At 36.8% G+C, this 72,089-nt stretch overlaps 1 protein-coding gene across 1 annotated transcript; it reads left to right on the top strand.

The window, feature by feature from the left end:
* Window positions 1–20,132: 20,132 nt before the first annotated feature.
* On the top strand, window positions 20,133–71,456 carry LOC146004189 (uncharacterized). Its single transcript, XM_083142858.1, has 5 exons — window positions 20,133–20,301; window positions 38,667–38,843; window positions 50,598–51,122; window positions 67,886–68,432; window positions 71,442–71,456. Exons 2-5 carry the CDS (start codon window positions 38,713–38,715, stop codon window positions 71,454–71,456), a joined length of 1,218 nt encoding a protein of 405 aa, XP_082998984.1. The 5' UTR covers window positions 20,133–20,301; window positions 38,667–38,712.
* Window positions 71,457–72,089: the final 633 nt, after the last annotated feature.

Raw genomic sequence — 72,089 nt, 5'->3', positions numbered from 1 at the left:
TTTCCCGAAGCTACAGTGTACAAATGATGAGCCCCCTCAGATTGATTTGCCCATGCTTACAAAAGTTGCATCAGCCAGATTTTTGTCCATAAGCTTGTTAAAAATTTGCCCTTTTTGATTTTGTTTTGGATACACTTGAAATTAAGCCAAGATCCTCATAAAACCTACATCGCCTACACATATTTACTTCCGGTTTAAGTTCAATTGGATACCAGCTTCAATTTGTTTATCTAATATTAAAACAATGTAATATGCAGAGATTTTCCCGGGAATTTCCCGTAAAAAAGGCCCTCGGGAATTTCCCGTAAAAACAAAATTCACGGGAAATTCCCGTTTTTTTCTTCTCGGACCGGCTTAGGGTATATAAAGAGATTTTGCATTGCATATCAGCCAGTATTGTGAGAGTGGCTGAGGAGTACAGATGTGTTGTTACAGTGCTTTTCATACTACAGGCCTGTTTGGTTTAATATATAATATTTCTTATTATTCATATTAAATATATTTCAGATATATTGAACAAAAGGGCTTATATTTTGTATAAAAAAATCTGATATTTGTTACATCCAGCTTGTTTGTTGTAATCCACTTATATTTAGAGTCAGGCTTATATCTGTCCCAGCCTGTTATACAAAAATCAATACATAACACTCAGTGCTAGGTCATTGCCATTCTAGGACATGCATGTCTGTGCAGGTATTTGTGCTAGGTCAGTGTAGATCAATATTTATTCTCTTTTTCCACTTGTAGGCTATTAGCTTTACAACCTGTCATAATAAGCATAGAGTTTTGATTTAAAACCCAAAAAATTTTATATAATAAACCGAGGATAAAAATTAATAATATTAACATAATAAATATACACAAGAAATATACAAAGCACACAGCTGAACAAAACTTATATATATATATATATATATATATATATATATATATATATATTAAGTACAAAAATTTGAATTGAACCCCAGGAAATCTTATATAATAAACCAACAACAAAAATGCCAAATCAAAAATATTGCAATCAGTGTAATAAGAATATATCCAGCCCCAATTGGGCCAGACACCAAAAGAATTGTGACCCAGGCAAATATAGAACTCCCACTAAAATATGTCCTAAATGCCATAAAATATTTAGCAAGGCATATTTCAATAGACATGTGGGCTCTTGTTCTGTACAGTCATCAACATTGCCCCCACAACCATCTACATCTGGTCTGAAAAGGAAGCATGAAACACCTCTTAATGCTAGACCGGCAAAGCAGCCACGCTATAAACCCATCCATAGCAGTTTTAATGGCCAACTTAGGGATTACCGGTTTGTATCAGAGCCAAGATGTGGTATTAAGAATTTTCTGAACAGTATAAATCCTGATGTGCAAGCAATTCTAAATGCACAAAATAACTCTTATAAGCTGTCCCTCAAATTGTTTACACAATATAAGAAACCAAATGGCACAAAATTTACACAGCCCCACATAACAGAAACTGTACCGGTATATTCAAATGCAAATTCAGACAAAATAATAAGCAGTTTGATAGATCAATTGAATATTAAACACTCTGAATTTGCTGGAAAAGAGTCTGGATGGAGCCTATGCGGTTCTCCACACAAGTTTTATATTAATATTTCTGAATTCAACCCATTACAAGGTTCTACATATCTGCCATTACCTGTTAATATTAAAAACAAAAGAGCTGTGGTTAACATAGAAAATACCGACCAGAAATGCTTTTTGTGGTGTATTTTAGCTGCTTTGTTTCCAGTTTTAAGCCATCCTGAGAGAAGTTATTATAAACAGCATGAACACAATTTCGATGATGCAATGAAGGGCTTAGAATATCCAATGTCTGTTCAGAATATTGATAAATTTGAAAAAAAGGCCAGGGATATTAATGGTAAACAATTATCTATTAATGTATTTATTTGTTCCACTGGCCGTGGCAATTGCTTGATAGCACCTCTCAGAATCAGTACACTTGATGATGATTCTGCTGTTCCGATTGATCTGCTCTTAATTGAAGAGGATGGCACACACCATTACACTCTGATACATAATCTTGAAGCTTTAGTCAGAAAACAACAAGGCAAATCCAATACAATATTCAAGTTGTGCAGAAGATGTTTGACTGTATTTGATGGTCAAAAAATGATAAAAGGGGTTCGTGAAAAAAATGCAGAAATTGCTAAAAACGAGTTAATTGAGCATCTGAAATACTGTGGCAACCATAAACCTGTTCATATGGTGATGCCAATGCCAAGTGAAAATGCCAAATTCAAAAAGTATGAAGCCTTGTTGGAACACCCAGCATATATAGTCTGTGATTTTGAATCAAATCTCAAACCTCTTGCATTCTGTAGCCCAGACCCTGAGGAATCTTCAATTACATCATACCAGCTACATGAACCTTCTAGTTTTTATTATGTTGTTGTACAGGATGGTGTTGTTAGTAAAGAAGATTTATACATGGGAGCAGATGCCATCAAAAAATTTGCACATAGAATAGAAAATGAGTGTCATGACATAGCATCTAATTTCTTATTAAAATCAAAACCTATGTTGCCTCTAACAGAGAAACAGATTGAAGATTTCAACAATGCAGAAAAATGCCCGGTATGTGATTGTGAATTTTCAGATACAAATATCAAGGTGAAACACCATTCTCATACAGATGGTAAATTCTTAATGGCCCTGTGTAATAGCTGTAATATTAAGATCCAGAGACCAAAATTTGTCCCCATATTTTGCCATGGTGCATCCAATTATGATTTCCATCATCTGATCAGATACGAGGGGTTTGACAAGCAGAATTTAAATATTTTAGCAGAAAATGATGAAATATATATATCTATTAGCAAAATAATTAAAGTTAATGGTGTTCCTATTCACTTAAGATTTCTTGATTCATACAGAATTTTATCGGCTAGCCTGGGTACACTGGCCAATCAATTATCTGATGATCAATTCAAAATCACATGTGCTTTGTTTCCAAATCAGGACCTGAAATTAATTAGGCGGAAGGGTGTATATCCATATGATTATGTTACAGATTTTTCTAAATTTGATGAGTGTTCTCTGCCACCACAACAAGAGTTTTACAGCAAAATCAGAGGATCTGGAATCACTGATGAAGATTATCACCATGCCCAGTTCATGTGGAACAATTTAAAATGCCAGACATTTGGTGATTATCACAATGCATATTTAAAACTTGATGTGACCCTCTTAGTTGATATACTGCAGGCATTCAGAAAATCTTCCATGCAAAATTATAAACTAGATCCAATTTATTTTTACAGTGCGCCAGGCCTAGCATGGTCTTCAATGTTTTTGAACACTAAAATGCAATTGGATCTGATCCAAGATCAAGATATGTACTTGTTTATGGAGCAATGTATAAGAGGGGGCATGGTGCAATGCTCTCAGAGATATGCCAGAGCAAATAACAAATATATTCCTGATTATGATCCAGAATTGCCATCAAATTATATACTTTATGTGGATGCAAATAGCTTGTATGGTTATGCCATGATGTAAAAACTGCCATATGCAGGGCTTGAGTGGGTTGAAGATTTCAATATTGAAGATCTTAAGGATTTTGATGACAGTGACTACGGCCTGTTCTTAGAGGTTGATCTGACAATTCCAGATAATTTACACAACACATTTTCTGATCTGCCCCCAATTCCTGAGGTTGAGTGCTCACCTGGCTCTAAACAGAAGAAATTGATGATGACTCTGGAGCCAAAACAGGGTTATGTCATATATTACAAAAACCTCCAGTTCCTGATTCATCATGGTGTTCAAGTGAGCAAAGTTGGCAAAGTTTTGAGGTTCAGGCACTCAAGATGGTTGAAGCCATATATTGATACAAACACAGAGCTTCGAACATCTGCAATGAGCCAATTTGATAAAACTTTGTTTAAATTGATGGTAAATTCAGTGTATGGCAAAACAATAGAAAATGTCAGAAAACATACCGATGTTAAAATAATTACTGACCCCAGCCGGAGCAAAAAATTGATTGCAAAGCCCAACTTCAATTACAGAAGAATTTATGATGAAAATATGGCACTTTTTAATATGAAAAAAACAAAGATTAAGTTTGATAAGCCTATTTATGTAGAGGCTGTGATATTGGAATTGGCCAAATTACACATGTTAAAATTGTATTATAATGTGTTGAAGCCTTTTTATGGTGATTGTGTAAAATTGATGTACATGGACACAGATAGTTTTGTTCTTGATATTCAGACAGAAGATGTTTATAAAGATATGTCACAGCCTGCATTGCTTGAATATTTTGATACCAGTGAACATTCAAAAATTCAACACCACAACTAAAAGGTGCCTGGCAAGTTAAAAGATGAGACACTTGGTGATGTTATTGTGGCATTTGCTGGGTTAAGGGCCAAGATGTACAGTTTTGAAACATGTAGTGGTGTTGTTGCCAAAAAAGCCAAGGGCATTGGCAGAGTGACTGTAGACAAAGAGCTTGAATTTGAAGATTATAAAAATTGCCTCAAATCATGTAGCACAATCAGAACATCAGAAAATAGAATTCAGAGTGAAGATCACTTATTGACTACAAATGTTGTAAGAAAAGTGGCTCTGGACCCACATGATGATAAGAGATGTATTTTGTCATGTGGCATACATACTCTACCATGGGGTCATTGTGATTTGAAAAGTGGGAATCAATGCCCAATTACAGAGCATGATTTGAAATAAGTAAACATGCCTATGAACTTATTTGGGTTCAAAAAACAGGCTATTATGGACCTGCCGACACCACAACCCTCTTCTGATATAATATCTAAACTAAGTGCTTTGTTAATTATTCATTTGAACAGCATACTTACAGATGTTGATGATGAAACAGGTAAAACATTGTACATATTTAACAATAATTTAAATTATTACCAATTACCTGTAGGTGGTCAATTACAATTTATTACAACCCCTGAGGGTGATGTCAAGATTTCAATAGGGAAAAATATTAATGAATTAAGCATTCAAACATGATTTCTGGCACTGTTTATACTGTTTCTGCTGGTGACTGCTTATATATTGAGGTCCCGGGATCCTATAACAAGCTTATACCTTTTTTATAGAATTAAGAATTAGATATTGAATAATAAATAACCACTAAATCAAAATGCCTAATGATATATTTGGCCATACAAGACATGAAGATCATAGTGATGAGATTCGGATGCTTGATGTCAGAGTCAAGAAATTAAGAAGTGATTTACAAGCTTTACAAACCACACTCAATGCCAGTCTTCAACTAGAAATTACAAATTTGCAATCACAATGCATGGACCCTCTTCTTAAAATTGATTCTGAACTCAAATTGTTGCTTCAGAAATATACTGACTTGGCCACATTGGATAATTTTCAAAGTTTAGAAGAAGCTGTAGCAGCTCTTCAAGCCAAATTTAAGACCCAGGCTAACAACTCTGAGCAATTGAAACAACAATTAGAAGAACAGATAAATAATATCCAGACACAGCTCCAAACAATTGTCAAAAGCATAAAATCACAAGAAGATTTTGATCTAGTGATTTCCACTCTAAAAGAACAGATTCAATCACTCCAAATACCTAATCTGGGCCCTCTGAACAATGCCATAGCCGAGGTTAAAGAAAAATTGAGACACTTGAAAATTTTATGAACAATTTGCCATCTTCTGATGCTTTGAGTGCAATAACTCGGAGTGTTGCCAATATTAAGCTGCAACTTGAAACATATGAAGATTTTGGAAAAATTCAAAGTACCATAACCCATCTTGAGGGTACAATAGCAGCAGTGCAAAGTGATTTGACAAATGTACAAGAATCTCTAGAATCCCGATTGCCTGGGATTGTAGATACCCTTGTCAGTGTCCAGCAACAAATCACAAAGCTTGAAAACCTCACACTGAATCTGAGCTATCTCATTTTCATCACTTGATCGATGATATCCAAACAAAGCTTGAAATTTTACAACAATCAACACCCACTCAGGCAGATATAGCCCTGCTCCAAAATGCTATGCAAAATGTGGCTGATGCTTCTGAATTAAACAATGTGAAATTGACACTTGAATCTTTGCAAAATACTGTATCAAATCTGCCTACATCACAGGAACTTAAAAATATAAAAAGGGCAGTGAATCGCATATTGAAATCAGAAGATATCAGGAATATCCAAACAGAGATCAAACAACTTACTCAGACAGTGGCCACTCTTCCAACCAATCAACATATTAATGAACTGCATGCCCTGTTTGAGGATATCAGAAGACAGGTCCATGATCTTACTGCTCAAAATTCAAAATTGGCAGTTGTTGAAAATTTACAGCAAATTGTAGCTAATATCAAGCAACAGCTAGGGACCATGGAATCCAATCAAGCAAATGCTTTGTCTGTTTTTGCCACCCAGCTACAAGAGATTGTGCAACAATACAAAAAACTTGTTGTGGACATAAAAATCAAGCCAGGCCATGATGATGTTGTTAGGACTATCAATGAGCATCTTGAATCTGTAACAAGTAGATTGCTTACAGCAGAAAAAGAAATAACCGGCATAATTGAAAATCCTAAACATACCGTAATTCTTGAATTGTACAGCATCCCCAACAAAGAATATGATTCACCATTTACACCAGGTGGCAAAATATATATGCTGTCCCCTGCACAATTTTATTACCAGTTTTTTGTTGGGGGCACACTGAGACCAATCAAGATCAAATATTGGCTTCAACCATAGGCACACCACTACCCTACCTTATCAATAACAAATGCTGAAAACAAAGCAAAAATCACCAGTGTAGAGTTAGAGGATTTTACAGATCCCAATACATTAGAAACATCTTATGTTGAAGATGATGGATCTCTGGAATTTAATATACAAATAGGAGACAAATTATATTTAGAAAATCCTGCAGTATCAGCTGCTGAACACCTTATAGTTGCAATATTCTTGTTTACATATTATGTCTAGACAAATTATTGTTGATGAATTACACAGACAAGCCAGACATAATTATAAGAGGCTGCCAGTAGTTACAAAGGGCATAGATGATTTATGGCAGAGCGACTTGATTGAGATGGCAAGTGGACAGCTGAAAAACTTAGACAAAATCAACAAGGGCTACAAGTATCTACTCACTGTAATAGATACATTTTAAAAATTTGCCTGGGCTGTGCCACTCAAATCCAAGACTGGAGCATGTGTTACAGAAGCCTTCAGGACAATCATCAATCAGAGTGGAAGATCACCGCACTATTTGCAAACAGATAATGGCAAAGAATTTTATAATTCAGTGTTCCAACAATTTATTAAAAGCCAGGCAATACAACAATACTCGAGTTACAGTGATCTCAAGGCCTCAATTGTAGAGAGATTCAACAGAACCCTAAAAAATCATATGTATAAACAATTTACACTTCAAGGTAATTGTAAATGGATTAATATTCTTCCAGAACTTCTACAAAAAGATAACAACTCGGTCCATTCCACAATCAACATGAAACCCTCTGAAGTAACTTCATCTGATGAGCAAAAATTGATCAGTACTGTTTATTATCCTAGATACCAGCCAACAACAAGAAAAGCCAAATACAGGGTGGGTGATCAAGTAAGAATCAGCAAATATAAGCACTTATTCAAAAGAGGCTTTACAAGAAACTGGAGCACTGAATTATTTACAGTGGTTCAAGTTAAACCTGGGACCCTTAACACATATATAATAAAAGACCACCGAGGAGAAATTCTCAAAGGCAGGTTCTATGAAGAAGAACTCACCAAAACTAAACAGCCTGACACATATCTCATAGAAAAAATCATCCGCAGAAAAGGCAACAAGTTATTTGTCAAATGGCTAGGACTTCCAGAACACAGCTGGATCGATGCAAACAAAATAATAATATAAATACCTGGGATGTTATAAAAAGGTTGCCAGAACCTGAACAGCAGATTAAGAGAAATGGCAAGTTGCTACCTTATAATATTAGATGTCTTATTGTTGGGCCATCGGCTTGTGGTAAAACTACACTAATGATTGATATTTTTTATTGGCACCCAACTGGTTAGACTGGAAAAACAGGCACTTGTATGTCTTCTCTAAGAGCTTGGAACAATTAAAATATCAGCAGCTGATGAAGCTTTATGATGGACTGGATATTGCCACTTTTGAATCAGATGTTAAGCCACTCCATGAATGTCTCGATAATTCTGTTGTTGTGTTTGATGACATTATACTGGATAATCAAAACAAGGTTAGAAATTTCTTTACACAGGGCCGGCACAAAAACATTGATTGCTTCTACCTGGCACAGACTTTTTCAAAAATACCCAAGCAGCTGATCCGAGACAACAGCAATTTTATATGTGTGTTTCATCAAGATCATACCAACCTCAAACACATACATGATGAATATGTAGGTGGGGACTTGAGCTACAATAATTTTTCTAAGTTTTGCAGTTGGTGCTGGAACCAAGACAGTTATGGGTTTGTCACAATTGATATGACAAGAACACCTAATACTGGTAAATATAGAAATAAAATCAACAATTTTCTAGATATTGAAACATATATAAATAACCATGAAAAGGCCAATTATTGATGATCTTAAATTAAAAGATTATCTTGTAAAAAGATTTAAGGGATGGAAATCAGAGAACCGAGGAATTTATGAAAAACACAAGCAAACAGAACAGCCTATTATTGATGCTATTAGTGAATTAGGTAAAAATATCAAAACTGTTACAGAGCAAAATCAAAATTTGATCACAGAGCTTGTACCTGTAGCTGCAAGGAACATATTAGATTATCCATTCACCCCACTTTCTAGTATTCATACACCTAGTCCTGTTGCTCCTAGAAGAATTGAAGCTACTCAGGATCCTATTGAATTGGGTCTTCTTGCTCAAAAATATTTAAGCACACCTAAAGACAACAAAGATGAGGTTTTTGGCTTATATGCTGACACAGAGCATGATGGTAGCATCATACATAGAATTGGCAATTTCAGAGTAACATTTATGGGAGATGATCTGATTGTATATTCAGAATCTCATCTTGGAGAAAAAGGTGGTTTTGTTAAGTATCTCGGAACACCTGGATTGTGGGAACTGATGACTAGGAAAAGGCCTGGCAGCTATACAGATCAAGATTATGAACATTACAAAGAAATATTAATAAAATCAGATGCTCTATACCAGAACAATGATCCCACACAAAAAAGAGTCATGTCTAGCAGTGGAGCAAAATACAACAATTTAATCAAGCCCATATGGTCACAGATCAAGACTGGCAGTGGAATCAAACAATACAACACCCTGCCCAAAGAATTTGTGTGGGTTGATGATGTCAGGAAACTTGTAGATAGGTTATTGGTGATAGCTGGGGAGGAAAATGCTGGCAACCACAATTTTTACAATGAAAAAGTTGGAATTATGGACAGGATAAGCACCAAATTGTCTAATTTTATAGTAAATGACACTAAGGGCATTGGATATCTTATAAAAATTATTAATACTCTACCACCTAAATTTTGGAATATTTCTGAGGGTCGGGGCTTGGTTAATGACATTATAAACAAGCTGCCATTTGAACTACACATTCCAGGCTATCAGTATTGTGGTCCAGGCACAAAACTAGATCATAGATTAAACAGAGGTGATCCTGGTGTTAATCCCCTAGATGCTGCTTGTAGAGACCATGACATAGCATACAACACACATTCTGATCTTGACAAGAGACATGTTGCAGACAAGAAATTAGAAGAGGCTGCATTTGGTAGATTTGTAAGCAAAGATGCTTCTTTAAGTGAAAGAATAGCAGCATTGGGGACCACCATAGCTATGAACACCAAACAAAAACTGGGGTGGGGGTTGTGAATATGTATATAATAAACCTAGGATGAAGGCCAAGGGTGTTATGTATCAGATACCTTATGCAGGTCTTAAATCTCTTAAAACTATTGATAGTCTTTTAACCAAAAAGCAGCGCAAGAAAAAAAATTCTTGTATTGCCAAGGGTCGTGGTATGAAATTGTTGCTTAGCACCCCCAATTAAAAAAGTTACAACAATCTAGAAAAAAATCACATGTAGGGGGTTTCATATTTACCATCCCGGCCATCTTAGCAGCACTTGGGGCTGTGGGGAGCTTGGCCGGGGGATCAGCTGCCATAGCAAAAACAGTAAGAGATGCCAAGAAGAATAGGGCAGAATTAGATGAGCAGAGGCGCCATAACCTGGCCATGGAGAAACTAGGCAAAGGTGTTAAGAGAGCCATGAATAAGTTTAAAAAAACAAGAGCCGCTTACAAACCAAGATATTGAAGCTTTAATCAAGCCACTGGGCATCAAAAATTTTAGAGGTGTGTACATGTCTGATTCTTTGCCAGAGCAACCACTCAACAAAGAGAGTGGCATTGTTAATTTGGATAAGTACAAAAATCAGGGCACTCACTGGATTTGTTATCTTAAATATTTAAAAAATGAGGCATTTGTGTTTGATTCATTTGGAGGTGTTCCACCTGAAAATTTAGTAAAATATCTAAAATCAACTAATCTTTATTACAATAATGCCCGTGTTCAAAATTTCAAAGATGTTAATTGTGGACATTTGTGTTTATCTGTTCTTAGATATATGTCTCAAATAAATAAACCATCAATTGAAAATTTTCAAAAAGCCCTGTGGTATCTGAAACATCATGGGGGTATTCCATCTCACCAGCCAAAATTCAATATTGAAACTCAGATTACATGATGATATAGTGTATCCCAAAACAATAGCTCTCAGAGCATTTTATGGCATGTACTTGATCCCTAATATTACGCATCACAACAACAAAATTGCAGTTGGGGATCAAAAAATTGTCATCACTCCAGGGCGGTATAATCTGTCCACTCTAAATGCTCAATTACCCAGAGGTATAGTATTAACTCAAAATTCTGTCACTCACAGAGTAGAGATTGTATCTGCTACAGAAACAGTGGATCTGGGTACTATAGGAGAGCTGTTAGGATTTGAGAACAACACAACACTTGAACCAGCCATCAAACACACTGCTATTAATATACCTAAATTCTTGGCCATAGAGAGACTAAATATTCACTGTAATGTGGCCGAGGGTATGATCACCAAATCAAATGGCATAGGCACTCACAAACAAACTGGCATCATTGCAACATTCAAACCTAATTCTGAATTTATGGAGCCAATCATCTACACTCCATCCCCAACATTATATTTTCCTGTGTGCCATAATAGAATAGATTACATTGAGTTGATGGTCACTAATGAAAAAGAAGAATTAGTTGATTTTGCTGGAGCCACAACAACTGCAATCATAGAGATTAATATTTAAATAAAAATACATACAAAAAAAATGGAAAATATTGAGAGTTATGAGCTACAATCATTCCCTCCAAACAGGAGGACCTTTGCAAATTTAAATCAACCCAACACAGGGATTGAGGTTGATCTTGATGTAGGGGATGGCTTTATACACCCCCACAGAGCAGATCTATACATCAAATTTGATGTTGTAAAGCTCGATGGTACAGATTATCCGGCAAATTCAAATATAAGATTGGTGGACAATTTTGTGCCACATCTGTTCTCTGAAATTGAGATCAGAAAACATGGTGTTGTTATAAACAGAGTGGATTATCCCGGCATTACCTCCACAGCTTTGGCCACATTAAAATTATCCAAAACCGAGGCTTCTTACTACAAAATAGGTGGATTTGAGGCTGGTGATAAGATATTATCTAAAAGCCACACTGTGCTGATCCCCATGCGCCTGTTGCCAGGATTCTTCTCAGATTACAAAGATATTATGTGGAAGGGTGGATTAAGATACACATTTAGAAGAGCTGCCAATGATAATAATGCTTTGATGAGGTACAGTACATTAAATTCTACTGGAGAAGCTCTGCCTAATACCCTACCTGATGAGGGCAAATGCATTATTCAGACTATGGAGCTAAGAATGCCAGTTGTTGAATATGAAGCCATTTATGCTCTTAGATACAAAGCTGATATAATAAAAAATCCACAGATTCCTTTACAGGGTGATTGCCGAAGGAACGTACTTGGATTTCATGGTGAAACCAAATCCTCGCGGGCCACAGGTTGGGCACCGCGGGACATTTAAGTTTTTCATTATTCCCTCGTATACGTTATTTTGTGACATTTCAATTCGGTGCTAGTTCCCTAGAAGCAAGAATATCGTTCGAAGAAATATTTTGACAATAAAGGGTGATAAACAAAGGATGTGCTTACGACACCCTAGATTATCAGATCTTCGCGGGCCACAGTTTGCACATGAGTTAATTTTAAAATTTCCCGCTTATACTCGGTACGTACGATTACATTGAAAATGCCCTAGAACCTAGAATCCACTTCGAAGAAATATATGGAGCATACAGGGTGATTGCCGAAGGAACGTACTTTGATTTCATGGTGAAACCAAATCCTCGCGGGCCACAGGTTGGGCACCGCGGGACATTAAGTTTTTCATTATTCCCTCGTATACGTTATTTTGTGACATTTCAATTCGGTGCTAGTTCCCTAGAAGGAAGAATATCGTTCGAAGAAATATTTTGACTATACAGGGTGATAAACAAAGGATGTACTTACGACACCGTAGATTATCAGATCTTCGCGGGCCACAGTTTGGACAAGAGGGAATTTTAAAATTTCCCCCTTATACTCCGTGCGTAGGATTCCATTGAAAATGGCCTAGAACCTAGAATCCGATTCGAAGAAATATAGGGAGCATACAGGGTGATTGCCGATGGAACGTACTTTGATTTCATGGTGAAACCACATCCTCGCGGGCCACAGGTTGGGCACCGCGGGACATTACGTTTTTCATTATTCCCTCTCATACGTTATTTTGTGACATTTCAATTCGGTGCTAGTTCCCTAGAAGGAAGAATATCGTTCGAAGAAATATTTTGACTATACAGGGTGATAAACAAAGGATGTACTTACGACACCCTAGATTATCAGATCTTCGCGGGCCACAGTTTGGACATGAGGGAATTTTAAAATTTCCCCCTTATACTCGGTGCGTAGGATTCCATTGAAAATGGCCTAGAAACTAGAATCCGATTCGAAGAAATATATGGAGCATACAGGGTAATTGCCGAAGGAACATACTTTGATTTCATGGTGAAACCAAATCCTCGCGGGCCACAGGTTGGGCACCGCGGGACATTAAGTTTTTCATTATTCCCTCGTATACGTTATTTTGTGACATTTCAATTCGGTGCTGGTTCCCTAGAAGCAAGAATATCGTTCGAAGAAATATTTTGACTATACAGGGTGATAAACAAAGGATGTGCTTACGACACCCTAGATTATCAGATCTTCGCGGGCCACAGTTTGGACATGAGGGAATTTTAAAATTTCCCGCTTATACTCGGTACGTAGGATTCCATTGAAAATGGCCTAGAACCTAGAATCCGATTTGAAGAAATATAGGGAGCATACAGGGTGATTGCCGAAGGAATGTACTTTGATTTCATGGTGAAACCAAATCCTCGCGGGCCACAGGTTGGACACCGCGGGACATTAAGTTTTTCATTATTCCCTCGTAATCGTTATTTTGTGACATTTCAATTCGGTGCTAGTTCCCTAGAAGCAAGAATATCGTTCGAAGAAAAATTTTGACTATACAGGGTGATAAACAAAGGATGTGCTTACGACACCCTAGATTATCAGATCTTCACGGGCCACAGTTTGGACATGAGGGAATTTTAAAATTTCCCCCTTATACTCGGTACGTAGGATTCCATTGAAAATGCCCTAGAACCTAGAATCCTATTCGAAGAAATATATGGAGCATACAGGGTGATTGCCGAAGGAACCTGCTTTGATTTCATGGTGAAACCAAATCCTCGCGGGCCACAGGGTGGGCACCGCGGGACATTAAGTTTTTCATTATTCCCTCGTATACGTTATTTTGTGACATTTCAATTCGGTGCTGGTTCCCTAGAAGCAAGAATATCGTTCGAAGAAATATTTTGACTATACAGGGTGATAAACAAAGGATGTGGTTACGACACCCTAGATTAACAGATCTTCGCGGGCCACAGTTTGGACATGAGGGAATTTTAAAATTTCCCCCTTTTACTCGGTACGTAGGATTCCATTGATAATGCCCTAGAACCTAGAATACGATTCGAAGAAATATATGGAGCATACAGGGTGATTGCCGAAGGAACGTACTTTGATTTCATGGTGAAATCAAATCCTCGCGGGCCACAGGTTGGGCACCGCGGGACATTAAGTTTTTCATTATTCCCTCGTATACGTTATTTTGTGACATTTCAATTCGGTGGGAGTACTCTAGATGCTAGAATATAGTAGGAAGAATGATGTGGAGTATGCAGGCTTATAGAAAAATGTTCTAGTTATGAAATCCTAGGTTGTTTTTTTGCGGTGGGTTTTTTTTCCAATTTACCCATTACAATTGCATTTGTATCCGTACGTGCATACATTTTTGTAATATCAGTGACTTTCGTGTATTCCCCCCCCTCCCAAAAACAAATAGAAATTCATAAACTGCTATTTGCATAATTTTCCGGCTCTCTTTAATTGGATGGCTTTTTTTTACACTCCTGGCAACCCTGAGGTACCATCTATATCCTTGCTCAGCTGCGTTCAGGTCGCTTACTTCTCATTTCAATTCGGTGCTAACTTCACGGACGTAAATTGCGATTTACAGGAGAAAGTACTTACTGAAATGAGTTTCTTTAGCATTCTTGGAGGTATTTTCTTTCACGGAAAGTAAAAACTTCGTACTTTAATGCTGCCGAACAAGAATTAATCACTTTTTACTTAAGAAATTGGCATTGCCTGCAGATGGCGAGAGCGTTGAAAGTCATGCGATGTCTGCAGTGTTTCCAAACGTGCCTTCTTTTTACGAAAATTTCTATTTTTAACTATGTTCGTCGCGCTTTCTCTTTTCGATGAATTTAGGGGTGAAATGAGTGCTAATTGAACCTAACCTAACAGGCCTAACCTAACCTTGTGTGAAATTTTCTCAATAAATAAATAAATGGTTTGTGGAGCTACCCGTGGATGGTTTTTGGGGCTAACGTGCATGGTTTGTGGAGGTAAACATGAAAAAAAAATCGAAATAATACGTAATTTTCAGTCATGAAGGTTTGAAACACTGCTTGCGCACTGAAAATCGACAAAACACAAGCTGGCACGTCATGATGCGCGATGATCCATTACGAGTGCACACCATATTGTTTATTACAGGAGCGGAACAAGTAAGACAAATAATCAATCGTGATATGAAAGGTTGACAGTATTTTATGGAAAAAGGCATAACTTCACCTTAAAGAATGTTCCGCAAGGCAAAATAGGTAAGTACCAGTGGTGAAATTAAGGAAATAAATGAGTGAAAGGTGTCTGGGCGTTATCGCATATTTACCCTAATATCACCTAGTCACATATATCCCTCGAATTTAGAAAATTTTTTTTTTTCATTATGAAGATTATGTGATCCTATTTGTGAATTAAAAAAAATAGAGCGCGGAAAGAAGTATTTACGACTGTACAGCTGTTTAAAGTTGTGATTTTGTCGTTTGAAATTGTTGAGTCCAAATTTCCCACCGGTTCCGGGCTCCGCCCCTGGGGTAATTGACTTACCACCCCATACCGTGGCCCCGCCTTTATCTATAGAGTCCCTTTTAAAGGCATGTTAGAAATTGGCCAAAGTCACCTGCCCCCAACACTATTTCTCACTGTTTTCCGCATTGACACATGAAGATACAAAAAATGAAGACTAAAATTAAACCAAAGAAGGTAACTTACCTCTTTTTACCAAGGCCAGGTATTGAATTGTGGGTCGAAGTTCAATTTGTAATTCCAAAAATGAATTTTACTTATTTATTTACATTTTACTTGGGATTACCGCTAAGAAGTTTTTCCCATATCTATATATGTACTGTACATAAACTTACATTTTTTAATACATTATTATTAAAATATACTATGAACAATTTTTTTTCTATTAAATAGTTAAGCCACATTTTCTAAAAAAAGATAACAATATATATCCAACTGTAAGGTTAGGTTCACAAATCAGATTCCAAGCACTGAGGAAAAGGAATTTCACAGTTTATAAGAGTTTTATACAATGTCTCTCTTTCTTTTGTGTATCTATTACACTCAAATAGGATATGGTGTATATCTTCCTTGTTGCCACATGTACAGGTCGGGTTTTGTACAATCCGGATCTTTTGTAAATGACTTTTAGTAGTTGTATGTCCTGACCTAATGCGATTTAGTAATACTATCACATTCCGTGAACCTTGAACTTTTGTAAACCAAGGCCTCATTCTATTGAAATTAGCTATCCTCTGATAAAGCTGCCTGCATTTTGAAATTCACCTTTGCACCATTCCGTCCAGTTTTCCTTCAACTTTTTCTTCACCCTCGGTAGAAGGTCTGTGTACCAAGTTTTCAGCTCCAGTACAGGTTGAATTACCCTAGCTTGTTTTGCATACAAATCTGCCAGATCATTTTCTAAATTTTGACAGTGTGCTTTAAACCAGGTTAAATGAATTTTCTTTCCCCTGCTCCTTAAATTTTGTAAAGTTTTTACACAGTTTATAATGTATGGGGAGCATTTAAATAATAAATCATAATTGGACTGAATTGAATATAATACACTTTTGGAATCCGTTAATATTAATATATTTTTTCTTGCAATTTATATGTATAAATTAGTGCTTGGTATATTGCATAAGCTGCAGCTGTAAAAATGGAAAAAATCTTCCGGTAAATGTATCATAATTGATTCCTTCTTCTGTATATCATAAACAGCACATCCTACATTTTGACTACTTTTTGAACCGTCTGTATATATAAAGTAATAATCTTTCCATCTTTCCATGTAATCATATTTTGTATATTGTTCAGGAAAATAAATATCTCTATATTCACAAACGGGAAAATCTAGAGTATATATGGGCTTACTCCTTACTTTCAATAATTTTTGATGATCCTCATAGTACTCATTATACAATTGCACCCATCCTATATCTTCGCAGTTATTAATTTTGCCTGTATCATGTAATTCAACCAAGTCGAATAGAATGTCGTTAAACGGATGATTAACTTCGGACATTGTTTTTAACAGATATTTAATAAGACATTTCTCTTTTCCTATAACTTAAGTTCCATTCGCATGTTTCCATGTATACAGCAACTTTGGGAGTACTCTTCATCAGTCCTAGACACTTTCGTAGAACTTTCCTCTGCATTACTTCCAAAGGTCGAAATACACGTTCCGAAATTGTATTAAAGACTATAATCCCGTATTCTATTGTTGGTTTGTAATAGTTTTTGTAAAAAACTTTAATGGTACTAGGATGACTTCCCCGGTTTGTTGTAGCCATAGAACGAAATACATTGTAAATTACTTCTGCCTTTTTCACTAACATTTTTACATGAGGTTTCCATGTTAATTTACTATCAAATATAACGCCTAAATATTTCACTGAATTTTCTATGGGAATGTGTAACTTTTTTGTGTATTGATTCACATGAAGTAACTCCTACATTGAAACTCCTTGTTGTCCTTTTCCACAGAACACCAACCTCCACTCCCTTCCCATCATAAAAACTAGAAGTCGCAAATTATTCCATCTCACAAGTCATTTAGAAAAAACAACCCTCCCCTTTACGGCATGCAGTTGCCAAAAAAAAAATATATATATATTTCCAATTTCTGAAGTCGCATAAATGAAATCCAATGTCTGAAATGTCCAATTCAGTGGCGTAGCGTTATAGTACGCCCGTACGCCCGGCGTTCCCAGATTTAATATTTAAAAAATGCGTAAATGCTGTAAATATAAAGTAAATCTTGACTAATTTCATATATGTCTGACCTTCATGGCATTATAATAGCTATTTCTCGCGATCCGCTTGCAACGCTCCATTATCAACACTCGTTCTAGCATTTTTTTTAAATGCCTTTCCTGGCCGTACGCGGAGTAGGTTCGGCGTACAGGACCCTATATTCCTTGCTGCCTTTCTGGAGGGAAAGCTTGGATCCCTAAAGCACGCGCCCAAATGCTCTCTCTTACGCCCGCGTATGGAGCAGAGGGCTACGTGATTGGTTCACGTGACCCTTCCTGCCTTCTGAAGCAGACGACAGCGGTAGAATTTCTACCCGATTCTTCGCGCTCGTGCTATGTGTTGCTACAATACGCAATATTTACTGACGTAACTTTACCAAACCGAAATATAGCACTTCTTAATGGCCACTGCATTGTATAATTTATCGCACGAACAGCGATGTGCATTAGAAACTAAAAGATCAACACAGTTTTTGTCAAATAAGTTGGTGAAGTCCTCGTGGTAGAAGTTCAGCCTGTGGCTGCTCTACCACTTAATAATAATAAAAAAATAATAGTTTTGCGGGTTATTATTTTTTAGTTATTATGTAACTGCTTAATATTGTGTCAATGGAAATGTTTAGCATTCATTTGAAAACTCTTAACATCGAATGGTCTCTGGACAAAATTATTTTAAAATGATTATCAACATTCTCAAGACGTAATAAACAGTGGTCTGAATTACTAATCGGCACTGTTACGTTAGTAGAGTGTACGATAGTTGGATCATCCGCCCACCTCCGTGTCAGAGTGTTTTGCACAGCGCGCCAAGACGACAGAGGCCCGTGATTCGAATCCCGGGGTGAGCATGGGTGTTCTTTGTGAGTGCGATTAACCAAAAGTGGTAGAAAAGCGAAGTAAAATAAACCAAATCAATCATTAGTTGGATCATTCACAACAATGATGTCTACTGTTATCAAGAGGCTTGTGATTCAGGTAGGTTTTATAATGATTTGTGTCATGCCGAAAGGTATAAAACACCAGAGTTCAAAACATTTGTTGCATAGTGAGGCATCTAATTTTCTAGCTCAAAACTGCATGGATGATGATGCTTTATTGCAAACCCAGCTGACTTCAGGCAAATAAACAACACCTGTGGCAACTAATTCCATAAGTAAATTATTAACCAAAAAAGGGCCGACCTTTCCTTCGCACCTTGCGTTCCCACCGAAATGCCCATGCTACGCCACTGCCGCCAATATATCACACAAATAACATATCGCAATCGCAAATGTTCCTATTGCACAAGTCAATCATAAGATGAAAAAGAAAATAATCAGACGTGCGCCTGTGACATAAATCGATCATCCGAAATCTTCAGACTTGCGCCTGTGACATGAATGCATCATTCGCCATCATAAAGTTCTGAAAAACCTTTTTGACGTTACGCAAGGAATTTTAATTTCATAAAAAACGTAAGTTTCGTAGCACGTAGATCTAAAAAATTACTTTCCGCGCTATTTAGAAACATCGGTTATTATGAAGAACTAATTTTTGTAACGAGAATATTTGAAATGTGCGATTGAGGGTGTAGGAAAGGGTACCGAAGCCTATCTAATTTGATTACGTGTTCTATGCTACCAGGGAACTAAATCAGAAACTAAAATAAAATATATAGAACTTCGACATCTACTTTAAAAAAAGGGGGAGGTTTGTTCTCACCTGAACGACTCCTGGTTAGCCAAAACCCACAGTGATGAGAGGCAAATTTTTTCTACAGCTCTCCTTGGTCGTCCAAACATATTTATCACACTCTGTGCTAGGAGTTCAATCAGAAATTGAAAAGTTTCTCGTGACATGCGAAAGTGAGACTGAAAATCGTCACCGTTGTACAAGGGAACAGTTACCTCTACATAATTTTCTATACGTCGTCTCTTCGTTTTCCTGTCTTTTATTTTAAACGCACACTTTAATGCAGCTGCAGATTCTTTTTCATTCTGTACTTCATTGTTATTAAGAATAACATCTGCAGCACATTTTATTGCTGCTAATATAGCAGCTTTTCTGTTGTCCGCCATTTGTAAATATTCCAACCAAACAAAACACTGTCGATGTCGTTCCATAAGTCTTCACAATAACTACTTTCACCAGGTTCACGAGGCCAGTTCGATTCGTTCGTTTCGTTAAGACTTTTGGAATGCACTTATTGTCGCTGTTCATGACGTTAATAGTTCGACCTGGCCATACTGTATGTTTACAACATGGATTCCAATACAGGTAACCATAGCAGGTAACTGCCTATGCTAAGTAATGCAAGAAGAATATGTATTTTCTTACAGAACAGGAACACAAAGTGAGAAATGCACAGTTCCAACTTGAAGTATGAATTTAATACTATTAACGCTAGAAAGGTATTGTTCTCGACATCTACGTTAAAGGTAGGGACACATCAGATTGACTTGTAGTCTATAACGAAGGAGAAATCATTATATTGTAATGCCCATTTGTTGTTATATTCTTTTTAGGGTACATTTTTTTTGTTCATTGGTGTATTGAAGAATAGTCACAAAAAACAGTTCAAAACATTCCAGAGAAGAGGTGGCTTGACGGGAGTTGTTTGCTGCTGTGGGTCCTAGCCTTATATGAATAACATTTTTGGCTGGTGTCTTTTCCTTGTTCTGTTGGCATTTCGTATCCCAAACAAACCCATTCTTGCCCTTCATTGTTTCTCCTTGCACTTTTATAACAGTTCCGATAGTGTTTTCCTCACCACTTTTTGGTACGCTTGGCTTTATTCTTTTTACTTTCGTTTGAAAGAGTATCATTTTTCTTTTTCCGAGGCTGCTCTGGTGTAGTAGAAATTTCGGTAATACTTTACTATACCGGAGATGGATTTCTTCAAATGTACAGGAGAAAGTACTTACGCAAATCATTTTCTGTAGCGTTGTTGATGTTCGGGAATGTAGTTTTGATCCATTTTAATGCGAATGCATGTGGTTTTCTAGGAAAATCTATTTCCGACATGCTATTGCTGCTGCCGCCATTTGCTTTCTGCACGAGAGCACAATACGTGTTATTGCTGCTGCTACAACATGATGTGTCGAGGATGCGTCGTGAAGTTGTTGCAGGGTGTGGAAGATGCCGTGGAATTTGTAATTCCGATGTTGTCCATATATGCTAAATTGAATGAAAGGAGTGCTAATGGAACCTAACCTAACCTAGTAGGCATACCTCGTCCCCGTGATGGTTCGTGGGGCTAAGAAATAGACATTATTTTCGTTAGAAATCCATTATTTCACCTAAAGAAATGTTCTGCAATGCAGAATAGTACGTTATCAATGTAAAAAATTGCAAAATAAATCATTGATATATATATATACTCCGGTATAGTAAAGTAGTACCGAAATTTCAATTTTTTGTACTACTTCTACTTCCAAAGAATCTAAGTCAGTACTAATCTTATATTTCCCGGACAGATTTCTTCATTTTTACAGAAGAAACTATTTACAGTAATAAGTTCCTGTAGCATTGTCTAACATCTGGAAGGTGTTTTGTGTGATGTGGGAATTTTTCATAGCGGAAATTCAACAATTGATGCATAGCCCCACGAACCATTTCCGGTATGGTTAGGTTAGGTAGGGTCACGTATAGGGTACAATAGTTAAAAATTTTGTTCGAAAAAAATGTGTAGCCCCACACACCATTCTCGCACAGCCCGACGAACCAAGCACATAGCCCCACAAACCATTTGCGGAAACGTGCGTTCTTCAGTTACAGAAACTTTTTTTTTTTTAAATGCAATCACTTTGATCAACAAAAATGTGAATACACGTTAAACAATGTTCCGCGAAGCAGATAGGTAAGTACAAATGTCAAAAATTGACAAAACGAAGAAGTTATAGGTGTCCGTGGAATATCAGATTACCACCTTGGTACTAGTTTACTATCCTTCGGACACATTTATTTATTTTTACAGAAGAAACTACTTACTGTAATAAGTTCCTGTAGCATTGTCGAACATCGGGAAGGTGTTTTGTGTGATGTGGGAATGTTTCATAGCTGAAATTCATGTTGTTCGTTGAAAATTAATTCTCCGACGGAGAATAGCATTTGGCGCGTACACCTTCGTACACCATCACGCGTCGTCTTCTTCTTCTTCTTCATGTATCACTCGTCGTGATTGTGTTTTGTTCATGTTCATTGGGTATCCAGTGTTTCGAACTGTCTGCGTTTGCAACGAGAGTTAGAAGGATGGCGTGTTGCTAGCCCCATGAACCATTGGCGCGTGGTTAGGTTAGTCAAACATAGTTAAAATTTGGTGTTGTGTTAGTATCAGGATCTAGAAATTGGAAATAATTGCGAACCATTGACGCTAGCCCCACGAACCATTGGCACTAGCCCCTCGAACCATTGGCGCTAGCCCCACGAACCATTGACGCTAGCCCCACGAACCATTGGCACGTGGTTGGGTTAGTTCAGTTAGGTTAGGAAACATAGTTAAAATTTGGTGTCGTGTTAGTATCAGGATCTAGAAATTGGAAATAATTGCGAACCATTGATGCTAGCCCCACGAACCAATGGCGCGTGGTTAGGTTAGGAAACAGTTAAAATTTGGTGTTGTGGTAATATCGGGGATATATATATATATATATATTGTTGTGAAAGAAAAAAATTCGCGAAAATCGACAGTTTCCATTCCGAAAACTAATGCCTTATTTTTGCTTATTTTGCAATTTCTAGATGTTTCCCACTTATTCCAGGATGGATAGCCCCAAAAACGATTCACGGATAGCACCACAAAAGATTACAATTTTCTTCGTAAAAGAACGCGAAAAAAAAATGTAAAAGAAATAGATCTGATGAACTTTGTTCATGGGCACTTCTTGGGTTCCGAAGGTTGAAACACTGCATAACAATTGAAAATCGAGGAAAGACAAGCCCGACGCGTCATTATGTAGGAAGGTGTACGTGCCATATTGTGTGTGAGGCAAGCAGAAAGGCTAGGAGATAGAAGTACTGGTAATGTGAAAAATTGATCTTACTTTCATTAAAACAATGTTGATACACCTTCAGGAATGTTCCGCGAAGCAGATACGTAAGTACGAATGTGAAAAATTGACGAAACGAAAAAATTAGAGGTGTCTGAAGGATAGTAAATTTTTACCGCATGTTAATTTACAATTTCTACATATGTCAACGAAATCTTAACTGCAATTACGTCATCAGGACTCCATAATTAGAGTCCCTACCCCCATATCCCCTGAATGTGCCTTCATGGTGCGGTGATATATGCACGGGGAACTATACCTTTACCTACTATACAACATATGGTAGCTACACACACACTTTTAAATCTGCTTCAATACAGTTTGTTCACACTTGTGTTTTCGCATTATTTTTGTGGATGTTTCAAGTTCATATATCTCCTCCGTGTATTAACTATGCCAAAATGATAAGGCTGACATATTTTATTATCCAAATGCAATACCATATCCATCCTTCAAAATATCTGGTTGCTAGGAAACTAACAGTTCCAATGCACATAACTTATTTGGATCCCAACATACATATGCACTATATTGTTAAATAAATTTTTTGTCAAGCAGCTTAAAAAATACCCTAAAATATTTAAGTCTCCATTCTTTATGTCCAAAAATTTAGTTTAGGCAGATATTTGAAAGTGGTATCAGAATTTGGAGCTACCTCAGAATATAAAAAATCAATATCTCATCTGCCATCTTGCTTTCAAGAAATGCAAATGCAAAATAAAATCATTGCCTTGGTGTATCTACTTGCAAGATGAATTTCAGCTAAAGAAATCTAAATTTGCTACAGATATTGTAGTCTCAAAATTGGTGACTTTCCCTCACCCTTCCTAAACCACACACTATATTACAGAGTTTTTATTAAAAACTTCAAGCTTCAAGTCCTAACGTAGCTGAGACTTGGGTTTCTTAATCTACGAAAATCTAACCTCGGATATTGGCATATCTTAAAACTCTCACAAGACATGTTAACTCAGTCTTTCGTCTACCATCTTTGCACATGCCGACAAATTTTTCTCAAATCCTCTAAGTTATCTTGTAACTCAAAAGCTTGACATTTATGGCAAAATGTATGTTTGCGATTTTAGCACCACTCCTCTCCTAATCTATGAAATATAATTTTAAAAGCTTTACTGCAAATATATGTACTGACGAATTATCTACAATGACTGAGTTTAGTTCCTTATACTCCGAAAATGCATTGTAGACAGTTTTGGGGAAAAAGACAGCATGGTATAGAGCGTGCGTGCAACATGACAAAAATCAGTTTTTCATTCACCATCTTTTAGCACATTATTCAATTTCACTCACATGTAATACCATTGCATTGTGTCAAGTTTTCTAACTGCAGAAAAAAATATGTTATCATGGTCACTAAGTAGATGACTTAACTTTCTTTGCCCATCCACCCCACCCATGCTCCTCCTAAATCGTGTATTATGTTTCGATAATTTTATTGTGAATTTACAGTGCAAGTAATGTCACAATGCTCCTGAAAGTTTTATGCACAAAGTTCGGAATTGTAGTCTCTAAAAAGGTTGAAAATGTCAAAAATTGTCAAAATATGAAAGTGTTTGTATTTACTTGAGTACCTATTTTTAAGAAAAAAAGAATTTATGGTAGATTATGAGAGTGAATATATCCTGAAAAAAACCACTATTACTTGTACCACATTAATTATTTTTAGTATTATAAGCTTCATTTTCTGGGCATCACCAGGCCTGACCCTAATTAATAACACCTTACCCTTTGATAAATCAGAGCTTGCAGGCAGAGGGATGCATGAATATAGATTGATGACATAAATAGTACTAACCTCCCCTGGGTTAATAGGTTCATTAAATCATGTTGTGCAATTATTTTGAATGCCTCTAATTGATTTTCCTGTGTGATGTTAATCATGATTCCACATGCTTGCTACGAGGGTCACTATTTATATTTAGAGCCTTGGCAACACTGATTGAAGTTAGGCGCGATTTGACGTTTGCACGGAATCGTCTGGCATTATTGACCATAACGTACTTCAAATGTTTTGTCAATAGCTTCATTTTTGTTGTTTATGTTGCCTTGGAGATTGCGCGACAACAATAAAATGGAATTAACTCGTGAACATTTCCGTGCGATGATTTTTTACGATTTTCGACGTGGATTATCAAGACGAGTGTATCGATCAACTTACTTCCACATTTGGCGATGAAGCCCCATCCTTTGCCACTGTGAAATGCTGGTATAACGAATTTAATCGTGGCCGCCATTCGCTCACCGACGAGATGTGCGAAGGTCGTCCAAAATCAGTTATTGTTCAAGAAAACATTGATGCTGTGCAAAACATAATACTGCAAGATCGTTATGTGACATACTGTGAGATTGAGGCAACCATAGGCGTTAGTTCCACCAGCATATATAAAATATTACATGATCATTTAGCTGTGAGAAAGGTATGTTCTCGTTGGATCCCACACAATTTGACAAAAACTCAAAAAGATGCTTGCGTCAATTGGTGCAAACAAATGCTCAATAAATACAATCGTGGTGCTTCAAAAGACGTATATAAGATTGTAACAGGTGACGAATCATGGATATATGCATATGAGCCGGAACGTAAACAGCAGTCGACTGTATGGGTGTTTCAATATGAACCCAATCCAACAAAAGTTGTTCGCGCTCGAAGCACATCGAAACAAATCGTCGCCTGTTTTTTCGGGAAAACTGGTCATGTGGCAACTGTGCCTTTAGAGGAACGTAGAACGGTCAACTCTGAATGGTACACAACAATTTGTTTGCCAGAGGTCTTCGGTCAAATATGGAAAACAAACAAACGCCCTCAGATCATTCTTCATCAAGACAATGCCAGCTGTCACACATCTCGTCTAACATGCATTTTTGATGCATTCAAAAACCATATTATGGAGGTGTCTCAAGAAGATTGGAAAAACTGCTTTGACAAATGGTTCGAATGAATGCAAAAGTGTATTGACCATAAAGGAGAATACTTCAAAAAACAATAAAGCAGTTTTCAATGCCAAATTCCTGTTTTTTTTCATTGTTAGGCTCAAAATATAAATAGTGACCCTCGTACTATCCATTCTTTAAGGGTATAAGTTCATTCATGGGCAACCTTGAATAGGTGTACAATCAGAAATAAGACCATTTTACAGTCACGTCTGTAATCCTTGGGGGGGATTGATCGGACTTTAGACTAACCCTGTGATTCTGCTGCCATTTTCATCAAGATGGGCTTGTTTTTACATTTGAGTTGGTGTAATACAATCCAAGGAGAGATGGCTTACTCAGTTATTTTCATTTTAATCAGATACATGTTTTTATTGAACCTGTTCAGAACCACTGTGACCACTGGTGGCATTTAACACATCATTTCTCGTATGATTAACATGCTACTTCTCTTGAACAATAATGTTTGAGTTCATTTTATTTCAAATTTAATTGTTTGTTCATTACATGTGTGAAAGTGTGACATATTTGAATTTGTTTCCAATTTGTGGGGTGGAAATTTCTTCAAGAATATGCTTTATATTTGTTATTGATTGTGACGATTTTCTTGCATTATAAAAGCATTATTTATATTCATTAAAATAATGTCGTAAAACTCATCACAATTTGGGTCTCTCATCACCTCTAACTAGGTTCGCGAGTGTCGCTACTCAGTTGTTACACGTAATTTCCTCACAAACTCATAGATGTCTCTGCCTACCAGCAGCCTTGCTTCTAATCGAGGGAAGAGATGACTCACAGTGTTATGTTTGAATACTTGCTCAACAGACATTGGGTAAGAACTACAATCACGTTATTGACTCGCACCATGCATTGCAAAGTATTATTTTGTCCAAACTATCGATCGCTGCGCCCCTGCTCGGCTATTAGAGAAACGAATACATAGTCTAGTTTATATAATAGCCGCTAGATGTCAGTTGTGTTCTGTTTTGCTTGGTACCCGTCAGTTGTTTGAAATGGCTACTCCGCAGCAGAAATCATTTTGTGTTCTCGAGTTTGCGAAGTGCAATTCCATGATTACAGTGCAAAGACGTTTCAGGTTGAGGTACCAAATTGATCCTCCGAATGGGTGGAACATTCGCAGATGGTATCGACAGTTTGTAGATACAGGATATGTATGTAAAGCAAAGAGTCCTGGCCGCCCTCGTGTTCCTGAAGAAAATGTTGCACGAATTCAAACTGCTTTCCAACGTAGCCCTTCAAAATCAACTCGTCGTGCCAGTCGGGAGTTACAACTTCCTACAACAACAATTTGGCATGTTTTGAGACGTCGGCTGGTTATGAAGCCGTACAAGGTACAGCTGTTACAAGCTCTGCATCCTGATGACAAACGCAAACGTGTGGCATTTTGTAACGAGATTCTTGATGCTATTGACAATGACAACACTTTCGCACAACGCATCGTGTTTAGTGATGAAGCTGCGTTTCATGTCAATGGTCAGGTAAACAAACATAATGTTCGCATTTGGGGCCTACAGAACCCACTTGCATTCATTGAACATGTACGAGATTCGCCCAAAGTGAATGTGTTTTGCGAGATATCCCAATCATCTGTTTACGGCCCATTCTTCTTTGATGGAAACATGGTTAACGGTCAGCAGTATCTCTCTATGTTACAAAACTGGTTGTTTCCGAGGCTGAACGAAGGCAACTTCATTTTTCAACAAGACGCGGCACCCCTTCATTGGAGTCACCAAGTGCGTGATTATCTGAATGAAACTCTACCGAACCGTTGGATTTGTCGTCAAGGAGCTGGCGACTTAGCATGTATCAGCTGGGCTCCACGGTCACCGCATTTGACACCCTGTGACTTCTTCCTGTGGGGTTTCATTAAAGACAATGTTTATGTACCACCACTCCCACAGAACCTGGTAGAGTTGAAGAACCGGATCCGTACTGCCGTAACATCAGTGATGAAGGACATGCTTGCCCGAGTATGGGAGGAATTTGAGTATCGATGTGATATTGTTCGTGTCACTGCTGGAGAACATATTGAACATCTGTAATCTGAACTTGAGAGGTTCGTAAGTATGTGTGTCAAGTTTCATCTTCGTATGTCTTAAAGTTTAATAAATATATGCATGCGAAATACGTATATTCTTTTTGAAACACGCTGTATACTCTTGATTTTCTACTGGGACTTCAAGGGATGGCTGAGAATTGGTGCCCGCTACAAACTACATTGTGTGATTGATGTAAGAGAGAATTCGGGTGAGAAATTCGCAGATGTCTTTTTTTGATATTGTCATGTCAGATTGGAGATCTGATGCAACATTCCATTTTGCCCAAGGGTCATTCCATGCCAATCAATCCAATTGTGGTTGCATGACTATTTTGGAAAAAAATCATTTTTAGTACATACGTTTGTAGGTGTTTCTAGATATCAAAAGCAATGTTCAAAATAAATTATTGTCTTTAATTCTCCAGAAATAGCCATTTTTCCAACATGGCGCATGGCTTTCTTTTCTCATGTAGCACCTTTCAGAAACCATTAAAGCTAGAGACTTGAAACAAAATTCATTTTGTAGCTAATGAAGTATACTGTCTATGATATTCAAGTATGTTTTGCTTAAAATTGCATCGTAAGTACGAAAATTATGGTGGAAATTGTGGTAACGATATTTAAAAAATTGGATTTTTATACCCGATTTTTTCAATGAAGTGGTTTAGTCTAAGGCTTGATTTTTTTCATGTGTAGACCAGCCTACAGGGTGTCTGTAAATAAAATATCAGTGCTTAGAAATTCAACCGTTTTTACAGCATGGGCTCAAACATGGCGATTCATTTAATTTTGACAGTTTTCGGGGTTAAATATCTCAGATGGTTCCTCTTGAAAAATTCTGAAATTTGGCACAAAGGAAGCCCTGCACGAACCTAACTCACAGTAAATATCTCAACTTTTAGATTCAACTCGTTTTGGGCAATATGAGGTAACGTATGTCACCTAATTTCTGACATTGCAAAGTAAGGTTGAACTACATTCCATACTTACAATAATGAAGTCTTTTCTTTCTCTTCTTTAAATTTGGGTTAAATAAAGCCACAGAAAATATAGTAACATAAGGTTTAAATATTTGACTTACCAGAAATTGAAATTACAAGGTATGACAATTGAAAATCTGCGAAATCTCATTGCAAAAGGTGTGATTTATTAGGTACCAATGGCCAGTTGGTGTTGTCAGCTACAGTTTCCTTTTCATTCTCTTTGTTAAATCAGGCAGAATTCTTTGTTTTTTCATTAAGTTCCTAAGTAAATTATCAGGAACTTTCAATTCATCACATATATTTTTTCTTGACTAAGTGGTAGCAATCAAACTGATGATTCTGAACTTTTCAACATTAGTTTTTGCTAATTGACATTTTTCTTCTTATAATTTCAATTATATGATTGTACTGGCCATGCAAAGGATTATCACACTTGCTTTCCTTTTCTTCAGTTCTAATACTTTGTGAAAAGCAACTTTCAAGTTTCCTTTGCCCTCCATGTATGATGTGAATAGTTTTTGATCAAGAGCACTTTATTGTTTTCAACTTTTCAGTTTCCTTTGCACTCCTTGTATGATGTGAATAGTTTTTCGAGCAAGAGCACTTTATTGTTTTTCTGCAATCAGCCTCCTCAGTTTTGAAACAGGAGACACATCAAAAACAGAACAGACTAAATGCATTTCCTTTAGTTTTTCTTGTGTTCACACAATGACTTTACATTCTGGCATTTAAGTGAGTCACTTTCTCCAGATATGAAAATTTTACTCCAACATGTCAGGCATATTGATTTAACTGGTATAAGGCTTACCTGACACTTTTTTGCCTTACCATATGATGCAAATTGATTTTAAAAATTCCCTTACTTAACTTTTTCTTTACCATATAAAAATCTATTTTCAATGGTATTTGCATATTGTCTCTAAGCCATCCACCTAATGTCTTGACCTAAGAAGTGTTTATCATTTTCACTGAGTTCGTTAAGATTAATTAGGTCTTTGGGAACCTTACCAAAAGTGTATTTGTGACAGTCCTCTCCAGTTAAGAATTCTACAGAACACTCCATTTCCAGTCACAGATAACGATCATTTACAAGTCACTACTCTCGGCACATTAGGGAAAGGAAGAAAGACAGCAGAGATTGTCCATGCACAGATCAGTTTTAGGCTCACCTCACATCCTATCAAAACATGTCTCTGAATCTTCTGCTATGCATGACTCACATCGACTTCAACGAATGTCTTTTCTTGAGGAAAAAATATTTATATATATTCTACCAGCTTTGACCCTCCAAAATAAATAGCCTACTTTCAGTGGAGTGCCCAAGGAGGGATTGGTTGTGGGTCAATATCCAATACCTTTAGCCTAGTATTCCATAAACCATTTCGTCAAAGGCAGATAATGTGGCAAAAACAGGGTTTATTCTTAAAAAGTATATGTAACCCCATCCCCTCCCTTTTGAAATTCCTGGGCATGCCACTGCCTGTCTTAAGCTGCATGTACTGCTACATTTAAAAAATGTGGGGGAAGCTCAGTTTTGTAGCTGACAATACCAACTGGCCATTGGCACCTAATAAATCACACCTTTTGCAATGAGATTTCGCAGATTTTCAATTGTCATATCTTGTAATTTCAATTTCTGGTAAGTCAAGTATTTAAACCTTATGTTACTACAACCTTAGTGACAATGAAGTTCGACCAGTCACAAATATAGGAGTGCGTTGTGAAAGAAGGAGAACACATGCATATGCTGAACATATTTTATTCAGCAGGCTACATGGAACAAAGGAAAACATAAATTTCCGCTGCAACGCAGCAATGTATGGTGTCCACACAAAATAAAACATTTTCGTCCATCTACACGTGACATTGAAGATGTACCATTGTTAGAGGGGATCCTGTTTACCATGGTGTGACGCCGCCCCGTCGGCGAATAACTGTGGCAATGCGTTGGGTCATGCTGCGGACGAGTCGTTCAAGGTATTCCACATCGATGCGGTGCCATTCCTCCTGCAGGCAGGCGATAAGAGCAGCCACTGTCATGGGTCCCCTCTGTTGCACACGTCGCTTAAGAACACGCCACACATTCTCAATGGGCGAGAGGTCGGGACTCGATGGTTGCCATGGCAGAGTTCGCACGTGATGGCGAGTCAACCATTCTCTTGTCAGCCGCGCTGTATGAGGCCTGGCATTGTCGTGTAGAAAGATGAGACGCCGCCTGTGGAACAGGTGCCTTGGCACTGTGGGAAGATGCTGCTCCAGTATGCGTGTATAGGCGTGTGCATTCACAATGCCCTCACAAACGTGTAGTGGGCCAACCCCAGATGCCGTCATGCATCCCCGTACCATCACTGACGCAGGTTTCTATACCCCTCCTTCCGACAAATGATTGTTTTCCGTATTTTCCCGTACGCAACATTAAAAATGGATTCGTCTGTCCACAAAACCCTGTTCCACTGCCGAAATGTCCATCCCCGGTACATTCGTGCCCACTGTAGTCGATTGCCTTTGTTCAACATGGAAAGGAAGGGTTTACGTTTCGCTTTGTACACTCGGTAACCGCATCGCTGTAGGTAACGGCGAATGGTTCTGGTTGACACTTCAATGTGAAAGCGTTCTCGATTCCACAGTCGTAATTCGGCCACAGAAACATGATTGTTGGTCTGGATATAGCGCCTAAATATCCGTAGGTCACGCACGCTCAGCAGGCGTTTTCGACCGGGGGCCTTACCTGGCTCTGTAGTACCCGTATTTTGGTGGTGTTTGATGATGCAGTGGACGGTTGACTTGGGGAAGTTCAGTTGGCACCCTATTTTCCGTTCACTGAGTCCATCCCGTTTCAACTCCACCACTCTTCTCCTCACGGTGTTGTCAACAGGTTTGCCCCTTTCCATGGTGATGATGCACTGCGGTTCCTCGGTGCACAGCACGCGCTTATATACGGCGGACTCCCTTATCGTGTCCGTGACGTCATACTTCCTTCGAATGCGCCACTATCTGGAATTTTCCGTATGGGTATGGGTCTGGTGCCTGGTCGAAGTTCAATGTCACGTGTATTGTTCCCCGTTTTCGTTCTTTACGTGACCTTGGGTGCAACATGCTGGGATCATGATTCTTGCCTGCTCACACGCCTCCTCTTACACACATGCGTCACTTCTGCGGGTCACCCATTCCACCGCCTATGCCTCTGTGCATTTAATCACGTATTCCTTTCTGGTCGAACTTCATTGTCACCAAGGTTGTATATTTTATGAGACTTTATTTAACCCAAATTTTAAAAAGAGAAAGAAAAGACTTCATTATTCTAAATATGGGATGTACAGGGTGGCTTAAGTCACTTAACACCAACGATACAAGGCCACTGCAGCATGCAACATGGAAATGGTGATGACCAATCGTTATCAGGCCAAGGGGCAACCAGATTGACGCCACCCAAAGGGTCGACGGCCATCTTGAATTCAACTTCAGAATTTTAAATGGGAAGGAGGTGATATATCAAATCAGGCTAGAATTTCACGAGAAATGCAATGGTGAAGGTTTTTCGACGAATCTTTAACCAGTAAAAAGTTATGACTGAATTCTTGTACCAATTTGCTCCATTTCGAGATTAGAAAAATGCCTAAAAATTTGTTTAGTGCATCGGTAATGCATCAAGATCAAAGTGATGTCTAGTGAGAGAAGTTCGAATGCCATTGCACACGATTTTAATCAGATACATCCACAAAGAGCTGCACATTATGAATGGTTGTCGCGAACAATTTACAGTGTGACGCTTCCATTGAATTAAAAGTCCTTCACAGTGACAAGGCTAATGTTTATGTTCATAAGGAAGTTCATAAACAGAATATGCGACCCTTGCCATCTGATAAAATAACTTTGGACAGAAATTGCTTCACAACGTTCCCATAGTGTTCTGGTGTTCCTCCCTATTGAAAAAAAAACCTCTGTAAAAAGTACCTTCTTCCATAAGCAAGGATGAAAAACCTGTTTATTTAACAAATCCAAGTAGCCCTAAGCATTTAAGGTTCCATTGATGAAAAATTGACTAACCAATCGTGTTCCACACAGCATGACACACCATTAACTTACCAGCACTAACCATTCAGCTTTGAGCTGTCGAAAATGGGTTATCAGATAGTTTAACCTTACTTTGCAATGTCAGAAATTATTTGACATACGTTACCTTATATTGACCAAAACGAGTTGAATCTAAAAGTTGAGATTTTTACTGTGAGTTAGGTTCATGCAGGGCTTCCTTCATGCCAAATTTCAGAATTTTTGAAGAGGAACCATCTGAGATATTTAACCCCGCAAACTGTCAAAATTAAATGAATGGCCATGTTTGAGCCCATGCTGTAAAAAGGGTTGAATTTCTAAGCACTAATACTTTATTTACAGACACCCTGTAGGCAGGTCTACACATGAAAAAAAAATCAAGCCTTAGACTAAACCCCTTCATTGAAAAAGTCGGATTTAAAAATCCAATTTTTTAACTATTGTTACCACAATTTCCACCATAATTTTCGTACTTACGATGCAATTTTGAGCAAAACATACTTGAATATCATAGACAGGATACTTCATTAGCTACAAAATGAATTTTGTTTCAAGTCTCTAGCCCTAATGGTTTCTGAGATATTAAGGTTTCTGAAAGGTGCTATATGAGAAAAGAAAGCCATGCGCCAGGTTGGAAATGTGGCTGCCCCAGTAGAACTAAAGACAATATATTTTTTTGAACATTGGTTTTGATATCTAGAAACATGTACAAACGTATGTACTAAATATGAAATTTTTCTAAAATGGTCATGTAACCAATTAGTTTAAAATTATTGCATTTGGCATGGAATGACCCCAAAGAATACGTAGAGGGACCAGATTGCTTGTGATACATATCCAGAGACCATGACATTTATTTTACGTGTAGAAGGACTACGACATGTAATTATGTCTACTTCAGAAATCTACCTTCCGTATCTTGTCAATGAGGACTTTACGTAAGGACCTTGTTACCAAACTTCATGAGTATGCATTATTGCAAGCAACAAGTGATTTTGACTGTGCCCAATTATGCCGAGATTTCGCGATAACATCATGGGCCCGTGATAGGAAGTGAAAAGCCCAGGGTTGTCCCAGGTGGGCCCAGCCCAGTTTTCCCCATGCATTTTTTTTTCTTAAGAGAAACCCACTCAAAATTTTTTTTTTCAGAAAATAATGTATATTATTGCTTTAAATAATTGTGAGGTTCTAGAATTGTCAACAGTTTGAGAAAACTTGTCAAATAAAGGTTTAGCTAAGCTTGTAATACTCAAAACAATTAACGTGGTACAAGTCACAGTGTTTTTTTTTTGTTTTTTTTTTTTCAGAATATGTTTCTCAAATCATGATAGAAATAGACTTTTAACACAAATAATACAAACATATGTCCTAGAAACAAAAATCAAGAGTGTCTGAAATATTTAGATAAAACATTGAACAAACAAAGGTTATAATTTTGAAATGTGGTAGCACTTTAGATATCATTCACTTCCGTATTTGGGCAAGCCACATAGTTTCACCTGTGACAATCAATTTTTACAAAATTTAGTATAGTGCAAATGTTCTGTTTTCTTTCCAAAGCCTTGCACTGACACAATGACCCCTCCCTCCCTCCAGTTCAGTGCATTGATTGAATGTAATGGGTTTCTTGCCCAGGTAGGATAAATGTTATTTGTGCTTAGGAGCTCTATACCTAAAAAGTTGAGCACTCTCATACTCTACCACAATTTGATTTTTTCCTAAAAATAGAGTGTGTGGGGTTCTCAAGTAAATACAATTCATACGTGTACTTTCATATTTTGACCATTTTTGACATTTTCAAACCTTTTTATATACTGCAATTTCCAGTTTTGTGCATAAAACTTTCTGGAGCATTGTGACATTACCTGCAATGCAAATTCACAATAAAATTATTGAAAAAATAATGCACGATTTAGGACGAGCATGGGTGGGGTTGAAGGGCAAAGAAAGACAAGTCATCTATTTAGTGACCATCATAACATGTTTGTGCTGCTAGAAACTTGATAGACTGCAAAAGTATTACATGTGAGTGAAATTAAAGTTTGTGTTTCTAGATGGTGAATGAAAAACTGATTTTCCTCATGTTGCACGCACGTTCTTCTGTGCCATGCTCTCTTTTTCCCCGAAACTGTCTACAATACATTTTCAGAGTATAAGTAACTAAACTATCAGTCACTGTACATTGTATATAATTCATTGGTTCGCAATTTTGCAGTAAAACTTTTAAAAGTATATTTAATAGTTCAGGAGAGGAGTGGTGCTAAAATCGCAAACATACATTTTGCCATAAATGTAAAGCTTTTGAGCTGCAATTTTTATAGTTACAAGATAACTTAAAAGATTGGTGTCATATTATATTAAAGAAAAAAATGTCACCATGCTTATAGATGGTGCACAACAGACTGATTTAACGTGCCTTTCAAGAGTTTTAAGTTATGCCAATATTTGAGATAATATTTTCATAGATTAAGAATCCCAAGTTTCAACTATGTTAGGACTTGAGCTTGAAGTTTTTAATAAAAACTATGTAATATGGGGTGGGGGAATGTCACCAATTTTGAGACCAGGATATCTGTAGCAAATTTAGAGTTTTTAAGCTGAAATTCATGTCACAAATAGATACACCCAGGAAATGATTTTATTTTGCATTTGCATTTGTTGAAAGCATTTCAAGATGGTGGATGAAAAATTGAGTTTTCATATTCTGAGGTAGCTCCAAATTGTGTTGCCACTTTCAAATATCTGTGTAAAGTACATTTTTGGACATTATGAAAAGAGACTTAATTATTTTAGGGCATATGGCTTGACAGATATTTATTTTTAAATATAGTGCATATGTATGTTAGGATCCAAATTGGGAGTCACTAAAGTTTTTATTTTTTCATGGGAACTGTTAGTTTCATAGCAACCAGATATTTTGGAGAATGGATATGGTATTCCATTTGGATGAAATCAGCCAAGACAATAAAATATGTGAGCCTTAAAATTTTGGCATGGGCAATACACGGAGGAGATATTTTAACTTGAATCATCCACAAAAATAATGGGAAAACACAATTGTGAACAAAATGTATTGAAGCATATTTATAAGTGTGTGTGCAGCTGCCGTATGTTGTATAGAAGGTAAGGTTAAAGTTCCCCATGCACTTAGCATTGTGCCATCAAGGCTTGAGGGGATATGGGGGTAGGACCCTACATTTTCTTGATCTTTGCTATTTTGGAGGTGGTAATCACAACCAACCTCCAGCGGCCTTTATTCCCCCATGGCCCATTGATTTGAGGATGGGTCAGTTCCAGATCTGCTTTACACAGGGACAAGACTGGAAAAATTCCGACCTTAGATCACCCACCCCAAGATTCGAACCCGGGTCTTCTGCATGGCACAGACCTTGATTGTCAATTCTTAACTATGTTAACAGAAAATATTAAATACTTTTTTATTCAGTCAACTAAAACAATACAAATTGAATGTTCCAATATATTACTATCAGGGAGAAATGTATTTCATTTTTAAAATATATATGTATTTATAATCATAACCTGAAAGAAAAACAATAAAACCCAGTTTTGCCCAGGTTTTATCTGAAAAAAAAAAAAAACTCCCAGGTTGGGCAAAATGTCAACCCTGGAAAAGGGTTAATCACACCTAAAATGTGAAATATTGGAATATTAATGTGCATCAGTAAATAATTGTTCCCTTGGTGCACTGAATGTGCGCAAGTGTCAACACTTCTTTGAATGCTGATAAAGAACATTTATTTATTGCGTGGGTTGCAATTTTGCATGAATCATCTCAGTTCACACATTGTATGTTGTGTACGCTTATGGATGTGATCTGTTGAAGAATTTTCCCCATGTACTATATTTTTGCTTACTTTGTTGCAGTTTCCGCAAGTGACAAAGTCAACGACTGTGTTCAATATTGGGACAAAAGGGTGATCTCTCATAAGTATGGTTCATACTTCCCCATTTTGCCTTCTTTAAAATAAAAATAATTTTTAAATAGAGAAGCTGAGTTTTTGCATGACCAAATGCAATTCACATAGCAACAACAGTCCTAACGTATGTTGTAAAATATGTTGTTGGAAAGAATATTGATGTAAACAAAAAGCAAGCAGGCATTCGCACATGTATAATTTCACATATTTTTTTTGAGATAGTTGTGGAATCTTTATAAAATATGTTCTGTTATTATGCTATTTAAATTTGATGAATGTTGTTATATTTCTATGTTCCATTATATTCCAAAATTAATATATTAATACCTCAACCATAATCTTGCTTGTTGTCTACTACCAGTATAGAAGATGCAAATATACTAAGTCATAGTGTAAGAATATACCAGCATTTAATATCAAAAGATAGTAGATAATCTGGTAGTATTTACCTTGGGGTTTAATCTGAGATATGTATGTGCTCCCTCGATAGCCGAATTTCTGAATTGGTTGAATGTTACAAAAGAGAATTTACTACTTCATCTTTCAAGTGCTTTATGTTTTGGTGCATTTTTGTAAGTACCATTTAGGGACCCTTGATAGAGCTAGAAGTGACTCGTGACTGCAGGCCGGATGCTTGTAAAGTTAAATACTTTGTACACATTAGGTTGTGGCTTTTTACATGGCCATATTTGAAGCTCCACAATTGTTCCAACCCACCTAATACTTTACATGGTTAAAAATTTTGAAAGATGAACTTTTCAATTGCATGATTTTTTAATTTTTTTTTTTTTAATTTGTGAAATGAGAATTATTTGACATGGAGAGATAAGATGAGTTTTATTTTGAATGAAATTTTTATTGGATTCAGAGGCAGTATGATGTCGAGATTGTATCTTGATACAGGCAGAGTTAGATGAAGTAAAAAGAGAATTTTCTTATGAAATTATGTTTTGCATGCTCTTGCGATCCCCACTTTAAGCCAAAATGATCATTAAAATTTAAAAATGTAGTATCACTATGTTCCTACACTTGTAATTTATCATAAGAAATATTAGACACTTATTTAGTGCACCATGAGGAGAATTTTTTTTCAAACAAGACTAAGTTGCTTCTCATATCCTATCATGCATTTTTAGTACATACTATTGCATAATACACACACACACACACATACATGCATTGCCACGTGCCACCACCCTCATAACTCCAATATTTGGAGCCACAAGTTAGGCAACACTGCTTCTTCTTCTTCGTCAGTTGCGACCATCAGTTCTCACCCAGGGATGAGAGAAGTGACACCAAATTGTACACGTCACTAAATAAAATTCAAAGATGTTCAAATTAAAATGTCCAAAACTTTAATACTGATTCATGAGTGTTGCATGCTTATTCATACAAATAAAAATAATATTGTGTTGGGTCCTGTTCTCACATAGGCAGTGATAAGTAAATTATCTCACAACAGAATGCCTTTACTGATAACAGCAAGAACTCAAGTGCAAGGCATAGCTACACTGATTGTTATTTTAGTACAATGGTGCAAATTTGCATTCACCCAAGGTCCAAATCCTTTGAGGAAAGAGTAAATAATTTCGTATTTTTTTTTTAAATTTCTTTCTTCACTGCACGTTCAAAGAACACAGACTTGGAAACCTGGTTGTTAAAAGTCAAACCTTCTGATTACCTTAAATGAGACAAATAAGGAAGTATTGTATCAATAATTGTTAAGTGCACTTTTATTTTATGCAGTTAATTCTTTGTTCTTGACAGGTATTTGTATACATTGAAGATATAACTGTAAATTGTTAGAACGAAAATGGATGATTACCAGAAACTTACAGATGAAGAAATATTGAAAACATTTGAAAGTTTGAAAAAGGAGCTAATGGCAGAGCTTTCTAAATTACCTGAATCAATTCGAAATGAAGCTGTTCATTTGAATATAAGGTGAGTTGCATGAATGCTAAATGTATTTGAAATTTCACAAGCAATTTATGTTATATACATCTTTGATCTCTTTCACATCTATATGTTATATCACTTCTTGATTTGCCTTCTGATCATTGTAATTAGATGTTTGATTAATAGTTCTGAGCAAATTTAGCCAGGTTGTCACTGTAGTGTAAATATTATTAATGATTATTTTGTAGGTGAATACAGTGCTTATGTGCATATTATATGGATGTCCACTTTTAGTGCTGCTAGAATCTAAATCATATCTAGTGAGCAAGATGATTGAGTAAATCATCTAAACGCACAGCCATGAAAATAGGTGACTGGACAGAATTGAGCTGGTGCCACATGTTGGAAATGCAAAACGAGAGCAGCACATTACTCACTGGTTGCCATGCACTGTGTGGCTTCCACGGGACTGTATGGCCTAGTTTGAGCATCAGACCGACCTCTCTCTGGGGCATACAGTTGTCATCCCTGACCTTTCAAACAAATACTGTCAGTTTGTATCACATGGATTACAATGGCCAAATCTACAATGACACCTTTCATTCTCTAAACCCTCCGAACACATAGGGTTTTGCTCCATCGTGGCAACAGGGCAAACTTCTACAACCCATCTAATTTCATGGCCATGCGATTAAGTGCCTTTGAGAGTCATGTTCCATTTGGGGTAAAAATATATGAATTTGAGGCATATTCATTTTACACCCATGTCCAAAAGTTCATCATAATTATATGGGCAACATCTGACTGTGCTGACTGTGCCAGTGACCATTATTTAGTAATTGCTAAATTAAGAGAAAGACTTTCAGTGATAAATCATAAGCAACAAAATCTAAAAGTTCTAAAATTTGATACAGGAAAGTTTACTGATAAAAGAATTAAGAAAGATTACCAAATTAAACTGTCAAATAGATTTGATGTTTTGCAGGATTTATATGATGATGAAAATATAAATGAAACGGACGTAAATAAGAATTGGGAGCACATACGTAATGCAATAGAATCAGCAGCTAAAAAAGTATAGGATACCATAAACCAAGAAAAAGTAAGCCATGGTTTGATATTGAATGTCATAATCTAATAGAAATAAGAGATCAGGCTAGACTTAGGTGGTTAAATAACTCTGATGATACAAATCTAAACAATTATAATAGAATAAAGTGAGAAGTTAACCGCACATTTAGAAGTAAAAAAAGAGATTACTTGAAAAGCAAAATTAACGAAATTGAAACAAACAGCAAAAATAAAAATATCAGAGATTTATATAAAGGTGTAAATGAATTTAGAAAGGGGTGGCAACCTAAAGTAAACTTGATAAACGATAAAGACGGTGATTTTCTAGCTGACCCAAGCGATATTCTAAATAGATGGAAGAACTACTTTAATGACCTTTTAAATGTCCATGTAGGAGATAAATCAGAAGTAAATGAAGTCCACACAGCAGAACCTTTAGTTCCAGAACCTAACTTGACTGAAGTTAAAGATGCTATTAAAAGGCTATAGAATAACAAAGCACCTGGCATTGATTTAATACCAGCTGAGTAAATTAAAAATGGTAGATAATCATTAATATGTCAAATTCATAAATTAATTTGTTTAATATGGAATAAAGAAGAAATCCCTCAACAATGGAAAGAATCCATAATTGTTCCTGTGTTTAAAAAAGGTGATAAAATGAACTGCAATCATTACCGTGGAATTTCTCTACTCTCAACAACATACAAAATATTGTGTAACATTCTTTTAACAAGACTAACACCATATGCTAATGAAATTATAGGTGATTATCAGTGTGGATTTAAACGTAACAGATCAACTACAGATCAAATTTTTCACATCAGACAGACACTTGAAAAAAGTGGGAATATAATCAAAATGTCCATCAGCTATTCATTGATTTCAAAAAAGCATATGATTCAGTCAAAAGAGATAAATTATATAATATATTAGTAGAGTTTGGAATACCTAAGAGCTTGTTAGTATGATAAAAATATGCACCAGTGAAACAGAAACTAAAATTCGTGTGGGTATTAATATGTCTGACAAATTTACAATTCATGATGGGTTAAAACAAGGAGATGCATTATCTCCATTGCTCTTTAATTTTGCCTTAGAATATGCTGTAAGGAAGGTTAAAGAAAGTAAAGAAGGACTAAAATTATATGGTGTGACTCAGTTGTTAGCATATGCAGATGATGTAGACTTACTGGGGGATGATGTGAATACAATTAAGAATAATGCTAAAATATTTTTCAAAACTGCTAAAGAGATAGGTTTGGAAGTTAACAAAGAGAAAACTAAATATATGCTTACAGGCCGAAACCAAATGTTAGGTAATAATCAAAATCTATAATATAGGTAATATTATATGGATGTGAAACTTGGTCCCTTACATTGAAAGAGGAACATAAATTGAGAGTATTTGAAAATAAGATCCTTAGGAAAATATTTGGACCTAAAAGAGATGAGGAGACAGGTGAGTGGAGAAGGTTACATAATTTAGAACTACATAATTTGTATTCATGTCCAGATATTATTAGAATAATTAAATCAAGAAGACTTAGGTGGGCAGGTCATGTGGCACGAATGGGAGAGGAAAGAAGAGTTTACAGGATTCTTGTTGGGAAACCTGATGGTAAGAGACCTGTAGGAAGGCCAAGATGAAGATGGAGGGACAACTTTGAGATGAATCTAAGCGAAATCGGTAGGGATGGAAAAGAGTATATAGATCTTGCTCAAGATAGGGAAAGATAAGATGGAAGGCCTGTGTTGCTGCAGCCATGAACCTTCGGGTTTAAGAAGGCTAGAGAGTTAGTTAATTAGTTTAATAAAAATGTCTATATTTTCAATTTTTTCAGCAAAAAGCCTTTGTATACATGTGTGTTTGTGTGCATCCTGAATGATGATATGCTTATGACTTGTACAAAACAATAATTTGTCGTGGGATTCATTATTCTATGTTGGCTCTTAATTTCATACTACCTAACCTCTTTTTTTATGATAACACACTTTACTACGTGCGTTCGTGTATGCATAGGAGCACCAATTTTTTAATGCCACCTCTATTTGGTGCAAGGTGCATAAATCTTAATCTTTAACCTCAGCTAGAATATCTTCAGGGTAGCGTTGTTTGTAGACCATGAAACCAGACAGGATGCCTTCCAATGGAGATGGTTAAACGAATATATTATTTAAACAAAGGATACATGGAATCAGAATATTTACATGATAAGCTACGTTCTTCTACAATTCTTGTTTACAGTCAATGTTCATCTCAATATGCTCTTTATTATTTCTTTTCTTGATTTGTATATTCTTCTATGTGGACTTCCTTCTGGACTTCTTCCTTAATGGATATTCTGGATCCAGACTTCCTTCTTAATGAAGGATCTGGATCTGGACTTCCTTCTCTATGCAGGGTTTAGATCTGGACTTCCTTCGTGGGCTTCCTTCTGGATTTGCTTCTATTTCCGCTTTTCTACAATTTAGGAATTCCTGTATCCTTTTTCCAGCTTTTTTTCCTTTAAACTTTGGGAATTATACTACAGGGTGGCTACTCACCGGGAATTCTGTGTGAATTCTGCTTGAAATTTTCTCCGTAGACATGAAAAATTGCAACCTTTATTAATCCAAATCCTATTGAATTTATACATATTGATAAATGCCCTGACGCGAGATTTTCACAGTTGAGTTATTTTTATTGAGGAAGGAAAATAATGTTGTGTTAAAAATAAAACACAATTCTCTCGATCTGTTTACTTTCAGGGTGGCAACAGACCTGGAAAACCGGGAAAAGTGAGGGAATTTGAGGTGTCAAAAAATGTCAGGGAATTTTGTCTTGCTTGACTTTTTTTCTTTTTTCTTTTAAAGATATCGTCATGGAACTCTGCAAGGGAACAAGAAATCAGAAATCTTGTTGGCAAGTTTCGGCCTGAAGTTTTAGGCCCCTTTTATGCACAACTCAACCATGTCGCCAAAAATCAGTGCTGGCAGTAGAGAGAGAGAGAGAGAAATTTCTGGAGGGGCAGAAAAATGTGTTAAACCTCTAAATATTACGTGGAAAATTCATTGAATTATCATTTTTTCTTATCCGTATGGGAGTAGTAAGGGGCAGAACTGTCAACAGGTGGAGGGGGTGGGAGCAGGTGGTGCCGTCCGATAGTTGTTTGACATCGTAGTAAGGCATTTTGTTGGGCAAACTGAAGGAACATGGAAACAAATAGGTTACATTGATACATACGATTTTTGTCAAATATTTCCACCCGACAAAGTATGTCACTACAACATACGACAGAAATTGCATGCCACTCTTATGGAATTGTTTTTTGTTGGATGTCTTCTGATTGCAACATCCAACAAAAATCGCATGCACAAACAAGAGCTTTGGACTGCAAATATGCTGCTGGGATTTTATTACTCTTCTGTCTCACTTTGCCTTATTTAATGTAGAAGTGCTTACAAAGGTTTTCTTTCATCATCCTGATGTATTACTGGTTTCGCACAAGTTAACATAATTTTACAATGATATTGCACTATTCTTAGATATCAAGAAGAATCCAACAAAACGGGATATATATTGAATACTATCACGAAAAAGTGAAACATAAATCTGCATTGGTGAACGTTATAAAAATTTGGCAAGTGCATGGTCCCAACCTCAAATTTACTCCAACACTAGTATTTCAATTAAATTAACGCCACTTTCTGTCCTGTCTGTTTAAACTCGTGAGAGATGGTCATTAATCTCTCAGTGAAGTTAATGTCCAATATTATGAAATAAAATACTAATAATAAATACACAAATATTTTAATATATTTACTCAAATCATTCAATCATAAAAGCAAATGACTTTTTTCAAGAATTGACTTTTCTCTGCCAGCCCTGCTAAATTTTCACTTTCCATCTACTGATTTATACGAGGGGTGCCCAGAAAGTAATTCCCAGTTAGTACGGACCTTGATTTTTTGCAAATGCGAAAACCGTGAAAAATGTTAATTGCTGCGAAGTTGTGTTTATGAATGTGCAGTAATGTCTGGACACATTTTTCGCCTGTTCTAAATATGGAAATAATACGAATTTGGCATAAAAATGCGAATTGTTGCTGTTTTAGCGATTTTTTTTTTTTGCCATAATTTATCTGTATCTGTCACGTGAGTTTGATTGATTTAAAAATTTTGGGCACGTCAGCACTTATGGTCATTATGCACCTTTCAGTATATACAGGGAAAATTCCATTACCTAAAACCCTTACATTAAAATTAAAAAGGGGGTATGGAAAATAACTTTCAAGATATCAAAGTGTCACGAAGAGCCATAGGCCATGTGAATTACAATTTGGAACAGTAGTTTAAAATCATCATGAAGATATAATGTCAGGTAATTGCCAGAAAATGCACTAAAATGAAAATGTGAATTTTGGGAAAAATAACATGAAATAGTAAAAAATAAAAAATACACAATTTGGAAAAAATAACAAATCAAGGTCACTACCGATTAGGCATAAATGAAACAAGAATATCAGTAGTAATTTATTGCATTAGTAACAGTGGATCCTAACCTAATTTTCGGCATAATCACCACCATTGTTCTGTCATTTGTCGTAACATGGCACTAAATTTTGTATGATCATGGCATATGTGTCTTGACAGCAAAGACTAGAACTATCTCTACCGCAGTGTAGCTGTGAAATCCTTGTCCTGCGAGAAACCTCTTCAGTTGAACAAAGAGATGAAAGTCTGTACATGCAAGGCCAGGGTTGTACAGGGAGTGGTCCAAGATCTCTCACCTGAAGTGATGCAAAGGGTCCGCATGTACTCAGCTGTATGGGCTTGTGCACATTCGCTTGACCTTGTGTGAAATGTCTGCACCATCGTTTGACCATACTATCACGACATCCGGTCTGCACACGTCACATGATTGCAGGTGGCTCTGTGCAAAAATCTGATTACTACACTTAGGCTACATCGCAGTCGGTGGGAGACTGTATGAGAGCTGCAATCTCTAACCAAGAACTGTCCTAAAACGGCTTCATTGCGACTGTACTAGATTACAGCTACATGCCACTTCTTCCTGCATACATGTGTGTGTCGCTCTCCGGCCACTAGTGCTGCGTACAGCCACCATTGGAGCTTTTTTAAGGATGCCCCTCGTATATGAACTTTCAGAAGCTGTTATTAACAGAGTGTTCCTGTTTTAATGTTTGGTTAGCTAAATCAGGTACCTATACAATGCAATTCTATAAATTCCATGCATTAAATTTCTAATACCTACATACCTTTTTCGCCAGCAATAATGGTATAACTGCATGTTGTCAGTTTGACAGTACTTCACTTGGATATACTGCACTGATGCAAAATTCCATTGATAATGTAAGGAAATATGACACTTTATTTTGTACAATTCAATTGTTTCACTTATATGCAAGAGTTAAGTTGTTTGCTTTACAGAGATCAGAGAACTAGCTTTATGCATAAAAAATGAGTCCGTACTCATGGTCTTGCAAGCAGAGGGTACCAAGCCTCAGTGCAAATATCAACATATAATACCGAGAATGGATAAGGAGACTGATAAATTACAATATGTATTTCTTAATCAATCGATCTTCACTCGAATCTCATTTAGTGGTAACTTTAAAAATAATGAAGTATTTTATTTTAAACTTACTGTGTATGATAAAATTCCATAATCCAACTCACTGTGTATGATAAAATTCCATAATCCTTCCCTAGGTTGTGAATTGTAATAATTTTCCAAATTCAATATTTTGCAGTTTGAATTCAAATCATAGGGAATTGAGAAATTAAGTGAATTTCATAGAAGATAATATTGGTACTTAACAAATCCATACCTGGATCAGTATGAGTTTATTATTTCCATTTGCAACAAATCGATTTAGTTAAGTTTGTAATTGTCAGGGAAAAATGTAAATTTTGTTCTGGAAAACCTGGAAAAGTCTGGGAATTTCATTTCTGCTTGTTTGTAGCAACCCTGACTTTGTTACTGGCTTTTGTAGAGCAATCTGACAGATGCAAGATAATTGCAAGATAAGATTTCTTGAAGATGATTAGGTAGGTTTGAGTTTGAAATTCTTACACAACTAACAATTTTTCGCAGGTTAGAATATATACCATAATATTTGTGTGACTTGTAGATGTATTTCGAGCCTGAGTATGTGAAATGGCAAATGTAAATTAAGGACCTCAAATTAAATGTTTTAAATATACCATTTAATTAAATTAATTAAATTGGATACATTGCAATCACACAGACACTTCATATTGTTACTATATTTGTGTGTGCATATCAGTGGCGCAACCACACGGGGCATCCCCCCCCCGAACCTTGAATGGAAATCAATTCTAAGGAGGGCAAGGGGGCAAACATTGATGGCCAAGGGCACCTGCAGAGGGCACATAGGGGCAATTCTTACCTTCGATTTCAAATTTTATACAAATAAAAATACATTTTATAAAATTTTCTAGCTCACTTCGCTCGCAATGCCTGCTTTTCTTCGTCTCGTCAAGTTCAGAGCCATAGCTAGGGAGCGGCAGGAGTCGACCCTGGCTGCCCAACAAGCTAAATGATAAAAGTTGTAAAAGAGAGAATACCAAGGCACCTCGTGAAATTATTTGCACCCTATTATATCAATATTGTTTTCAGTTTGCAAGAAAATAGATTAAAAATTTCTTTGTTCGCTTCACTCGCAATATGATTTTTTTCTGTAATGCATTGTAAATTACCAGAGAGAGAAATAGGACATGCATGAGAAAAGGAACATTCACATTTGAGAGACAATTTATATAATTTTTGCAGTTGGTTTGTTATGAGGTGGATGAAATGATTATGTAATGAATATAAGTAATAGATGTAAGCTGTATACAGGGTGATTCTAAAGGTATAGTACAAACGAAAACCACAGATACCTCCCATGAAATAGAGACGAAAGTTCCCCTTCCACTTTGCCGAGAGATGCCTCCGTGAGGAGCTAGACAACGCCGAAAACGTGTGAAAATGAACTTCACACCTCTGTACAGCCAGTACCAGTGAAGATAGAAAGGTGGAACAAACGAAGTCAAAAGGAACACCAAAGTCGCCCATCCGAAAAACACTAGGCGGCAGCTGTGCAACGCATGCGCATGGGGTTCCACAAAGGAAATAGGAGTGTCCCACAAGACAAGTGAAGGGAAAGGGTAGCGATCGACAACGGCAGGGAGAAAAGAAGCTATGAAGCATGAAGTAACAATTGCACAGCGGGAAACAATCACCATGACTGAAGCAGTGCAGTCGAGAAAAGTAGTGCGGGGTTGCAGAACCACGGGAGGACGACGTAGGATGTAAAAACACACCGAGAATGCAAGCAAAGTGGTCCGTGACACTCGACAGGCAACAGACGCGTACATGGTTCGGGGCAGAAATGGCGGCGCTGGCGGTGCAGCGCAAGGGGAGTCCCCAAAACACAGTGGGGAGACACCGCAGCAAGAACAAAGCACGGTGCAACAAACGAGAAAGAGGACCGGACGGGGAATGGTACCTGCCAAGGAGACAACAAATGCGGGACGAGGGATTCCCCGTAGCAGCACCGAGGGGATGTCACACAGAGGTCGTGCGCCAGCAAGACAAACACAGCATCTACGGGCACAGGAGGTTATTGCCAATGAAAGGTGCACGTACAGATAGGACCACATACCCCGTACTGACGTTGTAACAAACGTCGTAATGGAGCCAAATCAGCCTCTTAGAAATGAAGCCGGAGGCACATCACTGGGTGGGAGCGGGCGAAAGGCTGCTGGAGTGTCGTACGGACCCCACCACTCCATACGGTGGACGACACTAATGGACGGGGTCGGAATGTTTCCATCCCAATCACCCGACAGCAGGTTGTTTTCAAACGTGCACCATACCCTTGGTGAATTGGATGTGTTACGTGCAGGCCATCATGTTGGTCACCCAAGACATGTGCGCACCGCGGCGTTCGAGGAGGACGTACTTACTCGCGTGGACGACACACCGTCCACTAGCACCCGTAGCATTGCCACGTGCAGTGGGAGTATCACAGTCGACAGTGTGGCGTGTCCTTCATGATGATCTGCTGTATCCCTATCATCCACAGCGAGTCCACGCGTTGCAGGCTGGGGATTACCCACGATGTGTGGGACTCTGTCAACGACTGTTGCAGTTTTGTACCGACGATCCCCGTTTTTTGCGCCATGTGTTTTTCACGGACGAGGCAACATTTACCCGTGAGGGCATCTTCAATTGCCGAAACAGCCATGTGTGGGATTATGAAAATCCACATGCAGCAGTCGAGGTGCACCATCAGACCCAGTTTGCAGTGAATATCTGGGCAGGTATCATCGATGAACAGATTATCGGTCCATACCTGCTGCCACCACGTTTAAATGGCCGCCTCTATCACACCTTTCTTGCATCAGTCCTTCCAGAGCTGCTAGAAGATGTAACCCTCAACGTGCGACATCGTATGTGGTTTCAATTGGATTTAGCGCCTGCACATTTTGATGGCACAGTGCGAACCCTTTTGCACCGTACCTACCCACAGCGCTGGATCAGCAGAGAGGGCCCCGTCCCCGTCCCCTGGCCTGCCCATTTGCCTGACCTCACACCAATGGATTTCTTCTTGTGGGGCCATGAGAAAACACTCGTCTACGAGACCCCGGTGCCTGACAAGGAAACATTGGTAGCGCGGATACTTGCAGCATCGGCCGAGGTGTGTACCATGCCAGGGATTTTTGATAGGGTTCGCCAGAATTTCCTGCGATGCTGCAATGCCTGCATTGAATGTGGTGGTCGTCAATTTGAGCAACTTTTGTAACAACGTCAGTCCGGGGTACGACTACGTACTACGTACTATTCCTATCTGTAAGTGCACATTTGCATGGTAATAAACCTCCTGTGCCCATAGTTGCTGTGTTTGTCCTGCTGGCGCACGACCTCTGTGTGACATCCCCTCGGTGCTGCTACGGGGAATCCCTCGTCCCACATTTGTTGTCTCCTTGACAGGTACCATTCCCCATCCGGTCCTCTTTCTCTTTTGTTGAACTGTGCTTTGTTCTTGCTGTGGTGTCTCCCCACTGTGTTTGGGGACTCCCCACGCACTGCATGTGTTTGTTTCCCGCTGTGCAATTGTTACTTCATGCTTCATTGCTTCTTTTGTCCCTACCGTTGTCGATCGCTACCCTTTCCCTTCACTTGTCTTGTGGGACACTCCTATTTCCTTTGTGGAACCCCATGCGCATGCGTTGCGCAGCTGCCGCCTAGTGTTTTTCGGATGGGCGACTTTGGTGTTCCTTTTGACTTCGTTTGTTCCGCCTTTCTATCTTCACTGGTACTGGCTGTACAGAGGTGTGAAGTTCATTTTCACACGTTTTCGGCGTTGTCTAGCTCCTCACGGAGGCATCTCTCGGCAAAGTGGAAGGGGAACTTTCGTCTCTATTTCATGGGAGGTATCTGTGGTTTTCGTTTGTACTATACCTTTAGAATCACCCTGTATAATATATATATTAAAGAAACTTTGAATACGTACACAATTTAGTGTTGGCATATATTTTCTTATTCTACATCACTCCATTTTGAATATGTGTAAAACATATGTTGTACATGAAAGTTATACATGTTATATGTACGAAAATAATAATATTTGCAATGCATTTATCATGCATGTTCTGCCATTCAAAAATACAGTTTGTGGACTTGTTTTCCATTATTAATGAATGTGAAATTGAACGTTTTTTATAATGTTTAAAATCATTTGTTGCAACACAAATGCTTTCAACACCGATTTCTACCTCCTTTTTGTGTAATTTACGAGGATGATAACGTCTTTGACATTACCACCACCACTACTACTACTACTACTACTAATAATAATAATGTCATTATTATTATTATTGGTAGGTTTGTCCTGGTACTTGTCATCCCAGGCAAAAGTTTGTGGCTGCCCCTCTGGTGCATGTGTGTGGGTGTTGAGAGGCGGTAATATGCAAGGTTGAAATAGAGAAAACATCTCCTTGTGGCCTTGAATTTTTTGAAAATTTGCCTTGAAAACCAGGAATTATACTTGAATTTTATCATGGTCCTAGAGTATCCACCCTGTACTAATCTCCTCCCTTACGGCTGTGATTGGAATGGGCGAACACTAAATATGTGCAACAATGTGTATACTTGGTGCCAAACGACTGACACATGCATCCAAGTAGGTGCCACGGCTGAAACGCGAAACCAAAAGTGCTGTGGGGCATCGACTGGAACTCGCCATCACTGGTGTAAACAAAATTTCCACTATGTGGATGGTAAGTCAATCAGACAGATTCAAGATCTGTAGAAAGACACAAATTTGTATTGGTGCTTTGACTTTTTTAGTTTTCTGATTAAGTTACATATGATCACTGATTTGATTTATCAAATATGTACATTAATTTATTCCATTTATATTTATTCTTTATCTTCTTATAGTAGATTCTATTGTTTTTCATCTTTCCAATTTGCTTTGTTCTTATTTATATAGTTATTCACGTATATTGTTAATTTTCAATTTTGCACGCCTGGTTCTGCCATCTATCTCTATTCCGCTTTGGCAAACTATTTACATTATTTGGTCTTATTGGGTTCGAAACAACTTTCATTACAACCTCTTCTCAGAAATTTTGAGAAAAAGTTTGTTGTATTTGTTTTATTGATTTAATCACTCTTTTGACTGTTTATCTTCTCTTGTCTGATGATTTCAGTGAAAATATATCATCTGAAAGCACGACATTGGAGTGTGAAAGGGAAGCCAATTTTAGCACTTCACAAAAAACATGTATTAAAGATAGCAAGTCTCTACCAGTAATCCCATATTCCAGTGCTCACTTCAAATCGGAAGATACAAGCTGTGAGAAAACTTCGGTGCTTGAACATGCCATACGTGAAGTTGATGACATTTGTGGGAATGATTTGGATAATTTTGGTCCTGTGATATCACCAGATACAAAACCTGATTCAATGAGAAATATATATATGGCAGAGAAGTCAGTTGTCTCCAAATCAGAAGTCAAGGAAGAGGGAAATGCATTCAATTGGGAAGAAAATATATTTAATGTAGGAGAAGAGAGCAAAATTTCATTTGCGAAAAGAGAATATGTGAAGATGGAGGAAGATGTGAAATATAATGATGAAGAAATCCCAACTCTTAAAACAGTAGAAAGGAACATAATAAATCTAACAGATGTGGATTTGAACTACCCAGTAAAGGATGAAGATACTAATTCCAGGTAATCGAAAATATCTACATTATAATTTACTTTACTATTGTCAATAAGATTTTTCCAATGTTAGTCAAAGAGCATGTTGCAAAATTCTTTCACAGATTTAAGTCAAAATGGCACATAAAACGTAGAAGAGAGCAACTTGTGGTAACTGCAATTTTGTACTATCTCTTCACTTCAACATGGACTCTTTTGGTTGCCCACGAGGTATCTAGTTGACCTTTGAATTTCTCTTAATTGTTTTTCATGGCCTGTCTTATGCTTCACTCCAGTTCTTCACTGTTAGACTACTGTCACCCTGGGATGCCACAGCTGCTCTGGTGACATTTCTCCTGACATCTGTTGGGTCTGCCAATGGGATGTCATGAAAGAGTGCACAGACTAACATTTACAGCTTATGCAAAGTATGCTTGAATGCAGTGGCACAACCACAGTGGAGTCAGGAGGGCATTGCATGTTTAATCTTAGGTGGAAATAAATTACAAGGGAACAGGCAAGCAGGGGGGGGGGGAGGCAAACATTCAAGTAAGAAGTAGGACTAACAATATCTAAGACTAGCCTGATAATATAGGATATTCAAGATGAAGTAATGTTAGGGAAAAGTGATGCCAAATATCGACTATCGTCTTCAAATCATATGACTGTCTCATTTCATAGGACTATGTGCTTCATGAATTGCACCAGTCATTGATCAAAGACAAACTCGTACAGGAACAAGCTTTGAATTTTATGTAAGCATTTGATCTTTCTCTTCATCATTTTTAATTACATATGATATCTACTATTTCATAATCTACAATTTCTACGAGGGGCATACTATAATGATTTACACTTTATTTTTTTCAGGTCCCATGGTCCACCATTCGAGAAATGAGGACTGGCATATGAAGCTACAAGTCTAGTCTACCAATTGCAGGCAGCAGTGCCCAAAAAGGATTCCTGGTGTTCACACAGCAGCACGTTCTGTACATCATTGTCAGCCGACTATTGGACAACATGGAAAGCGACTATAATGGTCAGCTTTGAAAAACTTGGTTTCAATGGACAGAGGGTGTGACCACAGCAGAGATTTACAGATGATTTGTGGCAGTGTGTGGTGAACATGTGCCTTCATGGAAAACCATTTACAATTGGGTGGATGGCTGGAAAACAGGACGCACATCAACAGAAAAAGGGACAAGGGTCTCTGCTCACATTCACACGCTGCTGCCGTTGCATCGATGTCAGGGATTTGGGAACCCATCTGGTGCACACTTTCACCATATTGAGGTAATTGTGCACGATTGGCTGCAGGGTGTTTCTGGACAGACCCATGGTCACCTCCATTTCAGAAAAGATGATGCACCTGTTCTGAAGAATGACTTGCTCAACCTGTGTCATCTTTGTTGGAGTTGTGACAATCACTTTCCTTCCAGAACTTGTCCATTTTTCTGTTGACGGGCATCCTGTTTTGCAGCCTTCCACCCAATTGTAAACAGTTTTCTGTGAAGGCGCATGTTCACCACACACTGCCACAAATCATCTGTAAATCTCTGCTGTGGTCACACCCTCTCCCCACAGAAACCAACCAACTTGTCCAACATCGGCCATTATAGTCTCTTTCCATGTTGCCCAGTAGTCTGCTGACAATGATGTATGGAACATGCTGCTGTGTGAACACTGGGAATCCTTTTTGGGCACTGGTGCCTGCAATTGGTAGACTAGACTTGTAGCTTCATATACCAGTCCTTACTTCTCGAATGGTGGACCATGGGACCTGAAAAAATAAAAGTGTAAATCATTATAGTATGCCCCTCGTACATGTGTGGTTGAAAAGCCATGGACGCTTTCGTGTTGTAATGGCGTAATTTACTTTCAATGGGATCATTGCAACAATGCTATGGTTGATTAGGACTTGATGCAGGCATAGGTTGTATTATGGGTGGGATGAGGAGGATGAATTGAGGTGTTGGCCTCAATCTGGGTTTTTTTTTTTTCCAGAGGCCTCCCTGAAGGCCTTTCCAGCTTCACTCTCATCCCTGACACACCAGTGTCTGTGCCTTCTGTCTTCTCCACACAATTGACAACCCTAGCAACACTGGGAGACCCATTGTGTCCAACTACATTTCACCCACTGAACTAATGTCTGCCTTCGTAGACTCCCACCTCTCTAATCTCCAGTGTCTGTGCCTTCTGTCTTCTCCACACAATTGATAAACCTAACAACACTGGGGGACCCATTGTGTCCAACTACATTTCACCCACTGAACTAATATCTGCTTTCGTAGACTCGCACCTCTCTAATCTCCAGTGTCTGTGCCTTCTGTCTTCTCCACACAATTGACAAACCTAACAACACTGGGAGACCCATTGTGTCCAACTACATTTCCCCCACTGAACTAATATCTGCCTTCGTAGACTCCCGCCTCTCTACTCTCCAGTGTCTGTGACTTCTGTATTCTCCACATAATTGACAAACCCAACAACACTGGGAGACCCATTGTGTCCAACTACATTTCACCCACTGAACTATTATCTTCCTTCGTAGACTCCCACCTCTCTAATCTCTTCTCCAAGCCATGGCCTATCTCCTAATACGTATATATCTGGTCATGGAAACATACAACAAAGAATGGGGTTTGACATGGTGACCACACTCCACCCCATATCTAACTGGTTGGATGATCTCCCACCATGGGTGAGTGAGTGAGTTGGATCAGGTGGAAGTGAGGCCAGTAGAAACTTACATACAGAATGTCCCAAAATAGTGTTTACACTCTTTTGAAATATAATAATGGGAACACTAATAACACCAAGTATAAACTTTTTTTCTAGTCACATATCTTAAAGTTACAGATATTCATTTGCAGCAGTAAGTTGTCTGCAATGCTGTAGAACAGATCAACAAACAGCAAATATGGTTTCTGTAGATAGGGAAGCACAGGAAGAGTCAATTGTTAGTTTCATGTCATCCAATGACCATGGTTTTGTGGGGTACACATTATTATTCAGTTTCCCAGAGGTAGAAATCTAACAGTGTTAAATTGGAAAATCTGTGTTGTAGATACTTCTTACATTGCTCAAAAGAAAATTTGCTCACCTTTGCCACTTTGGGTATACAAATGCCTACCGCCTGGTGGGCTGTGATGGAACTAATATCAACAGAATACCTACACATGTTTACACACACGCACAGTGGTATGGGACCATTTTGAAATCAATAATATGCAAGCTACTAACCTGAACTATATGTCTTCTTAAAGTTTGGAATGTTCTCTACAAGGATGTCACTCCTTTTCTACGTAGTCACTATCATTGTCCACACACAAATGCCTCCTGTCAACGAAAAAATCAGGCATCTTCTCCCAGCAACAGCGATGCACATCTGCATGCACCTCGGCATCACAGGTGTAACAGTGTCCCTTCAGGTGCTCTTTCAGCCTCAGAAAAAGGAAAAAGTCACAAGGTTTGAGATCTGGGCTGTACTGTTGGTGGGGTAAAATTTCATGGAATTTGAGATGCTGCAATGCATCCTGTGTTCGGATTGTGTGTGGGTGTGCATTGTCATATTGAGGAATTGCATCCTTGCAAAGCATAACTTGCAGTAATCATGCACGGAGTTTTTCCAAAGTCTTCACGTACCAATCGCAGTTTACAGTGGTTCCATGCTCCAAAAATTCTGTGTGGACTATGCCTTCAATTGGTGAATGGCATGAATCAGTTCATCCACCGAAGTGTTGCAGGGGAAGCACGAGAACTTCTGACAAATATTTCTTTTCTCCTGAAATTTATACTTACTAATAAAACTATATATCAATATCTTGATCTTCAGAAGAAACTATGCATGATTTACTTCGTAACAAGATGTTCTTTTGTACAACCCTGACAAAATCTGAACATATAAGTAGAGGACAGTTCTGGCAACAGTACATTACTCACAGTCAGAATGGTTGCTAGAATCCTGTGCATGCCTTCAAAAGGAAGTGCTGCTTTCAAAGAAAAAGATTGAAGATAAAAACATTGGTGATTGTTTACCTACACTGAGCATGGTGGTAGAAGGAACAGGACTACAATGAAGTGGAGCATTTCACACAACTTCATCCACTTCGAAAAGTACTTTCCACAGCCGACACAGCACAACTGAATGAGAGATTCATTCAATGCAGACCCTCCATCAATGTTTTCCAAAGCAGAAGAGGAGCAGCTTACTGAACTTTCCTCAGACAACATAGTGAAATATATGTTTGTTTCTATCTGTGACAATGTCTTAATTTTGGATCCATCCGCAAAGAATAAGTATCCATAGTTAAACAATAATGAGGCCTTACACATTATGCTTCCTTCTGCGACTTTATATCTTCGTGAAACTGGACTTTCGACCATGACTGTGATCAAGTCCAAATAAAAATCAAGAGTAAATATCCAGACTGAGATGATCCTTGTCATTTCCAAATATATACCCAGATTAGTTATATATGCCACCAAGCAAGCTCATACAACTCACTGACTCAGCTAAACATTGCAATATGCCTGATATCCTGTTTTTTTTTACTCTGTTTTTATCTCTCAGCTTATGAACATTAAAGAAAATTGCATCATCTGTATTTATCATTATGTTTTCATTACTTGTATGCATACATTAACACATGAACAGATTTTGTGTTGTTTTTTTATGGTCACATAACATGCATTTATCTATTATTGCTGATGGTAGGTGCATGGTGAATGCAGATTTTGGCATCAGAGGGGAACTGCGACAACAAAAACTTTGAAAATCCCTGGTGAATATTATTAAAATGAATGTTTGGAATTATCTAATATTCTCTGAGGCATATATCGTTATTCAATATTCTTCACAGTACTTCATATTATAACTCTGTAGGAAAGTAGCATATGCTGGTTTTAACGAATGGGTAAACCACTACAGATTTTCACCTACACAGGTAAATATAATACTGAGGTATGTGCTATGAAATAAAACACTGTACATTTAAGTGTTAAATTTCTTGAAACTTGTATCAGACTGATTCCATTTTAAATCCCCCCAGGTAATGATTGGGCCTCTTCCATGGGTGAGTGGTAGCGTCGTTGCCTTGTAATCAAGGTCTCCCAGGTTTAATACCCTGTAGAGCCACATAATGGTTTGGATCCCACTTTAAACTGTAGGTTGTTCTGATTAGCCTTTCTGTGCATAAAGCAGACTTAAAACAAGAACCCCAGGCAATGACACCCACCATTCAGATTTTAATGAAACTTGGTGTATTTGTTAATACTACCAAGGTATGAACCCATGAACAATTTTTCTTCTGTAGGCCTCATAATTCCTGAGAAACGGGGATAAATTTCCTAATCTTGCATGGATCAGTCAATGCTGAGGCCATGGTGAGAGCCTACAGTGCTTAACAGAAATAGTTGTATCTCAAAGTCAAATTGGCATACCACTCTGAAACTTTTTTCTAAAGTTCATAAATATATGTATATTCCATTAAAAAAGTTGTCAAAGATTCCTCCACTGACAATCGAGAAAAAACTATTGTATTGTTTATAATGTTGATTTTTTTGTATGTCAACATCTGAGATTACTAAATTTGCATTATCATTATAAGGCAAAGTGGTTATTATGCAATTTTTTTCCAAATTGAAGTTTAAGGTAAAGTATATTCTGAAAGGCTATGAAATAAAATTAGTGGAATTTGCTGTGCTTATGACCATTTCCTGTTGTACAGGATTTTGTGTATCGCGCATGCGCGAGAGGTTACCTGTTTTGTTTGTACCAGTGTCAAGTGAAGGAAATAGTTCGGTAGAAGCCAGCTACGTGCAAGGTTGCTTCGAGGTGTTGCTTGTGCGTTTGCTGAAATGTAAGTGTATGCTGTATGAAAGCGAGATATTACATATATCTTACTTCAACTGTATTTTTTTTATTTGTATAACCCGAAATGTGTTTGATAGCTTCAGGCAGGGTGGTTATACAAAGTTTGGCGTACCCATCACAGGGACTCAAACGAACGAGCATTACTCAGCGCGTATGGACTGTTAAGATAGAGAGCGACTGGCAGTGTAGCGACCACGTGATCTTTGCGATTCACTTTTTTTCCTCGCCAGCTGTGTGCGAAGACGTTGCAGTGCAGTAATCATGTCAGGAAAGGCGAAAGAAATGGAGCAGCTTTTAAAGCAAATGGAAACTCGTATGTTCGAAAAACTACAAGAGCAGAGCAATGAGATGCAGGGACAATTACGAGAACAAGTTAAGGAGTTAATCCAGCAAACTAAACACGTTGAAGAAAGAATTAATTCAAGTGTGTGCAAAGTTGAAACCTCGTTGAAGCAAGAAATGGATGTCGTAAAAAGTGAAATAGTGAGAATTGAATGTAACCTGAATGCAAAAGTTGAGTTACTTCAAGAAGATTTTGTGTCGTTGGAAAATAGAATAGAAAAGAAAATAGCCGACGATAAAGCAAATATGAAAGAATGTACAGGTGTGTTCAAACAACAAGTTTTAGAATTACGTAATCATTTAGAAGGTAAAATTTATGAGATTGCAGATAATTGCAATGCACAAAACATTAAATTACGAGAAGTTTTTGACGATCAAGTAAAGCAAAACGAAGCTGTGTTTGTTGAAATAAAGAAAGCAATGGATAAAGATCAGGCTAAGTTTGCTAGTATGTTCGATCTTGTTAAGAGTAATGAATATAGTGCGAATGAATTAAAAGTAAGGTCAGATAATTATGATGTTCATTTACAAGATATTGCTAAAGAATTGAACGAATTAAATACAAAAGTAGGTCATACTTTTCAAGATTTGAATCAAAGTGTGCAGTCTACCAAATGTAAAATTACAGAATGTGATACTACTTTAAAAGGCTGTGTTCAGCAAATTTCTGATATTACACATAAAATTGACGTAATATAAGGGAAATGCGTTGGCATGGAATATCAATTAAGAGATTTGAGCAATGAAATAGGCATGTTGAAACTTAGTTTAAATAACATTTCGTCTAGTATGAATGTTCCTTGTAACACATACGTAGATAGAGAATCCAGAATAGATGTAAATTCTTTATCGAAATCTAAGAATGAAAACAAGGTATCTTTTCCGAGTAAAGTATCTGAACATATTACGTACAGAAAAAAACAAAATTATGTTGAAAAGGAATATAATCCTGAACGTATTTCTTCAGGTTCTGAATATCAAGCAAAAGTGAAAGGAAATAACGATAAGGCTGATATAAATGTAGTATTTCCATATGGCAAAAACACTGAAAGTAAACGTGATAGTAGGTTAATTAAAGTAACTGTAACAGAGTATAATAGTTCTGATAGTGATTCAGAACAAAGGCTTAGAAGGTCAGAAAAAAAATTAAAGCAAGGAATATTAAAATATTCTGATGTAGATAGATTTCCTAAGTTTAATGCAACAAGAACCGATTATTTAGCTTCCCAGTTCCTACAGGAAGTGGTAGATAGGTTTGAAATGTTGAATGTGTTGAGAAATGAATACATGAGATACATTCCATTGTTATTAGAAGGAGTTGCTAAAAACTGGTACTTACAAGAGAAAGCACAAATATGTGGTTATGATGAATTTAAGCTTATGTTTTTAAATGTATTCGAGAGTTCTTCATGGAAATTGACTCTTTTGGCTAATATTTTGTGTAAAAGGTATTCTAAAGAGTTAAAACAGTCTCTTTTGAGTTACTTTTGGTCTCAGATTAATCTGTTAAACACAATACAGCCTGATATGAGTGATCAACAAAAGATAATTCTAGTAGCTCAACAGTTACCTGTAAAAGTAAAAGAAGCTATTTTAAATCAGCCATACATAAGTTTGAATGTAGCAGCTGAGCTTGTAGCTAGACATGAAGCATTATATACAGGGTATGAACAAGAAACAAAAAGAGATGGTAGATTTGTAGGTGTAAGACAAATGAAAATTGTACAAGGTGATACAGTTAGGAATAAACTACCTATAACAAACTCTTTTCAAAGAAATTATGTGAATGAAAATAGTGGCAATGTTGATAGAGATCAAAACATGTCTAACCGAAATGGGAATGTAAGACAAAGGTCATGGGTTCAAAGACCTAACCGTCCTCAATCAAGTTATAGACTACCTAATAGAAGTGGGAATGATTCAAATATAAGTAGAAGAAGTAGATATAGTTACGATGTTAGTAATGATGACATTATTACACATGATGGTAATGAGAGAATTGCAAGTGGAACTAGTTATCGAAATTGTAATAGAGTTCGCGCACTTTCGGAAGTTCTCTGGCGTATGGATGAAAGCTGGTCAACGAGCCTCAGCAAAGGTTCGAGCTGGCGCGAGGTAGGGGAGGGGAGAGGAGAAAAGCATGAGTCAGAATATTGTTGTCGTGGGCGGCCAGGCAGAAACAAGTTGGAAATCGGTTGTTTATCTTCACGCGGGTGCTGTTAATTTCACATTCGTTTCTTCGTTCGTTTCAAGGGAAACATGCCTCCCGTTCATTCTAAGGTTTTCTGCAGGACGATTCGTGGGCAAACACGGGAAGTTGTGGCAAACGTGCTGCAATTCATGTAAAGGGAAGCCGATGAAAATGGATGTACCATTCCACTAAAGAAAGTATATGAACATGTTTCTGCTGCTACCGGTGTGTCTTTGAAAATTATAAAATCTGTAAAAAAAGAAATGGAAAAGGTGGAAGAAGGCACATCAACCAGTTATGATACACCGCGCAGAAATCAGAACCGACCGCGACGGTGCACAAATTTGGACGAATTTGATCTCTGTGTAGTGCGAAGAACAATTAATGAATTTTATATTCAGGAAAAGAGAATTCCTACCTTGAAATCCGTGTTGCTGAAATTGCACCAAGATATTGGATATGAAGGTCAATCATCTAGCTTAAGAAAAATATTTCGAAAACTGGGGTTTCGCTGGAAAAAGGTTCAAAGCAACAGACGGCTGCTCATTGAAAGAAGTGACATACACAATACACATATAGCTCACTTGAGAGCCATTACCAGATTTCGTCGGGAAGGGCGACCGATAATATACAGTGATGAAACATACATACATAGTTCGCACACAAATCCCAAAGCATGGTGCGATGATAGTGTAAAAGGTATGAAAGTGCCTATTTCAAAGGGACAGCGTCTCATTATCGTACATGCCGGCAGTGAAAAAGGTTTCATTCCCAAAGCGTTGTTGATTTTCAAATCGAATCAAGCAACCGGAGATTACCACAGAGAAATGAATTCTGAGAATTACATTCGCTGGGTTAAAGAAATGCTCCTACCCAATTTGCCACCTACCTCTGTTTTAGTAATAGATAATGCTTCTTACCACAATGTTCAGTATGAGAAATGCCCAACCTCAAATAGTAGGAAGCAAGACATGCAAAACTGGTTGTTACAAAACAATATTCCCTTCGGTGATGGTATGTATAAAACTGAACTCTACGAACTCATAAAGTTGCATAAGGGCAAAGCCAAAAAGTTCGTTTTAGATCAAATTCTAGCTGAATATGGTCATACGGTCCTACGTTTACCACCTTATCATCCAGATTTGAACAGCATTGAGAAGATATGGGGCAACGTAAAACAATGGGTTGGACAACACAATGTCACTTTCAAATTAATTGATGTGTGGGAGCTTTGTAAAAGAAGATTTTCGGAGATTGGGGCGAAAGAATGGAGTGATGTCTGCCGTCATGTGCAAGATGTTGAACAATATTATATCAAAACTGAAGGTTTGTTGGAGCCTGAAATAGAGCGCCTCACTATCAGGGTTAACAGCAACAGCAGCAGTAGTGACAGTGAAATATGCAGTGATAGTTCCAGTGACTCCGAAGCAGAAGATTCCTCCATAAGCGACATCGAAAGATTGAATTAAAGAGCCGCAATGTCGCCATCACACATCTGTTCCAGTTCCGCCACGTAAGTTTCCACCTTTTACTAATTACTTATTCTCGTTAGGATATTCATTTTCGCATACTTCTCATACTGGATTACAAATGATTTGTTATCTTTAAATGCACTGCTGTATTACTAGTATTCTACTTTGTCCCTCTCCAACTCTCGCTGTTACAAGCATTCTAGCAGAACAGCTGATGATCGTACGTGCATGTGCCGAGGCACTTGGTGCTAATTGGCTGTGACATTCGCGCCCACTCACTTCCCCTCTCCCGGGAACCTCCGTGCAGAGTGTTAGACTCGAAACGACGCTGCGCATTAGAAACGCCAGAGAACTTCCGAACGTGCGCGAGCTCTACAAATACAGTACCGTATAACAATATTCAAGTTAGTAATAATAGTCATAGTAGATTTATGAGAGAGCCTGTATTAGGAAATTCTCAAATTAGTGGACTGAGATCTTGTTCTGAAGACACCAAAAACAGTAAATGTAGATTCTTCGCCTAGAGCGAATGCACCTTTGTTCATGCAATCACAACCTTTAAACTAAGATGCGAGTCTACTGTTACGATGACACATAGTAGCATAGATGAAGACAATGGTGTTGTGTCTGTAATTAATTCTGACATTGAAACTCATGTAAAGGAGGTTTGTAATGTAATATCTAAACCGAAGATGAGTGAAGCTCAATTGAAAACTGTATGTACGATAGATATTGATTTTTACGAGGATATATTGGAAAATGAAGCACAGTATAACTCAAGTAATATGGTGTTACCTGTGAATTTAAGAAATAAGATAAAAGGTACTACATTTCTTTTTGCGAACATTAATGGAGTAAAGAATAGATGTTTATTGGATACTAGATGTGAAATTTCACTTATGTCAGAGAAAAGATGGAGAGAGATAACGTCTGAAGTAAAGAGTCCTAAACTTGATCTTGTAGGAGACATAATTTTACTTGATTATACTGGTAAAAGAAAGCAAAAGGTGTTAGGTAAATTCTGTGTAAATCTTGAAATGGATAACATTGATTTTCTAATCCAGTTTGTTGTTGTAAGAGATTTATCAGTTGATGTGTTGTTAGGTTTATACTTTTTATATAGTATAGAAGCTCAGATTGACTTCAGAGATAATGCTATGATGTTTAATTCAGAAGAAAGTTCACATTTAGTTAAGTTAATTCCAATTTCATGCACCTATGTTGACTCTGAAAATAATTTAGAAAATGATTGCCTCAGAATAATGACAAAATCTGAAATGAGTGAAACTGTTGCTAGTATTAGTGATTTAAGGAATAAGACTTTGCAAGCAGAGATTTTAACTGACAATGAAAAGGAGAAATTATTTGATTTACTAGTAGAATTTCGAAGTTTATTTGATGATAAACCAGGTCATTTTAATAAATACATCCATGACATAGAACTTAATACAGATGAACCTCTTGTTACGAAACCTTATCCTATACCATATCACTACAGACAAGCTGTACGTGATTATATCAATAAGTTATTGGAATGGAATATTATTGAACAGTGTGATTCCCCATATCTTAATCCTCTTGTAGTAGTACTTAAGGCAGATAAAAGTATACGCATATGTACAGATTTTCGTAATATTAATAAGCATCAGAAGATTAGCCAGATTAGACCTATAAATATTGAAGATGCAGTTCAAGGATTTATGGATAAACCTTATGTTACTCTGATTGATATGTCAGCTGGATTCCATCAGGTATTACTCTCTGAAAAATCAAGAAAATATACTGCATTCTCTTTTGAGGGGAAACAATATCAATATAAAAGACTTGTGTTTGGTACTTGCAATGGTGTGCAGGCTTTCACCATGGCAATGAGTAGAGTGCTTGGAGATGCACTCTCTGATAATGTAATAATATATGTTGACGATTTATGTATTCGTAGTAGTATATTTGAAGCTCATCTTAAGCATTTAAGAGAAGTATTTTGCAAATTGCAAGAATCTGGTATGACTATACGCTTGAAAAAGACATTTTTTTGTAAAGAAAGATTACTGTACTTAGGTCATATTATTGATAGAACTGGTATTCATGTAAACCCCGAAAGAGTGAGAGCTATTCTTGATCTTCCAGCTCCAAAAAATATAAAAACACTCCAAAAAATCATTGGTAGTTTCTCATGGATGAGGAAATTTATTCCAAATTTTGCTGTTATATGTACTCCCTTGTATGAATTATTAAGAAAAGGCAAGAAGTGGGTGTGCACAGAGAAAGAACAAAGAAGTTTTGATTTACTGAAAGAAGCAATTTCAAATGATGTTAAACTTTTCCATCCAGATATTCATCAAAGATTTTATGTCCAAGGAGACGCCTCCTTACGTGGCGTTGGAGGTTATTTATTTCAAATTGTTGATGGTGAAAAAAGGGTAATAAGTTACATGAGTCGTACATTAAGAAATCATGAGAAGCATTACACCATAACAGAACTAGAGTGTCTAAGTCTATTATTCTGTATAGAAAAATGTAGCCAATATCTTCTAGGAAGAGAATTCACAATAGTATGTGACAACAAATGTCTTATTTGGTTAAATCACTCAAAGAATTGGAACCCTCGTTTGTTGCGATGGTGTCTCCAGCTTCAGAAATACCAATTTACAGTGGAATATTGTAGAGGTTCTGATAATGATCTCGCAGATCTATTATCAAGACATTTTGAAGGATCTGAACCTGTTTTGGTTCATGTTAACAATAATGTGGTCTTGAGAAATGAAATTTTGGATATACCAGTAGAAATACTGGTGCAAGAACAATGTAATGATGAAGTGTTTCAACCTATCATTAATTATTTAAACAATTCTGAAGGTTTGAATATGAATTTGCCAAGACAATGTAGAAATTGGAAGAAATATTATAAAATATGTAATGGAGTTTTGTTAGAGAGATTTTCATTTTGAAAATTCATGGAAGATATGTATACCTCAATCTTTGATTTCTGTATTATTAAGAAATTATCATGATAACATGGGCCACTTTGGTGGTGATAAAGTTCTTAGAAGAATGAGGAAAATTTATTACTGGCCTCGTATGAGAAAAGATATTTTGAGTTATGTTAAAGACTGAAATTTGTATGAAAACAAAACCAAACAGGCATCCGCCTAAAGGAACTTTTCAGTTAAATTATAACAGAGGTGAAACTGTTTTATTTTTAGATATTCAAGGTCCTTTGGTTAGAAGCTCAAAAGGAGAAAGGTTTTTGTTAACATTGCAGGATGCTAATACAAGGTATTTATTTGCCTATCCAATGAGATCTAGTACAGCTGATAGCATTGTGAAAGTCCTCTTAGAAGGATATATAAGACACTTTGGTATTCCACATAAGTTAGTAAGCGATAATGCTGCAGTGTTCCATTCTAAGAAATATGTAAATACTTTGACTAACCTAGGTATTAAGTTAACATACACTCCTATGTACCATCCAAATTGTAATATGGTTGAACGCAGTCATTGCGAACTAAACAGACTAATGCGTGTATTTTGTAAAGAAAAACATCAAGTATATTGATGTAATTGTGAGTTTACTCAATGATAGCATACATACTTGTTTAGGGTATGCTCCATCTGAATTACAACTTAATAGGAATCTGGAATCATGTACTCTGAATCACTTTCAAGTACCCCTCAATGAAGTTCCACAATGGAAAAATAAATTATATATGACTTCTGTTAAGGACTTAAGGATAAAAAAGAAAAGGAATGAAAGATATAATGTAAGGCAAGAGAATAGAGCTGAGATTAAAGTTTCAGATTTAGTATTTATCAAAACTCACTACCTTAGTAATCTTCTAGGGAATCGTATCAAAAAATATTGTGAAATTTATGAAGGTCCATATTTAGTAGTTTGCAACAAAGCAACTAATATCTTCAAGTTAATAGACTTAAAAACTGGTAATATTAGTGATAATCATCATAGTAATAACTTGAGAGTATGGAAATGTTCAAGTGAGAAGAGAGATTATTATTTAAAACAATTAGAAAAGTTAAACGCAGAGTTATACAAGCATTTATTCAAATGAAAGTATAGATAAATATGTTGTTCTACATATTTTGATATTTTGTTTGTAAACACAGATATTTGTTATAATGATAATCATGATTTAGTTTTGGGTTGATACAAGACTTGAATTCTTTTGATGAATTAATCAATCATCTTTAAAAATTAAGAAACAAAAATTTGAGTTATTTTTTTGTGTATCATGGAAATTTAATTTTATTTTTGAATTACCTAAGTGTGAAACATTTAGAACTTATACATGTAATAACTATTCATGGAAGATGTCAAAAGTGTAAAATTTCACTTACTCCCTTCGTGAAATTTTTCATTGAAGGAGAGGGATGTATGACCATTTCCTGTTGTACAGAATTTTGTGTATCGCGCATGCGCGAGAGGTTACCTGTTTCGTTTGTACCAGTGTCAAGTGAAGGAAATAGTTCGGTAGAAGCCAGCTACGTGCAAGGTTGCTTCGAGGTGTTGCTTGTGTGTTTGCTGAAATGTAAGTGTATGCTGTATGAAAGCGAGATATTACATATATCTTACTTCAACTGTATTTTTTTTATTTGTATAACCCGAAATGTGTTTGATAGCTTCAGGCAGGGTGGTTATATGCTTATTAATCAATATTCTTTGAAATGAGGTTTATGTACATGCATACGGTCATTTTGTGCCAAATCATCATCAAAAAGAAAAAAAAACCTTTTCAACCTGACAATTTCATATTTTCATGAAATTTGGTAGGATGGTAGAAGACATGAAGTAACTTTTGTAGAAGAAACTAAATTAATATAACATCTTATGGAGTCTTAATTATTCTTGAACCAAACAATAATATTTTATGTATTGTAAGGTTGATTCATTTGCTTTATTTTACTTTTGTGCAAAATGATGAAGGAGACAGCAAACACTTACCACACGAAAATAAATAGTTTGATATTTCATGAGGTTATCGCATTTTCAGTTGAGAAGAAAGAGGTGCACAGATTCACATCATGTATATATATGCATATATATGTGCTATGTGCATCAGGTTCCGGCCACGTATGGATGCCATGTGAATTCACTTTCTGGATCTCCCTCACATGGAAACTTTCAGAAATTCTTACCAATAGTGTGTTTCTGTTTTAATATCAGATTAGCTAAATCAGATGCAGGTACAATGCATTCTATTCCTCTTACACAAACTTAATTTTTTATATCGTTTTCGCCAGCAATAATGGTAACTATGTGTTGTCACTTTCACAATACTTGTATATGCTGTAAATGTTTGTATGGAAGGAGAAGTGCCAATGATAATGTAAGGAAATAGGACACTTTGTTTTGTACAATTCCATTGTTTACTTTCATAATGAATAGTCCCGAGAAGCATGTTTATGTGTTTTTAGCACCCAGCAGAATGCTATGTGTTGCCATTTGAGCATCGAACAAGCTGCAAATTCACCTTGCCAAAATCTCACTCATGTGTGCAAGGTTTAGCTTGTTTGCTCGTCATCGAAAACAGAAGTCATAATAATAATCTTTATTTATTCGTTGACCCCTTTTTGCATTGGTATGGATATCATCAGATACATGTAAATATAGATAAGATATAGTATAAGAGATATTACAGTATAAAAACATCACAGATGTTTATATAACGCACATATGTGATACACAAATTTACATAAATTGAACGTTTACAATATTAAAAACAATGATAAACAGGTATGCCCATAATAAAAATAATAGTGTATGCATGATTTTTTTTTAAGTTGGATACATTATTCCTTAAATTTATGTGATAGTATTTATAAACACTAAGCTCTATGAGATTACTATATTTTTGTATGTCATCATTTAGTATGAAAATAATAGATTTATAAACATACAGTCAATATAAAGTCAAAATTTTGTTTTCACAAAAGGCAATTCTACATGTGGATCTGGATGGTATTTTGCATATAAGTCTAACAGGCCTTTTCTGTAGTGTAAATACTCTTTTTGTATGTACGTGAGCTGCTCCTCCCCAAGCTGTAATACAGTACTCTAAGTGAGGATAGATAATTTCCTTGATATGATACTGCGAAAGAATTTTCAACAGGTGTAGGTTTTTGGTGAGTTTATCCAAGATATACTCAGTATGACATGCCCAATTTAGTTTTATCATCGATGATCAATCCTAGAAATTTTACCTGGTTAACATACTGTATTTAATTCTCATCTAAGTAGACCGTCAAGTTATCTATCAAAGTTCTTCTTGTTGCCAGGGTTAAAAATCATGAAATTTGTTTTTTGATGGTTCACATTTAGGCTATTGGCATTTAAGTAATGGGTTATTTGATTAATCGAGATGCAAATTTGTATTGTTTTTTTGTGTAACAGGTGGGATACAGTACAAAACAGCAGTAAATTTAAAAGTTTAAATAATCTAATTGTATGGAAAATAACTTCTTCCTTTTAACTTAATTATAGATAATACTTGAATTTTTATGAAATGACAATTTAAATTGTTCACTCACAATATAGCATAAAGTTAAAGCATTGCATTTAAATACTTTGACATGCAGTGTCCCTTTATTTTAAACTCCCGTATATGAAAAATCCCAGTAAAATTTCCTCCCTATCTTGTGAATTATAATAATTTCTCAGTTTGAATATAAATGATAAAAAAGTCGGGGAATGACCCATAGTATGTGCAGCTGCTGTAGAATGGTACAGTAAAAGAGAAAATTGCCATGGAGTAGTAAACAACATGTGGCTGTGGTTGTAGGTTCATATGCCAGTAGGTAGATACTGTTACACATGTTTCTGCAAGCATAAATTTAAGAGTGTAGCCTATGTTAGATGATAATTTCTTGTAATTCAGCATATTGAAACTTTTTATTTCAGGAACAAAGAAGGAAATTTAATATTACCTGCTTTCATCAGAAATTGTGGGAAACCATCAGGAATCATGTGTGCTGGTGAAATTGTTGGTGGAGGTATTAAATATCATCACACCATTGGAACCATGTCAATATGTTGTAATAAAAAATCATTCAATAAATCAGTTGCTTTAATTAAACGTAAGTACAGGAATGTCCTCAATCGAAAAGAAAATATTAATATCAAACCTGAAATCAAGGATAGAATTTATTCTTTCAATTGTACTCATTGTGGAATATCATTTACAGAGAAAGTAAATTTAATGTGCCATATCAAAACACACAATGAATTAATTTTGTTGAAAAGAAACCAATGCAAGAAAACAGTTATCCAAAACATAAAATTAAAAATAAAAGGCCACAAAGGAATTCGTCCACATGAATGCCTTCAATGCAAGAAGAGATTTACTGATAGTGGACACTTGAAAGTCCATTTGAGAAGTCATGAAGGAATTCGCCCATATGAATGCCCTCAGTGCACAAAGAGATTTACTGAAAGTGGAAGCTTCAAAGTCCATTTGAGAATTCACGAAGGAATTCGCCCATATGAATGCCCTCAATGCAAAAAGAGATTTACTGAAAGTGGAACCTTGAAACGCCATTTGGGTATTCATGAAGAAATTCGCCCATATGAATGCCCTCAATGCAAAAAGAGATTTACTCATAATGTCAACTTGAAAGTCCATTTGAGAATTCACAAAGGAATTCGCCCATATGAATGCCCTCAATGCAAAAAGAGATTTACTCATAGTGGAAACTTGAAAACCCATTTGAGAATTCACAAAGGAATTCGCCCATATGAATGCCCTCAGTGCAAAAAGAGATTTACTGCAAGTGGAAGCTTGAAAATCCATTTGAGAATTCATGAAGGAATTCGCCCATATGAATGCCCTCGGTGCAAAAAGAGATTTACTCATAGTGGAAGCTTGAAAATCCATTTGAGAATTCATGAAGGAATTCGCCCATATGAATGCCCTCAGTGCAAAAAGAGATTTACTCATAGTGGAAGCTTGAAAACCCATTTGAGAATTCACAGTGGAATTCGCCCATATGAATGCCCTCAATGCAAAAAGAGATTTACTCAAAGTGGAAGCTTGAAAACCCATTTGAGAATTCACAAAGGAATTCGTCCATATGAATGCCCTCAATGCACAAAGAGATTTACTCTTAGTGGAAACTTGAAAACTCATTTGAGAATTCACAAAGGAATTCGCCCATTTGAATGCCCTCAATGCAAAAAGAGATTTACTCAAAATAAAAGCTTGAAAACCCATTTGAAAACTCACTAGCGAATTCGTCCATAATGTCCTTAGTACCAAAAGAAAAACATGCTTTAAGTGCTAAATTTTGAATGAATTTGATAATTCAGGAAAGAATTGGTGATACAAATCCCCCTACAACGGAAAAACTTATCTTTGAAAATACATTCTGGAAAATTGATTTGATGGAATTTTTCCTTGTGCAAGCATTCATAATACATTTACGAGGGTTTGCGGATAGCTTCTAGCTTTACATAGAAGAAATGAGATTTTACGAATGATGTTGATGTCTATTTAACATGTTCTTGAAATCTGTCTCACTTGTTTGACTTTTGTTGGAATTTTAGAAAACCTAAAAAGATAAATGGTTGTTACTGAAAACTTGCTTTTACAACCTGTATGACCTCAGCAGTTGTGACAAAACAACTCCTCTTCTGGTGTTTTTTCTTAAGATTTGGGTAGAGATAGTCTTATGAAGGGGCTAAGCATATGGAATATAGCAGATGATTCAGAAATTTTGAGCGAAACCAGGTGAGCCAAATTGTGCATTATGACAGTGGCTCTGTGTGCTGATGCGATGACCACTGATGTGCCGTAGACTATAAGTTTATATCTACATGCATTGTCTATGTGTAATCTACATGAATATTGCATTAGCTTATAGTAGTTCACATAGTCTACTGTAGAGAATAGATTTAATGTAAACAACAAGGAAGAATGAAATTCTTTGTGCTGTTTAAATGAGAAAGTATTTTTCACCTTCAAACAAGTCTATTATCTGTGCATATAACCAACTTATGACCATCTAATGTAAACAAACTTATATAATTTTCAGTAACAATAGAAAAAGGGACTACCGGGAAAAAAACAAATGACAAGTCAGGTAAACACTGATATTACTGTTTACACTGACAAAAAGACGGGAAGGCTAAAAAAAGATTTTTTCACCATTTTACTACATAGTAAAATGCATTTGTCTTTAGCCCTTAGACGACCGAGCATGTTTTCCCGCTAAATGCATGAACGACCAAGGCATTTTCAGCAACACTGGGGTTACGAATTATACTTTGTTTTGTTCACTACAGATGTGGCTATAAGCCTATGACATAAAAACAAAATTTTCCGTTATCGGGTAAAAGAGGAAAAAAAACATGTTTTTTTTTACGAAATTTTAAAATCTACTGGTCCCCACATGGCGACGCAGGGACGTAAATGTGCAAAATTGTACCTGCACATTGCCTGCTATGTTTTGCACTATTGTAAAAGAAATCACAAGCATATTCCAGATACTTTCCGGGAAAGGATATATTTCCCAATGTGAAGCACCCGATTTTTTTTTAGCGGGAAATTTGGCGCACGTACATAAATGTTTTTTTTTTTAACTAAAATGAAGAACACTGGGGTTACAAACCTCGTTTTGTTCAGTACGGATGTGGCTATAAGCCTATGACATAAATAACAAATTTTCCGAAGTCTGGTAGGTGAAAAAAGATTTTTTTTTATGAAATTTGAAAATCAGCTGTCCCCCATGTGACGAAGCTGCGACCTAAATGTGCAAAATTGTTATTTTAGTGCGATCGTTCCTTGGTAAAAGTGCCATTACAAATCCCCGAACTGAATGAATAACTATAATAAATTAAAAAATAAATGGAACGAGATTTCCGGAGGACTGCCCCCCAAATATAACCCAAATCAAATTAAATCTTACTGGTTGTTTATCACACACCTCAAGACTCATGCAGAACAAAAATAAGAAGCACAGTATGTCCCAAAAGCTACATGCAAAAGCAAAAACAGGCCGTCGTTTAAGGGCTAATGCAGATCTTTCCAAGCTTGTGTGAAATGATGGAGCTAGAAGTAAGAAAAAAGTTTGTCCATTTTGCGAACATCGGATTTTCTTTTTCTTTTCAGTGTGTTTCAAGTTTATTCTGCACTTCAGAAAATAGTGAATTGGTTGATTTGTGACTTACCAACATGATAAAATTACTGGCGCTGTGTTGTGAGGGTAAATTGTTGGTAATCTTGCTGTTGATAGCACTGCAAATTAAGTGAGCGAGTTCATTTACCAGGTGAATCACAAACTTTTATCTATAAAATTATTAATACTGTATTTGGATGATTACTATGTGCAATAAAATTGTATTTGAACCTAAATAATATTTTTTGTTGGGAATCCTTGGCCCTAGAATATTGATATATGTAATTCTTTTTGTATGCACGATTGTCACATTGTCAGTTCACATCTGCTCTATCTCCTTGTAGGAGTTCTACCACTGATAAATTTAGGTTGTGATACTACAGAGTACAGGTACATATACTTATGTAGTTTTACCCCAAATGGCATAGATCTTTTTATTTAAGTCATTGCCCTTTTTTAACGTATAGGACTTATTGAAAATTTTCTCTTCAGTGAAACTATTTATTACATTTATTACAACATAATTACTGTTACAAATGTTGCAAGCTGCTCTCGGAAGGGAACCAAAAGAAATATTTTTCACAAAGTTAAGTTGTTTTTTCTTTGTTTATATACTTCTTATTTCTAGTTTATGCTAGATCATTTTTATATGCTTTGGAAGGTAGAATTCTATGAGATGATTATTTGCGTCAACTTTGTTTTCTGACCAGTGTGATACAGTTTTCAAATGCTCTGCATGTGTGTGCATAGACACACATAGTACATGTAATACATACATTACCAGATTTATTGATTTCAACTCAGATTTTGGTAACATTTCTGAGTAGAGTTTCTAAAAAGATTTCTTTTTCTGATAAAAAGCCTGCTTTGGTGGGAAAAAATGGAAATTTTTGCCATTTGCACCTCATCTATTTTTCTAGCAGTTTCAGTTGTGTGACAGCATGTAACAGCCAAGAACTTACAAATTTGTTTTGCCCTAGAGATGTGTGTGT

Source organism: Lepisma saccharinum, chromosome 21, assembly GCF_977018435.1.
Source record: "Lepisma saccharinum chromosome 21, izLepSacc3.1, whole genome shotgun sequence".
NCBI lineage: Eukaryota > Metazoa > Arthropoda > Insecta > Zygentoma > Lepismatidae > Lepisma > Lepisma saccharinum.
Note: the sequence above shows the minus strand (reverse complement) of the source record. Positions and strands in the feature narration are given on the sequence as shown.

Bases quoted from the DNA above. Each gene is read 5' to 3' on its own strand.
- LOC146004189 (XM_083142858.1), top strand. From the start codon at position 38,713: ATGGATGATTACCAGAAACTTACAGATGAAGAAATATTGAAAACATTT. The intron at 38,844-50,597 runs GTGAGTTGCATG...TGATGATTTCAG, and splicing joins GCTGTTCATTTGAATATAAG to TGAAAATATATCATCTGAAA. The intron at 51,123-67,885 runs GTAATCGAAAAT...TTTTTATTTCAG, and splicing joins GATGAAGATACTAATTCCAG to GAACAAAGAAGGAAATTTAA.